At 49.0% G+C, this 71,414-nt stretch overlaps 1 protein-coding gene across 2 annotated transcripts; it reads right to left on the reverse strand.

Moving 5' to 3' along the window:
- Nucleotides 1-3,811: 3,811 nt before the first annotated feature.
- Nucleotides 3,812-43,526, reverse strand: JCAD (junctional cadherin 5 associated). 2 transcript variants are annotated; one of them, XM_026483496.4, is made up of 4 exons: nucleotides 43,434-43,526; nucleotides 31,384-31,722; nucleotides 13,970-17,766; nucleotides 3,812-8,624 (listed from the first exon to the last, which is right to left on the reverse strand). In XM_026483496.4, exons 2-4 carry the CDS (start codon nucleotides 31,662-31,664, stop codon nucleotides 8,590-8,592), a joined length of 4,113 nt encoding a protein of 1,370 aa, XP_026339281.3. In that variant the 5' UTR covers nucleotides 31,665-31,722; nucleotides 43,434-43,526; the 3' UTR covers nucleotides 3,812-8,589. The 2 variants fall into 2 exon arrangements, with proteins under 2 accessions (XP_026339281.3, XP_057160650.1); XM_057304667.1 differs by lacking the exon at nucleotides 31,384-31,722 and having other exon boundaries at nucleotides 43,434-43,511.
- Nucleotides 43,527-71,414: the final 27,888 nt, after the last annotated feature.

The following is a 71,414-nucleotide window of genomic DNA, read 5'->3' on the forward strand; positions in this document are numbered from 1 at the left end:
GGCCATGGCCCCAGCCCTCCCTCTGCCTCAGTCTCACCCACCAGCTGCCCCCCGGGGGACTTTCTCCTAAGGACTGTTGGGACCTCGATGAAGACAGTCCAGAGTTCAGCCTGTGTCTCCGGGCAAAAGGTGTGATGAGTGTCCACAGGAGAGTGGACAAGGACGAACGCAGTCTGTTGTTCTCAGAACCCAGAAATCTGGTATCTCCACTCCTGTGTTGGCCACATTTGCTCATTGTAAGTACCAAGAGCGCCAACATGGCAAAACCATTTCCTTCACCTGAGCGTGCATCTCCTAGAAAGCAAGGGTTTGCATTTATCAGACCCCAAGATTGCACTGCAGGGGTAGTTGCTTATGTCTGGTCCTTTTGGCTTCATGGTTGCTCCCTTCTTGGATTAAAGGCACTATTAAAAACTCTCCTTGGTGCCAACATGTCTAATCTTTCATGAGAATAAATCTTCAGGGCTGCTCGTGGAGTTCTGTCTCAGTGCTTTCCATAGAGACCTGGAAGGCACACCACCGCTCTGTATTGTGGCTGCCGAGCACCCATCCACCCTGGGGCTAGCAATGCCTGTAGGTGGTCTAACTGTGGCAGAGGCTGCTGGTTGCCAGTCAATAACGATCGGTCTTCTCTTTATTACTAATAGAACTTTGATTTTATTCAGAACCACGTTAGAGCCCAGTTAGAAGGAACTACATTTCCCAGCCTCCCTTGCATCTAGTTTGACCATGTGACTGAGTTCCAGCGAATGGAATATAAGCAAAAGGGCCCAAGATGCCCTGGGAGTCTTTTAAAGGAAGCTAACTCATTTGGAAGGAGCATCTTTCCTCCTGTCAGCTCCCTGGAAAGTGTTCGAGATGGCTGGACCGTAGTAGCCATCTTGGACCATAAAGTCACCTTGAGGATGGAAGCCACCAGGAGAAAGAGGCTGGAACAGAAAAATACAAGGAGTTGGCTCCCCAATCACCATGGTGCTGATGATGCAGGATTTCTTTTCCTCTGGTGCCCGTGGTTCTTGGTTACACCACTTCGAAGAAAGAAAGGGTAGACCAAAGAGTGGTGGGCAGCAGACCAAAGTTGATTGAGTGATAGTACAAAGTTCCTTGAGCGGTGGGGGGTCAAGAGGGTTGCCGCTGGAGTTTCTAAGTCTAGGGGTTTTGATGGGCTTGTTGGCGGGACTGTTTTAATCTGATGAACCCTCCATGAACCCGTCACCCAATCAGGCTTTTGTCATTTACTTATCACATGAGAAAGGGTGGAGGGCTCCTTCCAGGGTGGTGTAAAATCCTTCTAAGGATGGTTTCCTTTTAGGGCATGAGGCGGGGATGGGGCTTGTCCCTGCCTGTCTTTCTTCCAACTACCCTGCATTACTGACAGGACAGCCTGCCTCCTGACTCCTTTGAAATGTGAGAGAAATCAACTTCATCTCATTTAGGCCACTGTTCTTTCTAATTTTCTGATGTAAGCAGCTGAATCTGATCTTAACAAACGCACTTGGTATTGTAAGCTGTTGCCTTTGGGTTTCCTAGCTGGAGGATCATTGCCTCTTTCTCCTGGGAGGCCGCAAGCTAAGCTGAACAGCATGGACTTCAGGTTCGAATCCCTGTTCTACGGCTAGCCCCGTGCTGCAACTTGCATCTCTTCTCTGTACCTGTTTGTCTTTTGAAAAGTGATATGCCTTAAATTAGTGCATGCAACATACCTGTCACACTGGAGGGACCCCCCAATGTTAGTTTCCTTGTCTTCCCCTCATCCCCATGTTGAGCATTTTATTTTTCATTTTTTTTCAAGATTATTTATTGTCAGAGATAGGGAGACCACACGAAAGCAAGCGAGCACGCACAAGCAGGGGAAGCGGCAGAGGGAGAAGCAGACTCCCCGCTGAGCGCGGAGCCCAAGGCGGGACTCGATCCCAGGACCCTGGGAGCATGGCCTGAGCCGAAGGCAGACGCTTCACCAACTGAGCCACCCAGGTGTCCCGAGCATTTTGTTTTAAACATTCAGCAGAAACACTAGGTAACTGCACATTTGAGTTTCTCTCTCCATAGGCTGACCCTGCCATCAGAAGTGGAGAAGCACCGGTAGGGTTAGGCTAGGTAAAAACAGCCACAGGGAGTGCGGCGGGGGCGCAGGCCAGGGGGAGGGAGCGGAAAGAAGAAGCGACTGGAGTCCCCCTGTGATCTGGTAGAAACCTTCTCACTCGAAGCACAGCAGGACTCTCCGGCTGAAACCAAACCAGAGGCCCACTGGACCCGGGGAGGGCGCATGCTCCCAGTTTTCCATGGAGCTGTTGTCCCCCAGGGCTAAGCGCTGGGGTGACTGGCGGCATTTCCAGCCTGCAGAACAGGAGCTGACCACCTGGGGCAAGTTTCCTGTGTGGGGTAGAAGCGGAAAGGCCAGCTTAGCTGGTGAGGCACAAACATCTCCAAACCCAAGTGCATTTAAAAGGACCCAGAGCAGGCCGACTGTGAGAAACGTGCTCTCCGGGGCCGCTGGAGATGAATGCTTCGGGCTGCCAGCCAGGCCCATAAACACCCAGTGCCCGGCCCTAACAGAAGAAAAATAGGCTTGGGAGAATTCAATACTGTCAGTCTCTTGGCTGGTTCTGAACTACGGCAAGGGGGAGAGGAGTAAGATAAGTGACTGGAACGGGAAATGGACCACCCTGGTGAGAGAAATAATGGCAGGGCCCCCAAGCCCCGCGATGACCCGGTCCTCAGGCCGGACAGCTGTGGTTTCTACATCATTTGACTCTTGAACCCTCCTGGCGGGGCAAAGACCCTATGGATGTCTAATTTTGCCAAAAACATAGCTATATAATCTTAGAGTTGGAAGAGACCGGTTAATTGAGTTCAATCCCACTTCTCCGCTTGCGAAGTGTTCCAGAGAGAGCAGGGGAGGTGGCCAGACTCACAGCTAGTTAGTGCAGTCAGGCCCGGGACGGGTCCCCCGATCCCCAGGTTGTGTGTTTCATCTTAGAGCCTTGATTCGGTCAAGGGACTTGTTTTTCAGTTTTATTTTCTTATGTGGATTCAATTACCAACCAACTGGGAATAGCTCTTACTTTAAAACCCGCGTTTGAACATGATCCGAAATTTCAGACTACTGAGAGGGCCCTGGAACCCTCGAGTGTGGAGACCCCCACACGTGGGGCCGAAGAAGGAATGAGGACAAGTCTGCAGAAGCGAGTGGGGAAGAGAAGGAGCTGAAGCTGGAAAGAAGGACCCAATCATTTTTTAAAACTCACAAACGACAGCTTCCAGGGTTCCTGGGCTACTAGAAATCAAGGGCCTGACGGGATACCGAATTTGGATCTGCTTCCGGAACCGGGACGCTAGAAACAAGGAGGTGCATCCCTGTAAAAGCACGAAGGCCTGGCTTTGCAAACCTGCAAGCTCCGCAGACAAGCATTTTCCCCGCACCCTGTAAGGTACAGGTCTACCTCCATTTCCCACTCACTGAACACCCACAATGCGGGCCTTTCTAGATGTTTGGTTCTTACATTCAAGGAGTAGGAGAGGCGGATGGGGAAAGCAGAGACCGGGGCGGGGACACGGGCGAGGCCACTTGGCTAATAATGGAGCCCAAATTCAAACCTCGCCCCCAGATTGACCACAGGTCTCTTTCTACCCTGTAGTGAGTCTTTGTGGGAGATGGAAGGGGAGCTTCAACACCCAGGAAATACTCAGTGGGGACCAAGGGGTGCTGGAAGTCCTTGGACGGCCCGGCCCAGTGTTACGACACCATCCGAGCGGCAGCCGGTGCGGGGACCAGCCCTGCACCCACAGCCGAGGACAACAGACAGAAGTACTTTCATGCAAAGTGTTTATTCAGAATACGTGTGCTACTGAGCAGAGCGGCCATCCGCAACTGGCGAGTCTCGACATCGTGCAGACGCAAGAGCTCCCTGAAACATTCATCTGTGCTCCCCCGCATGCCTCCTCTTCACCGCCTTCTCCTCTCGTCACCTTAAGGCCTCTGGTGCTGCCCGACCTGGGGGCGATGACCCGCAGCTGGCGATCGGCTGCTACCCGTGGGTCTTTTCCCGGGATCCTGGGATCCTCTCCACCTGCCCCCTTCTGTATTCATGGTGCCCGAAGAAACGAACAGATACAGAGTTTCTGCGGGGTTACAGGGCTTTGTATTCACCACATTTGGGAAGTTCTTTCTTTTTCCCTTCGAGATGCCTCTGCTTGGCTTTCCTGACAGACCTGAGCGCGAGGGCTCAAATTTCAGCTGACCCAAGCGGAGAGTCATTCATTGATTTTTATAATCTGTAGGTTACTGCTTTTCCCCCCGGCTGGGACATATGGTTTTCATTTCTAATTTCTGCCATATGCTTCTCAACTTGAACTTGCTTTGGTCTCTCTCTTGCCCTGTGACAGTGAGTGTCACACGTCGGCCCTGCCACGGGGTGGGGTGAAGCGTAGCAGGAGAGAGAAGTCTCGCTCCTTTGGCTTAGCCGCAAGCCCAGCAGAGGGGCTTCTGTAGGGAGAAGGGGATGATTACCTTGTGGGGAGCACTTCCTCCTCACCCCCCCCATCAAAGCAACGGGATGAATGGTCCGGTCCGGACTGCCTGGACTTGCCTTTGGGTTCAAGTTTCTGTCACTGCGCAGAGGCCACAGAACAAGGACCTCCCTGTGTTCTGTAATAAACAGAACTGTGACAGGGGCTCTCAAAAGTCAAAGCCAGGAATCTGCAGGCACTCTGCCCGCCTCTCCGCACTGCTGATGAACCCGAGGGCTGTTTCAATGGGCAGCTGGCTAGACCATCTTGACCTTTTGAAGAGGCCTCAATCTGGACTGTAGTCTTCACCACTTTTTTCTTTTTTTTAAACAAAGTGTGAAGGCTGGGGACCTAGTCTCCCTTTCACCTTATTTTACCATCCCCCTCCTTCTTCGCTTGGTGGGTCCCAGAGTGGACCAACCCACACTCCTGGAGCAGGACCTCCCACCATGCAGACTCTTAAAGGTCACTTGGAATCTGTCTCTTAAATCCTGTCCTGAGTAGCAAGTCCCCTCCCACAAACAGATGGACAGAATCTGTAGCTAAAACAAAAGGAAAAGCAAATGCGGAAATGCCCCAGGCCTGCAAGCCGAGCAGCAGCGGAGCCGCACTCCCAGGGCACATCCCATCCCTCGAGCACGGGCGGATCTGGCAGAAAACGGCCCGGACGCGGCAGGAACCGCCCTGCGAGACCTTAGGAAAGCGGGAGCGTTTCTCCGAGCCCGGCTCTTTAGGGAGTGAGAACTCGGCTGTACTGGTCACTCTCCAAGAGCTGCTGACCTGACACTTCATTGTGTCCTATTTCATCATTTTAAACAAAGCAAAACAGCCAAGACACACACACACACAGTCTTTGGGGGGTCACAGATGAAATGGTGGCTTCATCGTATTTTCCATCGGTCCTTTCTGCTCCGAGCTGGGAAGTCGTCGTGTCAACAGTGGGTCGGCTGCGCCCTTCCTCCTCAGAAGCCCGAGGCCAAGCCGCCACCAGCGTCTGTCATCCTGCTGCTGAGAAACGCGGTCAGGGTCTAGTTCCGGAGGCATCTGAGTTCACACGTTTGAACTTCCATTGACCACAACACTTCAACCAACAGTCAAACAGAAGAGGAGAAGCTCAACTTAGGATTTGCACATGGATCAAAACCTTCACCTAAGATTCTAGTAAGGAAACCAGGATCTCAGCAGCTATGTTTTCAGGGACACTTAAAGAATTCCATGTGACAAGCGACACAGAAAAGCAATCTGCAGACACACGCAGGACCTGTGCCCCTGGGCGGGCAGGTTTCTGCGGCCTGCAGAAACATAAGGTTGAAAATGATACAATGAAGAGACTTGGTTTTCGGTAATTTCGAAATTTTCTTCACAGCAAGGTAATTAGAGCTCTGTTACCGTCATGTTTTCCCTTCTTTTGTAAATCAGAAAATACAAATACATTTCATGTGCAACTCCTCACATAATGTTGAGTCCAAATGGTCAAAGGTAGAACTTTTAATTTTATAAGCCCCAAATTATGAAACACCAACAGTTAGCATACGTACAAGAAAAACAATGACAAACACAAGATATGAGAACTTTTTTTTGTTTCCCGGCCACAAATAATAACGGAGAGTTATATATGCATGACAAGTAGTAATAATAAAAGAATAATTAGCATTAAGTTCAAAACTTCTGGGAAAGCTATTTTGGATTAGAGAATGTATTATTTACCTCAGAATGTGCAAGCTTGAAAGTCAAATTGCCAAAGTTATCACCCCCCACACACACCAAGAGATTTATATACAGGCTGGAATCCAGAAATCAAGGTTCAAAGTATAAATACTGATAATTTCGACGACACTCAGAATGGTATCAGAACGACGGTACAATTTAGAATAAGAACAGGAAGACTGCCCTATTTTGCTTCATGATATAGGTAGGTACCCTATTTTTTCTCTTCAGGGTCCTTTTCTTTTGAGGAACAAGCGAAAATTTAGTGATTTTGATTAAAAGAAGTTTCTAGATGGGATCACCAAACAGAAGAGCAAGTCAGACCGGAGCTCATAGATACGTATAGCATGTGTCTACGTGTGTATGTCTGCACACGTATACCTTCTTCCATTTGCAGCGGAAGGAGGGAAGCACACCCCACCGAGACCTCCAGGTTGGCCACCCCCGTCTGGTGCTAGCAGATGACTCGAGTGATCCACCAACTATAACAGAGTCACTGACCTCTTCCCCATTCAGTGTTTCCTGGGGAAAATTTTCTGCCATTCCAAATGCTGAGACTTGGCCCATCTCATTTGCTGGGAGAGCAAGAGCCTACTCCAGCTTTTCGCAAGAGCCAAAATCTGGAAAAAAGGAAGAGTCAGAACCAAGAGTGCAGATAAGGGTCTTTGAAACGATTGTTCAGAATTACTTAGATTCTGTGTTGTTTATTACAGTCCAAAGACATGAAGTTCTTATGAAATAAAGTCATATGGTACAGATAAAAACGGGCCAGTCAGAGTTGTTTGCGGGCCAAACTGCAGACCACCCAACAGTTCACATTTTAGGAATTTGAAACGTCTAAAAATAGATAAGGTGGTTTCTCAAAGAAAAAGAGAGAGAGAAACAGAGGGAAAGAAGGAAAGAAAAGGGAAGGAAGTGGGAAGGAAGGCAACAAGAAACCATTCCGGAAGTGTTAGCTAACAAGATACCTTCCTTCGAAAGAAGGGGCAAACACATAAAAATGCATCCGATTTGCGCCGGCTACGCAGGAGTAAGACAAGTGGATACACAGGCCTCGCAGTACTTCTGTATTGGCATTTACATAATGTCTCCGGCACTTGTAAAAAATATGCAGAGACTAATAATTAAGGATCATTCTAGATAAAAATACAATTATTTCGTAAAGGGGCACGGGGCGGCGGGGAGGAAAGTCTGGTCTCAGGGGAGCTCCCCACAGACACACCGAGATGAAGCTATGTTTTTGGTAATTCTAGTGGATATGGCAGCAAAAATTGTTGTAAGGTTGTCGGCTGGTTTTGAGCAGGTTATTTTCAAATACCACCTTACAGCTACATTTGCAAAAGCATCTTTGTGAAAAGTTCGTTTCGTTAACCCTGTAAAATGTCTATACGGACATCTCTTTCTAAGATAAAAGAAAAGGAGCTGAGCTGTGAAGGGTAAGGGATGTGGGCTTTAATAGAAACGCGAACCCCTTCTGGGCTCCTCTCACACAAAGGGATACAGACTCTTAAATAAAATAATACTTCCTTAAAAATCTGCCACCTCACAATTGTTTACATCATAGAAAAATAGCATTTTTTTGTAAAAAGAAATATAGTTACTTTGTTAAAATGGTCTATTTTAAACCAGCAATTATTTTTCATATAAAGAATTTCGAAACATCCATAGGGAACATAAAAATAGATAATACTGAGGGCAAAGCAGAAGATGGCATGTTTGCGAATGATCCAAGTATTTCATCGCAGATAAATAATACTCTGAGTACAGTATGGTACAAGTTTTAATCTTTTAGGAACTTAAAAAGATATTGCTTTTATTCTCTGATGGCAAGTTACTTATATAGACAGTTACTTGCAGCAGCAGAAAGCCAAATTGATTAGAAACGGGTCGTATATACCCATCCCACTTCCCCTAAACTCAAAGTGCTGGAACGCCGGGCAGCTGGCCCAAGTCCCAAACTCCTTACCGCGAGCACGGCCCACAGGCCGTGGAGAGGCCGAGGGGGATTTACGACATTCACAGTCCTTTCAAAATCATTCCCGTTCGCATTTTCACATAGAACCGGATTAACACCAAACTATTTACCAGGCTTGGCTAAATCCACCATTGTGCAGAGTTTATGTGACTCCTTTCTAAACGGAGGTATTAACTCTTCATATTATGAAAACAGATGGTTTCAACGGACTACTGCTTTATTTCCACAAAGTGATTCTGTAGGGACGAGGAGTTTCTTGGTGGCAGTGGGAGAGGCTGTGACCGCGTCCAACAAGCCAGCAGGCTCCAGCCCACACGCGGGCGAGCCAGGCAGACAGGCCAGACGGGACGACACCCGGTGAGTAAAGTCGAGCAATCTCGCGCTCCATGGGCCTCTCCTCACACTCTCTCCACTCTGCTAGGGTCATAGGAATCTGGGGGAAAGCGGAGAAGGAAAAAAAAAAAAAGCAAAACAATTAGTGGTATATTCAATTAATGTGTTTTCTGTTTAATCCTCAGACCATAAACAAGTACGTCGAGGGAACAAAAAATCCACAAGTGTAAAGTGAATGCTTGGACATTTAAACAATACTGATTTCAATGAGGAGTAAGAAACTATCACCAAAAGACGGTTTTAAAAGGACACGTATGATCATCACCTAATCACAGATGGAAACATGTGAGTTGCTTAGTTTATGATAGTCCTTTCCTGTTGTCCACAGCAGAACAGGGGACATCAGTAACTTTAAACGCAACACTGGGAAAGCAGCAGTGCTATGTCTGGCTGATACTAAGGATATTTTTCTTTTTCTTTCTTTCTTTTTTCTTTTTTTTTTTTTTGTAAATTAAAACTCTAACGAAATCTTGCTTTAAAAAAATCCATCTTTGTGGGGCACCTGGGTGGCTCAGTCAATTGAGCGTCTGCCTTCAGCTCAGGTCATGATCCTGGAGTTCAGGGATCGAGACCCACGTCGGGCTCCCTGCTCAGCGGCGAGTCTGCTTCTCCCTCTGCCTCTGCCCCTCTCCCCACTCGTGTTCTTTCTCTCTTACTCTCTCTCTCTCAAATAAATAAGTAAAATCTTTTCTAAAAAATGCAACTTTGTGATCAAATGCTATCCCTGGAAGGCTTGAGGACCCTGAAATCCTGACCACTTGACCAGCAACGAGAGGCCTCCTGTCCCTGACTGCCACCAGCCAGCAGACAGGCCCCAGGACGCACATGGATTGGCAGCACCCTCTTCTAGGCCTTCCCATGCAGCCGGGTGTACGAGCCTGGGCCACCAGGCTGACACATTCCTCAGCCCACACTGGAAAATCCCAACCTGGGCCCAAGTGAGCAGGGTTTCCAAAACGGGGCATCACACACAAGATCAATGGTCCGAGGCTGCCATCAAGGCTGCAGTTGGGTGCTGCTGAATCTGACCCCGTCGGGACTCACAGATCTCTGGGACCCGGGTCAGCCCCGAGCTCACCTGTGTGCCTCCTACAGTCAGAATTTCCTGCCACCGCAGCTCAAAGGTGTCCTAACTGTTTAAGAGAAAACACTTGCGGGATCTAGGAGGATTGGTGGAATCTGACAGTTATAAACACTATGGCGAAACAATCTGCTCAAAGCTGTCTGGACCACTGTACATGACGAGGGCCATACAGATCCCAGTTTCTCTAGCAGCCGAACGTTCGACCCCGTCCACACCGTCTCAACTCAGCCACGACTGGCTTACGATCCATACGACAACCGTGACAATGAGGACCGTGCTTGCTGCGCGGAGTCGGACGTGAGAAACCAGACAGGACATGGTGCCTGCATGTAGGAAAAGCAGCCTGCCCCGCCTCCAACATGACTTGCTGCGCCAAGTGCCCACGTGGCTAAAAGCAAGCGGGGCTCATGCGGGTCCGCTGCCTTCTGGCCTTTTACCCTTGGCCACACCCGGTGTGACCACACAGGCTCCCAACAGCTGAGACTGCATTTTTGTGCTCAGTCAGCCTCACTTGGTGCGGATTCCCAGGGGGACCTCCTCTGAGCAAAACCACCTTTTTCTCCACTGGAAATGGGGTGGGCGGCACCCCAGAGCCTGCCCGTTGAAGCTAACGGCCCAGAGCCAGGGAGCCGCGGAAAGAGCTCTGGAGGACAACCGGCTCCTTCTGCGGATCGTGGAGGGTGTAGGTCCAATAAAAATACAATATGAGCCACATAACGTTATTTTACAGTTTTCTAGAAGCTGTGTGAAAGCAAATAAAAGGGAACAGATGAAATTAATTTTAATAATATACCTTATTTTGCCAAATATATCCAATCATCATTTCAACAGGTAATCAATATAAAAATTGAGAAGCTTCAAAGAAATTTAGGCTAAGTCTTTGAACCCTGGTGTGGAGTTTACACGTGCAGCACCTCTCAGTTTGGAGGAGCCCCACTTCAAATGCGCAAGGACCCACATGTAACCAGGACCTACCATCCCGGGCAAGCACAGGTGTAGAGGACAGAGAGGTTCCACCGAGTCGTGAGAACCCCGGTTCCGGTGGGCAGTATTTCAGCTGGAGACCACTCACTAAGGCCTACCCTTGGGGTATTTGTGCATTAACACGCTCGAGCGCTATTAACCTTGCAGCTGTGCCGACATCCAGCCCCCCGCGAGCAGCACTGCTTGGCACCTCCCACCCTCCCGGATGCGCCCCCTCCCACCCCCTCCCCGGACCTGAAGCAGCCTCTCCGTGTTCGCCTCCTGCACCCACATGGATAGAGTCTGCCGCGGCGGCTGATGGAACCGGCAGGCTCTGAACACCACCAGTGCCTGGGCTTACCTTCCAAACTGGAACACGGTCCATCCAGCAGAGACGGAATTCCGTCACCCGAGTTAGCTTTGAGGTGCTGCCTTCTTGGCTAGAGGCCCAAAAGACCACTAAAAAGATGTCAGCTGAAAGGACCACCTCTAAGTTGCAATAAAGGTACTTTACGATACAATGGGTACTACAACCCCGCACGGGTCACTAAGTTCTAGAAGGGTGTGTGCATGTGTGTATGCTGGGCAGGGGGATGTCACAGACATCTGTGGCATAAACTTATTTAACAATTCCAGAACAAGGGAGCGCCTCGGGGGGCTCAGGGGGTTAGGCGTCTGCCTTCGGCTCAGGTCATGATCCCAGGGTCCTGGGATGGAGCCCCGCATCGGGCTCCCTGCTCAGCAGGGAATCTGCTTCTCCCTCTGCCCCTCCCCCCCAGCTCATTTTCTCTCTCACACACACACATGCTTTCTCTCTCAAATAAGTAAATTAAATCTTAAAAAAAAAATAAAATTCCGGAACAAAATCTGAATCTAAGTGGGCCGTGAATTCGGGAGCGGTGAACTGGCTGCTGCACACCGGGAACGGGCACGGTGGGGTGGGGACGGAGAGCATGATTCTCATGCGTAAGATGATAAAATACATCAAGAGGAAAACAAAATCCAAGAGTTTATCAGCAAAAAAAGCAAGAGGGCTTTAGTCTAACTTGTGAAGCAACAATGAGGGGAAAAGGCAACTTATCTCAGTGTTTGCCCATCTCGATATGTGAGCCACATTCCCCTCGGAATGATTGTGAACAGGCCTGGTGACCGTCCCAGGAGGGGCCGAGGGAGGTTCACCGGAGCCCCGGCACGGGTACGAAATCGTCGCTGATGGCGTCCTGCTATGCAGTGACGTAAGAGGGCCAGAGCGAGCCGTGCAGCGTTCTGCCTTTAGATCTTGGGTCATTTTATTACGCACTAATAAATGCATCGGGTGGAGAGGAGAAAAAGCATTCTACTGATCGTCAATAACTATCATTAAAAAAAAAAGGCATCAAGAGCTGTTTCTAATGGCTGGCTAACATTAAAATTGGCATTATCCACATGTTTTCAGACACCTGTCCAACCCCATTCACATGCCAAATGATCAGCTAAGAAGTGAGGGAGTGCTTTACTGAACTAGAAGTTGTGTGTTATAAAATCCTCCCTGAACTAGGCGGGCTGTGGACTGAGACACAGAAGTCTTGACAAACCGGTGTTTTATTAGAAAAGGATTCGTCTCATTTAAAAATCCTTACAGTTCTCAGGGCGAGACAGGACTGAGGAAGAAACTCCTTTTAACTCACACTTAAAAGCAAGTGGGCATATTTTGGGTGGGAGGAGGAGGGACCAGGAGAGGAATTAGGCTGAAGCCTAATAAATCCCAACAGCTCAAAAAATGGGCCATGTGACACTTTTTTCCACCATTTATGGCAAGAGTTGCACACCCTTGTGTTCTCTTTCTTGGCAAAGACCGAATCTGTCAAGTCAGATGATCCAAGAGGGCCCTGACAAACGGGTTATTTCAATAATGTATTTTGTATAAGGAGTTGAACAACACTGGCTAACACTCCTAAGACTCATACTGCATTTGTGGGAAAATCTGAAAAGTGCCAAAGGGATGTTTGGTGGAACAAAAATTCTGGCCTTTTCTAGCTGAAACAAGTAATCGTGTCCATTGACTTTTAAACCCTTGGATTTCAAAGTAGGAAATGGGGGCGGGGGTGCTGGCTCATGAGGGAGGGGGCCCTGGGCCCCGGGTCAGTGAGGTCACACACACGGGGCGCAGTTTCCCCTTACTGTAAAAAGGTCTGAATGAATGATTCCAGGTCCCTTCCTGTCTGTGGTTTGTGATGCGGGCCTTTTGACATGCCCCTCCCTTCTTCTTTCTGGTCAGTTCTAGGGTACGCCATTGCTAGTTCCCCAGCCCCTGAAAAAATGCTGGAAAAAGAGACGGCTGTTTGCGAGGAGCTGAGAGGGTGCAGCTGTGTTTGGGGGAGATCCCCCGCCGCTGCCACTGGGGACCTGCCTCGTGCTTTGACCTGCAGCAGGACTGAAGGTGTTAAGAAGGGAGAGGCCCAAAGGCCCAAACCCTCTGTCCTGGGCGTTAGCACTCAGACCTTAGGGGGCCTTTGGGGACAGAGCTGGTGGGTGAACCTTTTTAGGGGTAGGGTGTTGAGGAAGTGCAAACTGCTCCTTTTACCTACTAAACCTTTTCCAAGTTTCATAAAAGGTGTGGTAGCAAAAGCAGAGAAAATGGGGGACAAAGGACTCTGGAAGGTTCGGTGTAAGACACAGCATCATGGGCTGGCTAGTTTCTATCATTATCTGGTAGGTCTGTCTGATTAGGTTAATAAAGAAGGCGGGTGGTCTGGGTGAACGCCTGTTTTAGGAGAGAGCGCAGAGCACCCACGTGACGGCCTCCTACAAGGTTCACCAAGGTTCGCACCGAAGCTGGAATACTTCACCTGTTTTCCGTTTTTTGGTGTTTTTTTTTTAAAGATTTTATATATTTATTTGGCACAGAGAGAGAGAGACAGCCAGCGAGAGAGGGAACACAAGCAGGGGGAGTGGGAGAGGAAGAAGCAGGCTCCCAGCAGAGCAGGGAGCCCGATGCCGGGGCTCGATCCCAGGAACCCAGGATCATGACCCGAGCTGAATGCAGACGCTCAACGACTGAGCCACCCAGGCGCCCGTTTCCCGGTTTTCCTATTCAAGGTAAGGGGCCCAAAATGTGTTTATAGAGATAACTGTATATAGTTGTTTCCATAGGCAATTTCCATAAAGATACAATCCTTCGCAATACACCACAGGATCTTGACTTTTAAGCAAAGCTTCTGGATAATTCTTTGTAAAAGGAAGAATCTTTTGGTACACTAATTCACAATCTCAACTTTACCAACGCAGGATTTTCCTCATCCACCGGCCTGGTGTTTTCTATACTCGGAGGACGCCCGCCTGCTCACCCGACTCCTCACCTGGGCACCAGAAGTCCTGCCGGATGGTCTTCTTCTCCCTCTGCGCCAACGGGGGCCCATCTTCTTCCAGCGAGGGGGCGCCCCCAGAGACAGAGAGGGGGTGCCCGGCCTTCCGCGCCATGTCCCCGGCATTCAGAGACACGGGGCCTCCAGGTGGCTCCCCGGGGCCCCTCTCAGCCTTCAGTCCCTCAGCCTCCTCCATGGAGTCAGCACTCCGGGAGCTCAGCAGCCGCATCCGAGACACGGAACTCACCTCTTTCATCCTCATCAAGCGGTCAGGGTCTGCTCGCCTCGGGGGCGAGGCCAGTTTCTCTTGTAAACTTTCAATCACTTTGGAAGTGCTTCTGAGCCTCTTTTCTGAGCCTGACACATTTGGGGTCCTTTCTATAAAATGGAACAGAGTGGACCTGAAGGGTGGTTTTGTCCCCATGTCCTTGGGATTGAAGGACTGGGACTCCTGGGGGGTGGGCTGAGGCTCGGGGCTGGGGTCCTTGCTGGGGACAGTTCTGTCCACGCTTGAGTGTTCAGCAGCTGGGGGGGCCCGACGGGCACTGTCCCTCTCCCCTACAAAAAGAGGGCTTTCGGTCCAGCCGCACTTTCTCCTGCCATAAAAGGCGTCCATGGACGCCGGGGGGTCATCCGGCTGGGCTGAGCTGGACTCAGACCCCTCCCCGGGGGCCTCCGGACCACGAGCACTTCCATCAGGCTCGGGGTGCTGGTTCTGCCCCATTCTCCTGGCGCCCGGCAGCAGGGACTCCACGGCCACCTCAATGCCCAGGATCCTCGCAGCCCTCGCTTGAAGGGACTCATTCGGGGGGATTTCTATTGCACTCGCTTCCCCTAAAGACCCATCCAACTTATGGGCACTCTGCTCCTGTGCGGGCAGCAGCCCCACAGACCTCAAGTCTGGGGCCGAGAGTCCTCGGGGTTTGCCGGCAAGAGAGAGAGGGAGCAGCGGGCTCCTCTCCCCTCCAGCCCCAGCCGTCCGAGGGGTTGGGGTGCTCAGCTCCCTGGAAAGGGAAGCATCGGGCAGGTCCTGACTTCCCTGGGGCGGCCTCAGCTCAGCTGCATGGGACGAGGGCACCGGGTTTGCGTCACTTGACCTAGAAGACGTCACTCTGTGCACAGGACCTGGGCTGACGGCTAGCTTGTTCATTCTCTGCTCGACGTCCTGGTGTCCCTCCTGCGTGACCAGACTTCCGTGTGCCCACGGCGAGGCTTCAGCGCCGCCGCCCACCGTCGTCGTGGGACCCGGGGGGGACTGAGGCAGGGCGCGGGGCCGGCTGGGCTTCTGCTCCTCGCTCCAGCTCTCAGACTTACTCTTCACTCTTCCCGGCCGGGCCCCGGGCTCCTCCAGCGCCAGCCTCTTTCGGGGATCCTCAGCTCTCCAGGCCCCGCTGTCTTCACCCCAGCCCCAGTTCTTGCCCATGGCATCGGCATAGCCTTCGCACGGCCACTCTGTGTCACTGTCCTCACTGCGACTGTCGCTGCCACTCTGACCGCATTCCTCCTCCTCCTGCAGCTCCTTGTTGAAACTTTCTAGCTGGCTGATCAAGTCCCAGGGGCGACGGCTAACGGGCTTCAGGAGAAACTGCCCGAACAGCTGCCTGCTGTTGCAGGGGCCAGTGGTCTCCCCCTTCACCACCTCGCCCCGGGACCCAGGGCTGGAGCCACGGCCTCGGCCATCCACGCAGGCCTGACCGGGCCCTGCTTTCGGAGCGGGTGCCTGGTGTATGCAGGACGTAGTCCTTGAGAAGGCGCTGTTGTTGGAGGGGCTGAGAGACATTTGACCTTTGAGGGGAGGGGCCTTTGGCCTCTGGTTCTGGTCACTGGAAGCTAACACCACAGGCACGTGAGGTTCGGAGGCCACGGGGTCTGAAAATCTGGAAGTCAGTACGGCTTTTGGGGACCCTCCCGCCTTCTCGGCAGGGAGGGGCTGTGGGCTTTTGGCGTCCTCCATGAAAGTGGTTTGTGTTTGCTGATCTCTGTACTGGTGCCCTGGCCACGAGCCAGAATACTTGAGCTCTCTGTGTTTCGTAGGGTGAATGAATCTGAGGTCATTTGTTTGTTTGCCTTCTTCTGGTTCCCCCAGATCTTGTTTCTGGAACTCTGTTCTCCCAGCCATGCTTCCTGTGAGAGCCTGCAGCTCCAGGTCGGTGGAAGACATGCTCAGCAGACTTTGTTCTTGCAAAACTGTGCTCTTATCAAGCCCATTCTTTTTACCCGGGCTCTGTTTTAAGTCATTGTTGTTCGTATCTGTATCTGGCAGATGTGATTCGGATTTAACTGGGATGGAAACCAAACAAAATATCGTCTCGTTCAGTTTTTTCTTTGAACTTTTCTTGGTCTGAATCCCAGTTTCAAACTTCTTGAGCTTGGTTCGAGTTTCGCAGGTACTCTCGCCCTGCGGGCTCGGGGAGGAGGCTGGGCCGTCTGCGTGTCCGTGCCGGCCACCCCCCGCAGCAGGCCACTGTCCTCTCACGGCACCGCGCTCTCTTTGGTTGGAAAAGCCGCCGTTCTCTGCATCCCTGGGGAGGTGGCCCCACAGCCACTGGACACCGGCATCGGCGGTGGCGGAGCCCCTCACACTGCCTGGCGGGGTCATCACACTCTGCGGGCTGAAGACGGCGCCATCGTGTTGACCGTGTCCAGCAGCAGGTGCCCCGGCGGGGCCGGGGCTGGAGCTGTAGGACTTCCCATCAACCTTTGTTTCCTGACAGAAACCCTGGGGGTGGGCTAGTTTGAAATGTCGGATCCGGGGGTCGTCAAAGGGAATATACAGAACGGAGCTGTCGTAAGCGGTGGTGGGCCGGGGCTGTTGGGGGACCCCGCGAGGAGAGCGTGGGCTTGCACCAGACTCATTCCCGGCTCCCAGGGGGCCGGCAGGAAGCTGACAGCCGGCGCCGGCCAGCTCCATCGCAGGCTGCTGCTGACGGGGACCGCCACACACAGGCCTGGGTGCTGCCTCCTCCGCGTACGGGTTGGTGATGGGCTGGGGCGGTGACCGGTACGATGGCGGAGGCACGTACACCGGAGGCTCTAAGCCGGAGTCGGACGCACACAGCTCCAGCCTGGGCTCGTGAGCTCTGCTCAAGTAGGAGACGTACAGGTCCGCCTGCCGACTGTCCGGAGAATCACTGTTCTCCACTCCCACCCTGGAGTGCTGGGGAGAGTCGTAAGACGGGGGCTTCAGGGGCCGCCCAAACTTAGGCCGGGGTAAAGGGACCGAAGAGCCGCTCTTCTCGGGGTTCCTTGTGGGTTCCAAATTTGGTGCACAATTTGGGGGATGAAATGGCATTTTAGGAACACCTGGAAAATGTCCATCATTTAATGGAATGGGAATGTCCATGCAACTCAGGCTCTCAGGGGAAAGAACCCTGGGCAAGGACTGGGATTTCCCTTTGCTTTGGGAATTCAACGCCTGCTCTCCTTGCATGAATGGGTACAGATCTTGAAACAACTTCTCCCCGTCACCATCAGACATCTGCCGCCCTAATTTCCTCGGCTGGTTCCAGCTCTCAAGGCTTATATTCTGCCACTTGGCGGGTCCTGCCATTTTCAGCTCTTCTTCCCAAACTGCCTTCTTCATTACATTCTCTGTCCTTCCTCCAACTTCCCATGGGCCCTCCCTCATGTGGACGGGCAGACTGTGCGCTTGGGCCATTCCCCTGGCCTCCAGATCTTCTCGGTCCCTTGGCCCCAGCAGGCCACTGACCTCCTGTCCTCTTCTTCTCCAGTAGGCGTGGTCGTGAGCAGTCTGGGGCTGAGAGGACCACCTTAGCACGGGCTGATAGAACCTATAAAACAAAGAGGCACGGCAGTTATACCAGGGGAAGAACCACACAGAAGAAACAGGTGCTTCTCTGCTTCTGCGACTGGCGTTCCAAGTCAAACTCAGGTCAGTACTTCTGCAAAGTATCTTCCCAACCCGAGTACTTACAGACTTTCAAGAGACTATGTCCCACTAATTATGGTTGGAAAGCAGTCACAAGTTTTGCCACCAAGGGCCGAGGAGTGGCAGCAACAGGCTGCCCACAAGAACAGCAGGACGTTGGTGGCACTTGAGAGATGTCAAGGCTCTGAGAACATCGATGTGCCTGAGGGAACAAGGGTCAACTCGAGAGCAGTATTTCTCAAAGTGTGGTCATGGGCCACTGCGAGTCCACGCCCCGCTGTGTCCTGACCACTGAGCTCTCCTGGGAGTCTGTCTGGGAACCCGCTTTTCAGAACCCCACCCTAGGGCCGTGGTTCTTAACTTCAGCGTGGGCGGGAATCATGAGAAATTGTTGCTCAGGCACAGACTGCCGGGGCCCATCCCTGGCTTCGGATTCAGCAGTCTCAGGTGGAACTCCACAAAGTGTGTTTCCAACACGTCGCCAAGCAATGGGGTCCCAGGCGCCCCACTCTGAGAATCATCACGGCCAGTCGTTGTGAACCATGACTGCACGTTAGAATCCAGAGGGACTTCCCAAGTCCTGAGGCCCCAACATAGCCCTGCTCCATCACGTCCGAGTCAGAGAGGCGGGAGGGGGAGCCGGTAGCAGGGTTCAGCCGAGTTCCCACACGTCCCCCACAGCAAGAAGTCCCCAGTGCGCTCATTAAATACACATGCCACCAAGTCTCTCGGGTAAATCCAGGTGCCCACATTCGTAACGAGCACTCCGGAGGGGTCTCATCTTAGGTGATGTGGGAAACACTGCTCGGGCCGACTTGGAAACTGACCAGGAGAAGAGGGGCTCTGTCCGTGTGGCAGGACCCCCGGGCAGGCAGGAAATGGTCGTACCAAATGCCAGCCTGGTTCCGGCTTGCCACCCATCCCCTGGCCGCACATCAGAATTTCCTTGAGAGCCCCCTACTCTAGCCAGCAGTGCGACACCAGTATATTTCAAAATCCCCCCAAATGATTCTAGCACACACCCGGAGTCGGGACTCTCGGTTCTAAGGCCGCTGAAGGAGAGATCTGCTCAGAAACGGTCGGCTGCTGCTACGAGTGACTGGGGCTAGTTCCTCCATCAACCCGAAAGCAGCGTGGCACGCTCACCTGCTCTCATTAATAGACAATGTCCCAACTCCAGAACCACTGTTTGTTTTTGAAATTATAAAAGCAATATGTATTTGTTGTCGAAAATTTGGAAAAACAGAGGAAAGTACAAAAGACAAAAATTGCTTGTCAGCTTTCCACCCAGAGACAGTTATTTTGATAAAGATTGTCTAGTCGTGGTGTGGGTGAGGATGTGGATTTCCGGTAGCCTTGGTTCTCTGCTAGGGATCGGGCTTATGTGGACCCTTCCCCACAGAGTGCAGACGGCAGCTGACACTCCTGTGGCGTTACCATGTGCTCGGTCCGCTCTAAGTGCCTTCTGTCCATTAATGCACCCACGCCCCCCGAGACAGGAACTGCTGTCATTCCCAATGGACAGAGGAGGAAACTGAGGCACAGAAGGTAAAGAACTTAACACTAGCATGCACTTGGGCACTTATGCTAAGTGTCAGGCACTGTACGAAGGATGACAAATGAGCTCTAGTTTCACTGTTCTCTCTTCCTTTTACAGATAAGGAAACCGAGGCACGGAGAGGTTCGACACCTCTCCCACGTCGCACAGCTTGTAAGGAGTAAGGATACCTTCAAACACAGTAAGTGTGACCCTAAAAAAAGCCCATTCAGTGAAACATGAGAGACTATGGACTCTGAGAAACAAACTGAGGGCCTCAGAGGGGAGGGGGGTGGGGGAATGGGATAGACTGGTGATGGGTAGTAAGGAGGGCACGTATTGCATGGTGCACTGGGTGTTATACGCAACTAATGAATCATCGAGCCTTACATCGGAAACCGGGGATGTACTGTATGGTGACTAACATAATATAATAAAAAATCATTATAAAAAAAAAAAAGCCCATTCAGGTAGCCACTCTGTTTCACTTCTTCCAAAGTAATGCGAAATTCCTCAAGCGCCTAATTTTAATGGATGAATGGTATTGTATCACGGGGACAGGATTCCTTCAACCACTGCTGGGCCTCTCTAGATGACATCCTAAAACGCTCTGGAGAAACACTCTTGTTTGCAAACAGTAAGCAGGTCTCAGATTATTTAGAATAAATCCTTAGAAAAGGCATTAGTAGATCGGGGGCATTATGTGCTCTATACCGTCAAACCTGCCCTGAGATCCCGGATGCAATTTACTCTCCCGCCCGAGGTGCAGAGAGCCAATCTTGCTGAACCTTTCCCATCTCTGGTTGTTACAATTAAATTGTTTCCTTATTAGATAAGTGGAAATAACTCCTGATTAGTTTTAATTTGCATTTCATTGATTACTAGTGAGGTTAGCTTTTTTTTCCCCCATGTGCTCAGGTGTCATTTGTGGTTTCAAAGGATTTCGACAACACAGCCCACTTTTCACCTGACAGTGGAGTGAGGATGGTGGGAACGGGGGGAGATCTGGGGGTGAAAGCCTGGGGTAGGGGGGGATGTGGGGGAACAGCTGCCAGGGACTGGCTGAAGGGGAACCATTCCCAACACATGGGCAGAGGCTGCTGTTCCTCGGGAGCCCGGATGGTCAATGAACAGTAAACATCTATGATCATCTTCATTATTATTATTACGGGCATATCTTGCTTTGTTGTGCTTCGCAGATATTACATTTTTTTACACATTGAACGTTCAGGACCTCAGTGGAAGAAGTCACGGCAGATGGGGCGGAAACAGCAAGAGAACGAGAGTCAGAAGTGGAGCCTGAGGCTCGGACTCAGTTGCTGCCATCTTGCCGTAACACGTGAATGGACGAGCGAAGAAAGTGGTTTCTTGAGACGGAATCTACTCTGGTGAGGACACCATGAAGACTGTTGAAAGGCCAACAAAGAACTGAGAATATTACATAAACTGAACTGACGGAACAGCAGCAGGGATTGAGAGGATGTGGTCCAGTAGGGAAAGAGGTTCGACCGCGGGTCACCTGCTATCAAGAGTATCACAGCTCACAGAGACACTGCTCACGACGGGAAGAGTCGACCAGTGTGGCGAACCTCACTGTCGTCTTACTTTCAGAAATTGCCGCAGCCACCCCCCCCCTTCAGGAGCTCGGCCCTCCTCCAGCAGAAGGAGGATTCGCCGGAAGCTCAGATGGTGGTTAGCATTTTCAGCGATATTTAAATTTTTAAATTTTCTACTTTCTTTTTTTTAAGTAATCTCTACACCCCACGTGGGGCTCGAACTCACGACCCTGAGATCAAAAGTCGCGTGCTCTACCATCGGAGCCGGCCACGTGGCCCAGTTCAGCAATATTTTAGATTAAGGTACATACTGTGCTTGTTGGGACAGAACACTATCGCACAATTAATAGACGATGGTGTGGTGTCCGCGTGACTTTAACATGTACTGGGAAACCACAAAGTTCCTACCCAAACCCGCGCTATCTCCGAGGCGTGCCGTCATCGGTGCGAGTAGCAGTATTTTGGTCACGTCTCTGCTTCAAGTCCTGCCCCCACCTTCACCCCGGATAACTTTTTAAGCAGCCATTTAAAGCAAAACTGAGTTATGGGTTGAAAAAGTAGAAAATATTTAAAACCAGGCTGAGGTAAAGCATCGACCACGGAGCAAGCTAAGCGCTTCTGGACTTACGACTTACACAGAGTGGCAGCTGGCTTCACACCGGGCGTGGCTGACGGTCACCTGCGCTGGTGCTCTTGTTACCGAACTCATGTTCCGAGCACTCAGGGTCTCAATGCTCAGCAGGACCCTTCTTGGGGCAGGTTCCATAAGGACCGGCGCAGGGTGGAAGCCATCACGTGGGCCCTCCTTGCACAGCCCCGCTCCCGCCCCCACCCGGGTGGGCCAGCAAGTCGCGCCCCTCCCCCCCAAGCTCCAGGGGCCGCAGGCCCTTCCCCGAGGAAGTCCTCTGTGACTGCCCGTCCATCACAGATGTCCTGAGAAACAGCAGATGAACTGACTGCAGGCTCTTGGACTCTACGCACAGTCCAAGGGCAAGACCTAAGCACTGCAACTTAATAAGAAGTGACAACTGTCACAGACCCAATTCAGAGAGAGTAAAGAATCTCCTTTCTTGCCTCTCTTCTTCAGCAGATGGTGAGTGGGCTTTACACACCACACGGCTTTAATAAGCACCGTTCTTACTCCTCACGGTCCCATAAAGATTTTCCGGGGGCACCCGAACTTTATGGGAAAAACCACATTGTGTGGCTTTTGCTCACTTTCTCAATGGACAGTCTGGTTTCTCGGGAAGCGTGTGGTGCGCTCAAGTGGCAAGAGGCGGCGAGATCCCAGGTGCTGTTGGTCTACATACGTGCCATGAGCACGATCAGAAGACAAATAAAGGATGACATAAAAGGACCAGAATAGTCAGACTGTAACTATCTACATGAGTAAGTAGTCCTTTTCTTCCCCACCTAAAAAGGTTACATTGTATCACCTTAACTTTGTCAAAACTGCCCTAACTAACCAAAATGGCTAAGCATTCTGGAGTCAACTTTTTTTTATTTGTACAAGACACCCAAATCCCAATTTAAGGTAAATATATTAAATAATCTATATAACAGAAAATGCTAAAGAATCTATTTAACAAACACCAATCCTGTACCCAAGATGAGCCTGGCTCTGACAGGTCCAAGTGGACCCCACCTGGTTGAGCTCTGGTCCATTTCTCCCTCAGACAAGTTATCAAGCATGGATATCTACTGGCTTCTATATGTGGTGTCCGTTCTCTGCTAAATCGTGTGTTCCCTCACATGGCTTCAAGACCAAGAACAGATTTTCTCACACCTTTGAGGAAATGAGATGAGATCAAATTTTTCTTTTTAAAAAAACGAGAGCTAATAATTTACATCTTAAAAAAAGTGAACAATGGGACATTTTACAAAAACAAGCTGGACTCATTAATAATACAGGGTGGGGAAAAGATAAGAAAAACAAAATGGAATGTGAGAACTCAAATAAATTGTGTGGACAAGTTCAAAGAGCCAAGCGGGGTCTTACTATGGAGCCCCTGGGAGAGCAGGACAGAGGTGAGACGGACGTTACACTTGCTAACAGCCCCACGCCTTGTCACAGAGAAGAGATGTGATGTCAACCAAACAACTGATGAAAGCGGTTTGGAAAGTACCTGAAGGGGGAACGCATGAAAAACAACACGTCCGAAAGAAAAGAGGCGAGCCCATTCGCTGAGTATAAAAAAGCTGATGATGAAAAAATTAGGAGACATTTCTATCAGTACACGCATGACTCATTTTCAACACAACAGAAAATACGGTCCTTCTTTTTAAAAGAAGTACAAAGCCTACTTAGAACGGCAATATTTGACATGACTTGTAACCGGTTTCACGCGGTCCAGGACATCTTCTCGGTGGACTCCAGGGCCTTAGGAGGTGGACCAACTTCTCATCCAGGCACACGATAGCCCAGCTCTGCGTCGATACTGGTGGGCGTGGGAGAGATGTCCTCCCTCCTCCGTGAACAAAATCCTGCACCTGGGTCCTCAGGGGCAGCCCCCAAAGTCTAGCCGACGGTGCTTCCCGGTGGAGGTCCGGGTGGAGGATGGGAGGTCCCACTAAAGCACACTCCGGGTCCGAGATTTCTTCCAGTTGGCAAGCCTGCCAGCCTGGCAGATGCTGGGGCTGCCGATCGCCTTCCCGCCCTACTGGTCACATCCTACAGGATGTGGGGGACAGTTGTGGCACTCTGCCATGCTATTCCTCCAGAAGCCACTCCCTATCCCAGATGGGCCCATCTTAGCCAGACGCACAGTCTGAGCATAAGGTCACTTGAAGAGCCTCCCACTCCTCGAAGGAGAAGCTCTCTTCTTCTAGATCGGCAGAGGCACGGGGGCATCTCCTCAGAGTGACTCATATTCACCAGTCCCTGGGTGAGATGTCTGACATGTTTCTGTGATGGGGTCAGCCATCTCCTGCGACAGAATTTGCCCTTAATGCTCTCCCGGCCTGGAAGCCTGCAGTTTTATTTTTCAGTGTGCCTTGGTATATTCAATACACTATACTGTGTAAATAACCCGCTGACCCAGGGTAATAGAAAGGTAATTTTGGAAGGGGAAATATGAGGTCATGAGAAGACGAAGACTCACATACGAGGGGAGCGTGGAGACCAGTCAGAGAAGGGAAGGCGGCTCTGCAAACATTACGGATCAGTATCCCTGGTGAGGAAAAATTCCGTCTGAACAAGAATTGTGAGTTACTAGTCACCACCTGATAAATTTCTTAGCTTCGGAAGATGACGGAACAGGAGGGAAAGAGGAATTGGTGCTGCAGTCGGGCCAGAGGGAGCCCGGCGAACCCGTGTCCGCCCCCACGGAGGGCTGCTTCCAGTCAACGGCAGGTCATGGCTGTGGCTCCCACACCGGGCCACGGGGAGCATCGGTGGCTTTGGGCTTCTCCGTGCCCCACACGGAGGGTGTGGCAAGGCCCTGAGTGGGGCCTGAGCACCTGGCCCGCACGCCGGCTCTCCAGCCCGTGCCTCCCGCCGCATCACTTCCCTTCGCTTTGTCTCCGACTCTTCATTTGTACTCAAGGGATGGGAATAGTTCCTTCCTTTCTAAGTTTGTTGGGAGGGCTGAATGAGAAAATACATTTGAACTGTTTAGCCAAGTGTCTAACACACAATAAGCCCTTGGTTTTCTTTAAACCAGTATTACTATTATTAGCCCCATTAAAATAAATTCTCAGCAGCCGTCGATCATTTTGAAATTCTTTTCCTCGCGTCGTCCGAGGGAGGAGGTGAGGGGCGCAAAGGAAGGAGAGAAGAACTGAGTGTGTGTCTTATGTGATGATTATTTTAGATCCGTGTTGTCTTTTTCGAAGTCGTAATCAATGGGCCTTAACAATAACAGGAAATAACGATATAGCTGACTGTCGTAACAACACCCCGCCCCTCCGGTGGTGGCTGGTCTCTAAGGAAGAAGCTACACCCGCCTCCACAAGGATGATGGAGAACAAACCAATATTTAGTTTATTAAAACAAAGCAGGAAGAGCAAGCTCTGACCCATTTTTTGCACATAACTCCACTAGGTGAGGGAAATGCCGAATTTTCCCACTTTCTCTTTAATAAGGACATAGTTCTACCGTGAAAATGTCCTCACCAGTGCAGTCTACATGGTGTCGCCATTAACAATGAAGAAAAGCCACCCCTAGTTTCTTGCTTCTCTTTCGGGACCCTAACACCACCCCCCGCGCTCACGTGGACACGCAGGGAGCGCTCTCTGTGCCTCAGAGGCTAAGCTTAGAGCAGTGAGGAGTGGGGGAGGCAGCCACCAAGGCAGGCCAACCAGAGCCAGAAGGGGCTAGAAGGAACGAGCCCGCTGTCTGCGTAGACAGACGAGGACACAGTGCCCACCGTGAGGTACAGCAAGTACCTGTCAGTGCATCAGCTCGACTCTGGTCTCAGGCTCTCGGACCCTCATCAAGACCTCAGAGGTATCATCATCTCCAAGACAAAGTGAACTGGAACTACAGACGCACTCAGGGCTCTTTTTGGACCCATCTTTCATTTCCTTGCTACCCAGTGCCTCTCCCTTGGGAATCTCCTGGCTTCCTTAACGGACCCATTTCTCTGGCAAAAGAAGGAACTCAACTCGCAATTCTCCTCTTGACGCGCACCCAGCTGCCCAGACCAATGAAGCTTGGGGCTGTGCTGCTAGAGTCTTCCCATCAATTCTAGAGGCATCTCCTCAGCCTCATCGCTGTTCTTCCAGAAGGTTCATGTTCAGAGGGTAGAACCTGCTTCTTGTCGGGAAGCACCGGTAACAGGAAAGCTACGTGAGAGTGTGTGCAGGGGGGGAGACCACCTCCAGGCACTTCTGGACGGTGGCAGCGCTTAACAACGAGAACAAGGCACCTCGCAACAAGGGTCTACCCAAAAGACAATGGGAAACACAGGGGGCCGGAATCTTCCATGTCGTGTTCATGAGCTCACCAGCTCAAACAATCCGTACTTTCCTCTGTGAAGAGGTCAGAATAATACCACCTAATAATTAGGATATGAAGCAAGCAGCTAAAAGACAAATAATGTTTGTGGAAATATAATTTTGTAAAGAAAAAGAGATACATGGAAACAGACGTTCAACTTGAAGCCTTCCTTTTTGGAAAACCATTCCAAGCAGGCTACGACTTGGGAGAAGCTTAAAAAGCCTGTGAGAAGTGACTGGTTACCATATCCAGTAGCACCATCCAGAAAGGACGTTTGCTGATCAAACATAAACCTCCCAAGATGAGGCCCCGACCACATCAGAGACCCGCCTAGATGGCTACGTCTCTACTTAGTGACGCCTGCCGCTGATGACAAGACGTAATTGCGAGTTATTCTCATGGTTCACTGACAAACAGCTTTACCAGAATTCCTGGGGCCGAGCAGAGAAGAAACTATTACGGTATGACTTTCAGATCCAAACTCCTGCTATGTTAAGTTATTTTACAGCTTCCTCTGATTACAGTCTTTCAGCGGAAACACAGTGAGGAAACCGTGAAAGCCTGATAACGGCCTTTCACATATTTTAAAGGTAGCGAAGTATTATTCAATAATGGCTACTTACATCTTAAGCATGCAGTTTCCTCCATGTATAGATAACAGCTTGCTTTTCCCCTCTGCCCACTTCGTCTGTTCTCTCCTTAGTCTTGGTGCGTGTGTGCGCGCACACGCGTCATGCGTACGTGCTGGCAAGCCAGCCTCGGAACGACGGAGCATGTGCACCAACACGCGCATGTGCTCAACTCCGTGCAAGCTGACGAACTGAAGAACACTTCTCACGATCATCTTTGAGCCCGGATGTAACCGTAAGCTTTGAGCAGCCCCCTTTCCGTGTTGCCAGAAGGAGGACACATGTGCCACATACGACGCACTCGAGAAGGATCTGTTGTTGGCTATATGGCACAAACGAGGACCTACTTAAAATCGAGCACCAAATCATCTGATATGTAGAATGCTGTCTGCAGTTTTCTGACACCCATGGTTTTCCAGCTACGGACCCGTCAATCCCGCAGTGACTGACTACCAGTCCTGGGTCCTAGCTTTCTCATTCCCGCATCAACGAGGCCCCGCTCGTCTTCGTTCACTACCTCGGGTGCTCCGCGAGACTCCCCATGAGAGCCTCACGACAACCTGCCCCTTATCACTCGAGCGGGCTGGGGTCTTGCACCCGCAGAATCTACAAAGGAGGGAAGCTTTCCCCGCTGAGGCTATTCGGCCCCATGGGAGTTTTGCTGAGTCCGTGTCTGCTCCTCCCTTTCCCGTCCTCCCTGCTCGTCCCCCAGGAGGTAGTCGTGTGGATGAAGCCATCGAAACTGCCACCTCGCCTGCCCAGCCTGGAAAGTCAGTGCCCCTCCTTCCCACAAGGGAACCTCCCCAAACCAGCCTCGCCCAGGTCCTGTCACTGGAAAAACCTCCACTTCCCATCCCGTCTTATCCCAATGTTCCGAAATACTCAGCATTTCCACAACAGCCTTGGCACAGAAGTAGTAGGTTTCATCCAATTTATTTAAAAAGTTTTTTTGAGTGTTAATAAACGCAAAATTCTTTAACAGGAGTTAGCAAGACCAGAGACGAATTCGCAGTGGTGTCAGCTTTCGGGAAGTGACAGTCCTGGGGACCAGGAGACAGTGCTGGTAGAACACCCAGAGCGACTCGCTCCCCCCGGGGGAGCTGCAGAAGCCCTCAGCCTGATAGGAGGGGCGGCCGGTGGGAGCTAGGGAGCAGGGGCTAGGGAGGAGGGCTCTGGGTGCTCCCAGGCAGGGCTTGGTGCACGGGGAGCGCACAGTGGTGTGCCCAGGAGATGGCACAGGGCTCGGGCTTGGAGGAGGCGGCCCGTCGGGCCCACCCACAGCTGGGGGCTGACGTCGCAGGCAAAGGGGGCCAAGGAAGGGGCTGAGAGTCCACCTTTGGCACTTTCAATGCTCACGCCAGTGCTGACGCACACAGTGCCACACACTGGGGGTAGCCTGGGAAAGCGGGCGCGCTCTGCTCACTAATCCGCTGCCTGTGTACAAGGAAGAAGCGACTCGTGGTCCTGTCTCCACCACCTGAGCACAAGAGCTTCGTGGCAAGCCAGCGGGTCCCTAGCTCCCCACACAAGACTGACAGCGGTCAGTCTCTTCCCTTCCAGGGAGCTCGGTGGCACCTGATCGGGGAACAGTGCAAGCTTGAAGCACAGCCTCCTGGGCGCGCTGGGAAACATGCACACTGCATGTTTGAAAATCCAGTCCAGGCTCCATATTTGAGGGTTGTTTTTTTCTTAATTGAACTGCACCGAACCAGCCCTTACACAAGAAACGCCTTGGAAGCTGAGGTTAATTACCGAAGGAAAGACTGAGGTGCTCTCACTCTCAGCAGACATCCCCTATGTTCGAGGCGTGCGGCAGACGCCAGACAATACCGCCCTGACCACACACAGGGAGCCATAGCACCACGCATCTACTCCAGCTACGACAGGATGCACTCCCCATGCGGCTCCCGAGACAGGAAAGGGACGCAGCTGTGCCCTGAGAGCCGCTGCACATCCACGCATGCCGGGGGAGGGCAGGCGACAAGGAAGTGACAGAGGACAGTGCGGCAGACGGCAGCCGTGAAAGGAACTCAGAGAATCCCACGCCCCTTTCAAACGGGGACAGGCCTCACGTGGGGGGAGCTGGTCTGCGCCCGAGGCTGCTACCGCGAGGCAGCCACAGCCTGCCTGGCAGCCCAGGGCCTGAGGACCCATCCGGGCTTCCCTCTGGCTTCCCTCTGCTGTGGCACCGAGTGGCCCCTACGGAGTCACTGACATGCTCTGGGCTTCGTGTCCTCTGGCTATAAGATAAGGACACTGTTAACCTGCTATCTTACCAGAATAAAACAGACCACCCTTCTGTTGGCCCATGTGGCCTTCCCAACCACTCTGACCGCCGTCTACTCCGGGGAGTCTGTGGGGCGCTGAGGACTGGCCCGTGGTGTGGGGACACACTCTAGGGCAAACCTCAACCCTCCTGAGGCTTCCTCATTGGCTGGCTTGGAGTTCGGGTCCCCCCTGTCCCTCCAGACCCGGAGCCCAGCCCCACAGCGTCACTGTGTGGGACAGGCAGGCAGCAGGACCACAGCTGCACTGGTGGAGACTGAAGGCTGGGACCTGGCAGAGTACCACTGATTCATCCGGACTCAGAATTCCACATAAGCCAAAGTATTGTTGGGTTTTCTTTTTCTTCAACTTCCAGGCTTTAACTCCTAGCACCTATTTATTTCCTCTCGAGGCACTTTTTTTTTCCCCCTGAAAAGGAATTCTGCCTACCTTTCTGTTTGCTTCTCTGTTTGCCTCCTCTTTCCAGTTCTCTATAAACTACTAAAGAAAGAAAACATCTTTTCAATTCAACCCAGGAAGCCTTGCAGCTGGTCTCCGAGGCTCTGGGCACTGGCATGGAGTTTTGCAAACATGTATGCCTATTCTTTTTACCCTACAAGGCAACCTGCCATCTGAAAGCTACCCTACGTCTCATAAGTTAATCAGCCAACCTCAGAAACGGGGAAATGGCCAGATCTGTAAAGAACTTGATCATCTGTATGAAGACATCCAGTGCGACCCCAAGCTACTTATCTGAGCACTTTACTCATGACAGAAAGACAGACGGCCTGTAGATCTGATGATGCCTACCAACCTAGAGGCTGGGCTGTGGGCACTGTGGTCCTCAACAGCCTGTTAGCATGAAGGGACTAGAAAGTCCTGAGCAGGTTGCAGACGAGGCTGGGAGCCACACGGCCCACCCAGAATTCTAGAGGGGATTTTACTGCCCCCTACTCTGATCTCTGAGACTGAGGGAGACCCCACACAGCCTACGAGGCCCAGCTGCAGGGATTCCACTGCGGCAAATCCAGCCTCCTACTCAACAGCTGTTACAATGGTGGAAGAAAGAATTGGATCCATGAGCACACATTAAACGCACTGTGTATCCCGCACCGTAACAAGCTCCATAGCAAATACACAGGAAGGAGGAGACAAGGTAGAGAACCTCGGTGCCCTGAAATCCCAGGGAGAAGGTACAGATATACTTACTCAGCACAAAGCCAGAAGCAACAGAAGGCGGGACAGAATCCCGCACAAGTTTGCGCAGTGGTAAGTAAGGCTGCCCTGACTCTTCGCCAGCTCATCTGGAAGCGGCCTCTCCCAAAACCCGGGGCGGGCAGGTTTTTCAGGACACAGGGCCGAAAACAGACAGTAGTGGACACAAGTGTGAGTCTGAAGGGCAAGGTTCAAAAAGCAGCTTTAAGTCCCTTTCCATTCCGGGTTTCCTCCTGAACCCGCCACATCAGCGGTCGGAGAACGGCGCTCACGGGGCATTGGCCCGCTTGGACCACGCTGGACACCGGGAGGGCAGACGGTGGCCTTTGCTTTGTCTCGATAAGCAAGGTGCTGAATGCTCTACATTTTAAGAATAAAATCCCTCCCATTTTCACCCGAAAGCTGCCACCCAACAAGGAAGATCCTCTCCGGGAAAAGGAGACTCTTCACCATGGAAGGCAGGTTCATTCCCTCGAGACTGAACTCACTCCCCTTTTGTCTGCTTGGGTTTTGTTTGTTTGTTTCCCCTTGAAGACAGGCCTCTGCTTCCATCCGTGGGGTCGGCCCATTTCTTGTCGGTGATACAGTCACATAACACGCTCTCCACCGGCAGAGCCCTCCCCCCCAGGCTGAGCCGGTCCCAACGCCGCGCTGAAGACAAGCACACTTTTATGAAGTGATGACGCGGGTTTCCTCTCGGTTGAAACTGTGTGCATGGGGGTCGCAGGGCTCCTCTCCCATGCTGGCTCTGTGGCAAGCTGCCCGAATTCCCTCTTTTTTAGCCCCCCTCCTCCCCCAGCCAACCCACCCTCTTTTTGGTTGTAAGAAAACACCCAGAGACACAGCTGTATTCAGATGGGACACCCACACTGGGGCCCGTGTGTGCAAGGGAAAGATGTCAGAAGCCAATGGAATTACGTGAATATCCAAGAAGAAAGGTTTTCTTCTTTACAAATGGAGGGGGGATATATACCTTTTTCAACTCTGTAATGCACACAAGATTGAAACCTATTAATAAGAAAGCCTAATGGAGTAGGAACGTGTGACTGACAGACCCTAGCTTTTACAGAGTTTTGAAACGATTCCTAGCTGAGGCACTATGAGCAGCTGATAACGGAAAAGAGAGGGCGGGCATTAAAATGCCGTGTGTTTCACATGATAGAATTCATTTACTCACCACTATTTATCGAAGGCCTCCTATGGCCAGGCCCTGTGCTCCCCGCTATTAGAACACCCCAAATACCCCAGTGGAAAGAAGTGTTCTTGTCTCTCACCCTCTCCCTCTCTGGCTCCAGCCAAACACAAGGCATCGAAGGATCTGCCTTCCGTACCCACTGACAAATCCCCAAGGCAATGGTGGGTTCGCACTGATGCTTACCCCAGCTCAGAAGCTCTAGGAGCGGAAGCGCTCTGGGGCTCTCCATGGGCTCTGGGGGCGCGGTGGCTGTTTTCTGAGGTGCTCGCAGGTCCCTTCCCCTGGGACGACTTGCTGGGGGGGAGGGCTGCGGGGCCATCGTCGCACCCATTCAGCAGGCCCTGGCCAGCTCTGGCGCGGCTCCTGGCTTGCCGGCGGCCCTCACGCTCGTCCTTGGCTGGCGCGGGGATACTTCGTGACACCTTGTATCCATGAGAAATCAGGAGGTCTTCTACGCTGTACATAGTGCCCCGGCTTCATCAAAGCTCAGCCCCTGGGACCGTCGCGTTGGCAGGACCCACACTGAAGGGACAACAGAGACAGGGTTTGTGAGGAGTCACGGCTTCTCCCCGGGACCGCGCCTCCTGACACCTCCCGCTCCCTTTACTCCGACCAGAACTGGAGCCCGGTTATGCACACAGCACGGTGCCGGCATCGCACAGGAAGAAGTGGGGTTATTCTCCATCACGTTCACCCGGAGAGGGTGGCCGCGGCAGGGGCGCCGTGGGACGTGGCGGGAACCCCAGGGACCCCACCCTCCGCCCGCCGGCTGCCTCTCGTAGCAGAGCCTGGAGCAGTGTTTAAGCAACGAGATGATTAACAGTGTCCACCATTCCCTCGCCCCTGTCCTCTGAAAACGACCGGCATAAGCAGCGAGGACAAAATAAACACAGATTCGGAAGCCGCAATTACGACTCAGAGATTCTAAAAAGAGCAACGACCAGGGACCGGCTCGACCTTACTACCCTTGGCGCTTGCATCCTGTAACCCCACCTTTCACTCTCCGAGGGTGGAGCGGGCCGTGTCAGCAGCGCGGAGCCCTGAGCCACGAGGGGCCGCAGGGGAAGCCTCCGGATGGCAGCACAGCGGGCACGCGGGGGCAGCGCTCAAGGCCCCCCGGCTCTGGCCCACGTGGGAAACCGCACACCCCGCAGACCCTGCACTTCTCCCTTCCCCCGGGAAATCCGTAAGAATCAGATCGCTCCCCTAAGAAATCTTGGGGCAGCTTTTCCCTCTCGGAGCCTGGGGTGGCCGCATCCCAGATCCCAGCAGGGTGTATGAATTCAACAGCGCCTCCTTCCCCAGGGCCAAGGTCCTAAGGCCCCAGCACTGCGGAGAACAAAGGGAACATACTGGAGAGCCCCTTGTGTAAAAACAGGTGGGGCTGCCATGTTTATTTTTACACCAGGGAATCTTCTTTCCTGTGTCTGCTGGTAGTGCATGGGCTGGGCCGCAGGCAGCGGGCGGGGAGCACACAAAGGCCGGGCCTGGAAGAGTGGCAGGAGCCAGGCCAGCGCCAGCCCCACTTGGCCGGTGGGCGGAAAGCAGCCGTGGCAGCCCCCGCGAACAATGGCCAGGAAACGCCTGCCGGCCTGTGTGCAGGTGAAAGGGAGACACATGTGCTTCCTGTCGGTGCGAATTCTGACGGCCCCCAGCGCCATTCTGCTGACGGGGCACGTCCTCGCTCTGCATCACAGGCTAGATGACAGGGGCCAGAAAAGTCCCGGCTGTCAGCACAGAGAGCATCAGACTTTGGAAGTCGGTAATTTCCCATTAGGTACCTACATTTCATGGAAGGCTGACAAGCCCTGGCAGTGACTGTACTGGTGGAAAAGTCTCCAGAGCAATTCCACTACTCCTGACACTCCTGCTACGGGTCTTGCAGGGGGTTGTACCACTTGGGTCCCTCACATAGAAATAGAAGGTGCAGAGAGGCGAACATTTGTTCTCTGATTCACTTGAGCAAGTCACTGGACTCGAGTCTGCTGGGGAAAGTGATCCCACTACAAACACAGGGCTACGGGAACACGGAGACCAGGCCAGGAGGCCAGGGTCCTCGTTTTGTTCAGTGCTACCCCCTCCCCAGCATCCAGCACATAGCAGGCTCTCATAGATAACTGTTGAATGAATGCACAAATAAGAGAAAGGGACATCTGAGCTACGTTTTGAAGAATGATGAGGAGTTCCCTCGATCAACCGCATGCATGTGTGTATTGGAGAGGAAACAGAAATTTGGGGTACATTTATCTCAGAATAAAGAAATGACATGGCAACAAAATCCCGGGAGCCTAGGCCAGGGAGGGTCCCCACACTGACTGGCTCAACGACACACATCCAGTTGGCACCACGGTTAACGTTGGAAGTTAGGTCTTACGACACTCGGTTTCCCTCTCGTACTACGTCAGCCTCTTTAAACGCCAAGTGTGCTATCCTCCAAGTGGCCATGCAGCACACAGAGGAGCGGGCAGCGTCCACACAGAGCCAACGGGGCTGCAGTCTCTCTCAGGGTGGAGGAAGCCAAGGCCCGCACAAAGCATGCCTGTGGGGCATTCTCCTCCTGGGGGAGGAGTTGGTCCAGTGGGTTGAGTATGGCCATGTCCGCATGGTAATTCTATTTCCCGAACCCTCGAGTGGCAGAACAACCCAGGCTAAGCCATCTTCCAAAAAAAATTCAAACCCTAAGAACCATAACTTGACCTTACAGGTCTGAGGTCAAAAGTGTACAGCTTACTGGAGACTTCTACCTTGTTCTGTCTCACAGAGGCCAGTAGCCCATGGCGAGCAGCAGTACGCAGTCCACCAGCTTCAGCACGCCTGGAGCCGTGCCGGGGAGCCAAGACGAGAGGAGAGGGCCCGCAAGCCCCAGAACCCACACGAGTGTTCCCAGCCGCCACCCCATTCACGGGGACCTCTCTCCCTTCGGCTGACACTCTGCACCTTCTGATCCAACTCAGAGCCCGGGTTCCTCCTCCTTTCCACACCCCTGCTGAACACCACCGCTCCCCTGGAACCGATTTCTGAACAGTTACATGGTTTTTTCTGATCCCTATCAGATTCAGCTTACTTTCTTCCGCATCCTTATCTACTTAAGACTTAAGGGGCTGCCTCAAGAGGTAGCAAGCGCCCCACTGCGGACACATCAGTCCCGGCGGCCACCAGGAGAAGACGCTGTCCGAGGAAGTGCTGGACAAAAAGCCGTCCCTTGTAAAGCTTCTTTCTGATCCTGAGCTGCGAGCATTCTAAATCAATAGGATTTAATTTGATCACCCACCCGACGACTCAAAGCGTTGCTATAAAGACAAACACGGTGAAATCTGACATACATGTTAGTAGAATGTGAGATTTCACACCTTGGGAAGGTCTGTGCACTGTTCAAACAGTGCAGTATCAGGTTGATGCTGACACCCGGCCCCAGCTACAGTCCCGGGAGTAAGTGACTGACCGCACCAAACCGCAGCTTTCTGATCTGCAAAACGGCGGTGCTGCTCTCTTCCCATCCCACCAGACTGGTCTGAGGACCAAATCGGAATATGCAGGAGTTTAAACCGCCACACAAACACAAGATGGTGGATTTATCATGCTGCAATGGCCCTGATTTGTCTCTGAAGCGTTACTTGCCTTATGGAAAGACTTCACATCAGTTACTAATTTTCACTCTGAAATTCTGACCATTACCCAATTCCTCTTGTGTCACTTAGGATGTGACTTTTGATTTCCAAGGGCATACCTGCTTTAATCACCCATATATCTTGTCTTTTGTGAATGGATACTTCAGCCTCCATCCAAGTCACTTAGAACGGTGTTATTTTATACAGTCCAAAACATTAAGACACAATTCCTGAGTGCCCATAATGCACCAGGCCCCGAAACTATAACAATGAATAAGACACATTCTTTGCCCTTGAGAATCTTACTGTCCTGCTGCACAGACTGCCAGAAAATAGGCAGAAGGGACCCTAACCTGATCTCAAGGGGTCAAGGAAGCTTCTGGAAGATTGCTTCTAAGCCAAACAAATCCTCCCACCTCAAGGTAGACCTACACTGTAAGTATGATTTTCCAGGCGGTCATTTAAGAAGTTTTTTCCTTCGCTACTTTTGTTTGTTTCCTTGTAACAAATACTCATGGTGGAACATCTAGGAAGAGTCATCACAACAGTGCAGGTGTCCAGATACAATCTCAGGTACAGGGGGATTTCTAGCATGGGCTGGACCAGAACACAACAAGAGACAAATGAACCCACTTCAAATATCTTTTTTCATTCCATCAATGTCTACCTACCATTCATACAGAGGACACATTTAACATAAGAACAAACAGGTTAAAAGAAAAAGCACACTTTATTTCATCTTTTGTTCCTGCAAACTTCTAAGGTAGCTCTGAATGTCTCCATTTTACAGACAAGAAAACTGAGACTGAGAGCCTGATCTTGTAAGTGCAGATCTGAGGTTCGAACCAAGCTGCCTAGCTTCAAAACCCTTGCTACTTGCTATTTGCTACTATTTTAGGCTTACCCATCTAAAGTTCCTTCCTATTAAACAATAGAAGTTTCCTAATTTACCAAATAATGCATAAAAATAAACAAGAAAAGGTGGGAGGCATGGCAGTATTAAGATGAAAAACTGTATTTAAAAGGAAAAAAACAATCTCCTTTGTTCCCTTGGGTTAGGATGGCTCCTCTACAGGATTCTTTCCTTATGCACATTGGGCACACACAGGCCACACGCACACACGTACGTATGTGCACACCTGTACATACGCACGTGGACACACGCACAAGGCCTGATGCCTCACTTGACTGTGATGTTTTGATGGTAGGGCTAGTGTTAATTTTAAACGCTCAGTAATAGGATTCATTCACAAATAGACCGTGTCATCGCTTCGCGACCTTCAGCGGACCTCAGATCATTTTTGGTTTCAGGCTCCTACAGAGTTATGGTAAAACCTGTTGTGTGACTTTGAGAAGTAGACAAACTACATCTGTGATAAATGGGAAAGAAGTGAGTAACTTCTAGGAAAAAAGAAAAAAACCTAAATTCTAAAAGAAAAATGATCGATATAGAAATAGTCACTCTTATCTACAACAATGATAGAATCTGGATGTCACGTGAAAGCACATGAGAAACCACAGAAGTGTTTGGGCACACGGGAAAGACTGCCTGACAACCGGTCTGGCAGGACGGTGGAGGATGAAAGTGGTTAGAACAAGGACAGATGTGGGGACAAGCAGTTATGAGTCTCTTTTATTGAAATGTGCAGGGGTGGTACCAGAGGGGATGGGGAAAAAGGAGTAATAAGAGTAATTTTCAAGAAAAGAAGTACAATGGATTTTAGTCTTTGGTGACCAAGATAACGGTCATTTCATTTAGGAGAAATACGGGGATCAGAAATAACCAGTAGCTATTGGTTGGAGAAGATGACAGGTAATTTGATTTTAATTTAACCAACCTAGTCCCACAAAATTTTCTTTTCCCCAAATCACTTTCAAATGGATTCCCATCAGATTTGTCCTATCCAAAACACCTGAATGGGGCCACTTCAAGTAATCTTATTTTGTGGTAGATTTCTAAGTTCTGTAAATATTAGCCATGAGTATTTAGGCATAGAGTTGTCTACTCCTTCACTCTAGGGATGAGTTTCTATTTCTCCACATTGCTCAGTATGTACCTGTTATATAGAATTGAGGCTGAATTCGAGGTTCTTCGGGGTCCTTCTAGCTCTAGAAACCCGTCCCTCTCTCAAGCCTGTTCACCCTTGTGATGAACAGCATGCATTTCTAAGTCAGCTGGCCACAGTAAAAAGGATACAGCTTGTGGCCATGACACAGAACAAAGCTAAATAGGTCATGTGAAGATAGAACCTCCGACCTTGGCCCCATTAGCACCCAGGAAGGCCAACCAAGGGAGCGGAGCTAAATGGCCACACACTGAGAAGAGGAGGCGGCGGGGGTGGGCGCTGACGCACCGGAGGAGACCAGCTAGCAACTCTCCATCCAGAGGTCCCGGAGCACAGGTGTTGGACACTTCCTCCCACTTAGGTTGCTCAGGACACGTGTTTTACACTGACCGTGCCAGGCACCAGGCTCTGTGCTGGGGGACAGAAAGACACAAGCCCCATCAACACCCTCCCTTGCAGACGCCACGGTCTAGGTTGTGGTGTGTCCATTAAGAGCAAGCTCATCACCAGAGGCTGAGATTGGCAAATGATCGTTACTTTTTAACAGGTACCATTTCCTCCTCCCTTTACATTCATAAAAATAAAACATTTTTATTCTCATATTTACAGTTATAAGGCTCCCCAAGACAGTGAAATATAACTATTAAAAAGCACATTAGATCCAAAACTTCTCTTCCTTTTTAAAATCTGCCTAGAACATGAACTAAAAATTAATAAAGGAAAGAGACAAATACCCAATTAAAAATGTAAAACAGACGTTGACTCTCACTAGTAATCAAAGATATATAAATTAGACCAAAATGCTATTATTCACTGAACAAATTACTGAAGCTTTCAGAAGGCAGTATTTGTTGGAGGTGAGGGCACGATGAGCTGTAGGGGTTCTCCTATTTGTGGGTGTATGACTGTGGGAGGGGGGTGTCTGTGTGTAAATGGCTATTTCCTTTCTTAAAAGTGATCAATATGCTATGAAATCTTCAAAAATCTGAAATCCTATGGGCTATTAATCTTATATCTTGGAATCCATCCTATAGAAATAATCAGAGATACCCACAAAGCCATCTATAAAGACACTTACCCAAGTTTTAATTATGATAAATGAAAAATTAGACCAAATAAATGTCCATTTAAGATATGGTTTAAAAAAATCCTGATGCGTCCACACGGTAGACTAGGATATGTATACGAATGTATAAAATTATGTTCTCAGATATACGATGGCACAGGGAAATGCTCATGGTACCACGTTAAAGAGTAAAGACGGGATATAAAACCCTATGTTCAGTACAATAGCAATTTCATACACACACACACACAAGAGAAAAAACACCAAAAGGAAACATATCAAATTATCAAAGGTGGTACTGGATTCTGGTTTTTTTTTTAATGTCCTTATTTATACTCTATTTTATGATGTCCTATCATGAAATACATTCGGTCAAACCATATGAAGTTGCCATGTTAGAGGGAAAAAATGGTCAAATATTAGCGTTTTCATGTACTTTAACTTGATATGATGTCACCATCAGAAAAAAATTTAGGGGCACCTGGTTGGCTCAGTCAGTAGAACAGGCAACTCTTGATCTCAGTGTTGGGAGTTTAAGCCCCCACATGGGGGCTAGAGTTTACTTCAAAAATAAATATTTTCAAAAAAGAAAAAAAATTAAGAACAGTTTCTTAGGATTCGGAAAATGTTTCTTTGAAAATTTGGAAGACTTAATGAAGATAAAAGAAACACTGAAAAAAAGAATAAATGAACAGTGACTTATATAAGGTTCTAAGGGTCTAGTATATGGTACACGTGTCACATCTCCTACAGAGATTCCTAACCTGTTTCCAGTAAGCCAAAAATTACATGTTCTGCTGATAAAATCTAATACAAAACTACAAACAGCATTCTAAAGGTCTTAGACCTTTAGACATTATTACTCTTCTTCATATTAGACATTGTTACTCTTCTAGAAAACCTAAAACTTCTCAGTTATATTCACTGACATTCCATACTTAAGATGTAATTAGTCCCTCAAATTGTTGGCAGTTCACTGTAAATATTTCTTCAACTGACAACTTCTTGGTCTAATGTTATGATTAATATATAACAAAATACTTTCTTTAAACAAGAGGTAAATAGCTAAGACCTAAAACAAAGCAGAGTGGGGCATGTTGCTAACTGATAAATGGACATTTAATGCTCTATGTTTTTTTTTAATCATAGAACTATGTATTTTATTATGAGCAATAGGATTGCCATTTCTTTTCAGTCTTAATAATTCAATCAAGAGCTGCAGTCTCCCAGCTGAAGTTCTGGGACGGTAAATGCTCACACACTGTTGTTACCATCGCACAGCAGTGTGATGGCCAGCTCTTGCCAGAGCCCCCAGGTTGTTAAAATCTCCCAAACATAAAAAGCATATTTAATCTGTGAAGTAATAATTTTAGTAGAGCAAATATCACTGAGTTAAGTTTCTTTAAGGTGACCAAAAAAAAAAAAAAAAAAAAAAAAGGCGGGGGGGGGGGCGGGGAGGTGGAAAACTTGGGTCTGAGATCAAAAGGATCCTGGAATGCTAATCTTGCTGGGTTGGGTCAGTGTTAAGGCATTGATTCCAAAACACAGAGAAAGAGAAAGAAAGTAGCAAATGTTACGCACTTTATTTTTTTCATAAATATTATCTCTTTTAACTTTTTGTCTTTCCCCCCAAGACTTGTGTGAACACAAACACACACACACACACACACACACACACACACACACTCCTATCATCTCTTTCACTTCTAAAGTCTGCCACACAATTTTTGCTTTGGCGACCTCACCCCCTTTTTATGAGACCCTAAGTACCTCATTAACATTTCTGAAAGATTAGCAGTCATTAAGAAAAGGAGTGAAATTGGATAAGATTTTTTAAATCTTCTGGAATTTTTGGCTATTTGCAAAAATAACTGTAAAACTTACAACAGATTAGAATGTAATCCCACTACCATGATGTTAAGTCAAACTCCACATGTAAAGATTTCTGAAATGGTCTATTGAACGTAGAACACACTAGTTTACTTGTAAAATATCTTTAGGATAAAAAAACCGGGATCTTATAAAAATGTTGAAGTTTAAACTATTTCCCATAACTTGTACATTATTTTCTAATTGCAGAAGTCATGTAAAGTTATTCTAGCAGTAAACACTGCAAAATTCAGTGTTTCAGTAAAAAGTCAAAGTTCCCTGTAACCCCGCTGTGCCAAGAGAAAACCCCCACCAACAGTTTGGTTTCCATTTCTCCTACTATTCTCTGTATACACCTACAGTTGCTTTCTGTCTCTCCCCTTTTTTTCTTCTTTGAAATATATCTTGGTGTCTGTTCATAATGAATTATTTCATTTACATACAGAAGAAACAAGCTTAGAGGTAAGCTACAGAGAGGTCACCAATAAGCAGCAAATTACAAGGATATTTTGTGGTCTCATAATTAAGCTTTACCAGTTTGGCCTGGCTGTTCCCAACTATACTATCTACAGAAAGTTTTTGGAAAATGCATCTAAAGAAAGTAAGGTCATAATCCAAATTTTAAACAAGATACCATCAATTTAAATCCAGATACTTGAGGTTTTAACATCAGGGTGGTTCCTATAGTCTTTCAATGACTTTTAGCATTTAAAGGCTGTATCAAAAAAGTACTGGAGACTGACCTCGCCTCCCTGGGCTGCTGGCCCCAGCAAGTGAGTGTCCCTCAGCATTCCTTAACTCAATAGGCTCTTGAAACAAAGCACAATAGCAAGGTTTTAATGAGTGAGATAACCCTTGCCATCCAAAAGGTGAAAAACAACATCTGTTAAAAAACCAAATAAACTGCAGTAATGGGTTCAGCAATAGGCCTGAAATAGGATTTCAGAGAGACAGTCTTTGCTTATCAAAATAAAAACCACAACAGAACAATTGTTTCAAATCCAACGCTCTGTGTTCTACACTCTCCCTAGATTAATTAGTGTGAAGTCCCGCCAAGCTCATTAAAGGAGAAACTCTGGACTCCTACAGCAGGGTTGGTGTTTACTGTCCTCACGAAGTAGAGGGCTCTCCAACGGGGACAATGAGAACTTGGCGGAACCACAGACTTCTGGGCTTTCTTTACTGATAGCATTTCTGGTTTATTTTTAAACTGCACTTAAAAAAAATTATACTCCAAGGATCTTTTCAGATTTGTTTTTTTTTTTTTTAACTGAAAAACTAGTCCTTATTTATTCTCCTTACGTACCTCTAATCTCCAGTTACATTTTATAGCTATTGAACGATAAGCCGTATGCCTCTGGAGTCTGTGACTACTCAGATGGGCCATTAGATAACTCTGATGAGCTTGTCAAGACCTCCAGAGCACGAGAACACTCGGGCACTTTTATATTCCAAGGAGGTAGAAAGACAAAATTCTCTTTCTCTCTCTTTTTTCTTTCTTTTTTTTTTTCTGGCACCGACTTTCTCCACCCACCCAATCCCCTTAAATCTCTTGGGCCTGCCAAGGGCCTGACCTTCCATTCTCTGCAGCACGGGGGTGAAGTTTGCCAGGAGGAAGGCCCAGCAGATTAAGGCCTCCTTCAACAAATATTTGCTCACCCACTCTTGGGGGAGTGAAACTGTTTGCTACATGCTGTCTGCCCAGAGTAATAGTTAGGCACCTTCAGGACCGCTGTTCAGCGGGTGGCCAAGATTGAGACACCTACTATCAAGGTAAATATATTACGTTCAAACCCACGCAACACGATGGGAAACCAAATGAATTTCCTGAATTCCCAATTTCACATGCAAACCATCACAAGTCCCCTAAAATAGAATTTGCATGTGATTTCTAAAACAACTATACACACTGGTCTTGCTGCATGGTCTTAATCCAGTTATCTTCAATTCTAAAACTTCCTGACATTAGGCACTGTTTTCCTGAAGTTTAGCCTGTGACCACTCAGGTTTGAACACTGAGTCTGCCATTTTTGTCTAAGTATTTCTGGCTGCCTGAATTCTATGTCGCTCTGCTCCCAGGAATCCTCCCTTCACGCCCCCCCCCACACACCCCATCTTCCAACCCTCAACCCAAATCCCTCATCTCAAATCAAATTTCTTTGCAAACCTGAAAAGCCAAAAAGCCAGAGAAGGAAGACATGAGGATATGGGGAAAACCTCTCAATTGTATGGTCCACACTACTTCATCCCTCTCCCCAAGACAGGCCAGGCAACTAGACTAAGGGAGGGACAAGCGAACATGGGGGTAGAGGGAGGAGATGCAGGGGATGGGAGTGAGGGTGGCAGGGTATGGGGGTGGAGAGGAGAATGACGCGCCTGAGCTAATTCCCCAAAGTCCTCTGCTCCTAGAGAGTGTGGATGAGCAAGGAACAGGGCATGACCAGGTTGCTCTGGTGTAGAGTTCTCGTTTTTTAATTTTTTTTCTCCAGTAGTTAAATCACAGCTTCTTTTTCAAACCCCTAGAAGAATCCGAGGCGCTGGGCACTACCTCCAGTGACAAGGAGAAAGAAGGGAGCTTTAAGCTGTAGGTGCTGAACCCCCACTGTGGCCAGGGCATCTAGGCAAACCCTCGCATTCTAGGGTGATCTGATGGCGACGGGGGACGCGGGGGGGGGGGGGGCGCTCAGGAGATCGGAGTGCGGAGATCGGGGCAGGCCGGCAGGCAGGCAGGCTCCAGATCCCATAAACGAGCTGATTAACGAGATTTAACAGCACTCTCAGGCGGGGCTCTTTCCTTTCTCCCACCCTTTTCTCTCTCCTTTTTTTTCTTTCTTTCCTTCTCTTTCTTTCTTTTTTTTTCTTTTCTTTCTTTTTTTTTTTTTTTTTGCTTAACCAACAGCGGCCGGCGGGGCGTGGGGGGGGGCGGCGGGCCGCCCCAGGCACTTGCTGGGAAGCAGCGGCGATTAGCGCCCTAATCCCCGCTCCTGACCCCGCAGAACTGGGCGCGCAAGGCCCGGCGGAGACCCAAGCAGGGAGCGCGGGGCGCGGCGGCGAGCTCTCAACGTCCGGACTGCCGGGGGTGGGGGGGAGGGTGGCCACCGTGGGAACCGGGGACCTCGGGGACTCTGAGCAGCGGCTGTCAGTTCCTGGGGTGATGTCCGCGAAGTCGGGGCGCGCAGGCGAAAGAGGGGGCTGGCTGGAGCCCGGCTGGCGGGGAGGACGGCGAGAGGAGAGACAGCGACCCCCGCCGTCCCGGGCCCTCCCCGCGCAAGGGGCCACGCGAGCGCTAACGCCAGCCGCGGCCCTCGGCGCCGGACCCCGGAGTCCCACACCCGGGCTGGGCACCTGAGGGGTGGGGACGCCCCCTCCCCGCAAAGCGGGCGCTCCCTCACCCCGAGGTTGCGGGCGTGGGGCCCGCGGCGGCCGGGCTGTGCACCGTGCGGGACGCCCGGGGCGGGGGTGCGGACATCCCCTAAAGCTGGGGGAGGCTCGCACCGGAGCAACGTCCGGGCTGGAGAAGTTGGGGGCGAGCGCGGGAGGCTGGGGGCGAGGCCCGCGTAGCGCCAGGGAAGCGGGCCAAATGGACGGCGGGAGTCAGGAGGGGCGAAAGACGTAGGGACTTACCGAGCGGCTCCCTCATGCTGCCCGCGCCGCCGCCGCCGCTCCGGCCGGCCGGGGACCAGCGCGACCCGCCCCGCTCGCTGCCGCCACGGCCGAGCATGCCCGGAGCCGCCGCCGCCCGCCCCACCCACCGCTCGGCCTCGCCCCGCCCGGATCCCCGCCCACCGCCCGCCTCGCCCCGCCCTCCGCCCCGCCCCGCCGGCTCGGCAGCCTCCGGGCTCCGGCTCTCCCCGCGGGAGGGCGGCACCCGGGTGGGGTGGGGAGCCTAGCTCACTCGCCTCGTCCGGCCCCTGCCTGGGTGGGTCACCCCAAAGGCACAGGTGAGCTGGACACCCTTCTCTCTTTTCCTGTCCCTTGGGCTTGGACAGTTTCGACCCTGGGCTAATGTCCACACACACACATACACAAAAAATACTCATATACAGATGCACACGCATTCGTGTACAATCACACGCAGATGCACACCAACACACCCATATGCAGTCACGCGCAGGTGCACACCAACACGCTCATATACAGTATCATGCAAACACACGCATATACACACATACACAAAGACACATAAAACACACACACAAACACCCATACACACACACTCTTTCACAAAAACACAATCGTGAAAGGCGTGAAGATCAGAAAACAGTGCCCATGACCACAGCTTAGTGCTTGGGATTTCCTTGTTTAAAAAAAGACCTCTAAGAGTCTTAGCTATAGGCTCGAGGAGACTTTAGAGGTCGGTCTCTCCTCCCTTGTGACAGATGGGGAAACTAAGGCTGGGAGTGGGATTTGCCTACAGACAAGAGGAGGAGGAGGTCAGTGGGAGAGTTCAGACTAGAATGAACAGTTACTCCTAGCCCACTCCATGTTTCCCTGGCAGCAGTGATTAGACTGCTGCCAGGTCCATTCAAGGGCAAAAGTCCTTGTACTCTGGAAGGTGGAGAAGAGACATAAAGTGTTCAATTTTGCTGATGAGCTGGGGAGAGGGAGAAGGTGTTGGCTAAGTCGAGTCCGCAGGGCCAAACATGGGTGGCAGAGCAGACTGGAATCCCTGCAGAATGAATTTTTAGAAAACCTCTTAGTCATACTATGAATTTGGGGTTGTACTCACTGCCACAACACCAGTATTACATAAAGTTGTTTGCACTCTCACCACGGATGACCCCAGTCTGAACCCTTCATATGCATTATTTTCTTGTTATCCTCACCACAGTCCTATGGGGGGGGGGGGTGCACTGGACACTGGGGCTCCGGGAGGCACACAGATAGAAGTTGCAGAATCTGGCCAAAGACCCTTGCTCTGAACACTAACCACGAGGAGTATACAAGCTAAGAGAGCAAAAAAGCCAAACACTCCAGCTAGTGCTGGAGAAGAGAAGAGAAACAATATAATCCAATGCTGTGTGGTACATTATCTAGAGTGCGTCCAAGGCAACCACATGGGGGAGACAGGGAGGACAGGACAGCATGATCAGGTGCTCGAGGAAGGCATGGATCCCGATTTGGGGTGCTCCGTCACTTTCTAGATGTGTTACTTGACTTCCGTCCACCCCAATTTCCTCTCGGACAAAATGGGGATAAGGATAGTGCTCTCGTCCTAGGAAAGCTGGCAGCTCCTACCATTGGTACTTGTACTAACAGTGTTCTGTGGGCTGGAGCTGCCAGGGAAGGCTTTGTGGGGGGCACCCGGCAGGACAGCTGGGGTGGTGTCTAAGGCAGAGGCAAAGGGTATCATCTCCAGGCTGAGGGAGTTAAGAAGAGAAAAAAAAAAAAAGAAAAAGAATCGCAGAGGCTTTTGTGGAAAATCATAGTCCTATGCAGTGGTGCCGTTACTTCTTGCCATAAACGTGTCTTTCAGGGACAGAGAGTTTCAATGACATACAATTCCCATTTGTCCTCAATTTGTCAACTCAATGAAATAACTTTTTCTTCTTTTTTTTTTTTAAAGATTTTATTTATTTGACAGAGAGAGACAGCCAGCGAGAGAGGGAACACAAGCAGGGGGAGTGGGAGAAGAAGAAGCAGGCTCACAGCGGAAAAGCCTGATGTGGGGCTCGAACCCAGATTGCCGGAATCACTCCCTGAGCTGAAGGCAGACGCCTAACCACTGTGCCACCCAGGCACCCCAAATAACTTTTTTCTTCTTGTGGAATACCTAGATGCGCCCAGGCACTCTGCAGACACACGTGCAGCCAAATGTTCCCGCTAGATCATTTATCAGCCAGCAAGCTGGTTAGAACAATGTTATATTGTTGGGTTTCTGGGTCATCTCCACCAAAGTTTTACAATGTAACTGAAATGCTGTATGGTTGCAGTAGGAAACAAACAAAGAAACAAACAAAAAGCACTGAAGCAATGCTAGGAGCTAAGCTAAACCCACCCAAATGAAGTCTAATGAGAAATTGTGTTTCAGCAGAAAGATTGGTAAAGGCAGATTTAATTAGAGGAAGCTAATGATATTGAGCTACTGCAGATTCTGAAGATGACTTTGCAGTTTCGAAGATTTCGTGGTTCCGGAGCCCTGGCTCTTTATCGTGACAAACTCATTTCAAACTGTGTGGCTTCCCTCCTTCTCTAGCACTGCTACATCACTAGCCCCACGCTACTGCTTTCCAGCCATGACTAAGGCCATTGGAAATGAACAAAAAGAATGAAAACAGGATAGCAGGTGGTGGAGGAGCTGGGGAGCAAGGGGAAAGGTGGGAGATTTTTCTGAAGATTTGAGAATCGAATAGTGATGAAGGAAGTAAGGTTAAAAAGATGCATGAGTATGAGTGGGTGATTGTCTGAATTATAATGTGAAAAGACAGAGGCAAAGGGGAGGGCGGTGCTTCCCCAAATGAGGATAAAAGTTGGTATGGTCGGTCCATGGGGCCAGTTTGCCACACTGCTGAGCAGTACCCAGCCACGAGACCATGAACGTGGCACAGGAGAACCCAGCTCTATAGCCTCAGGTAGTCCCGTGTCTTCTATATACAATAAACATATGCATGTATGCATATGTTGATGGTTAAGGTTTTAGAAAAAAAGGAATTTTTTTTCATAAGTCAGGACTTTGTAACTCAGACACCTCCTGAGTCAGTTTCATTTTGACTGTAGGAAGAATCGCATTCCTTCTGCTCATCACCACCCACCCCGCTTTCCTGCGACTTCAGTCCCTTCCTCCTACCTACTTGATTTGGGGAGGTTTAAACACAGGGGAAAATATCTATCTGCTGCTTCCATGATGTGTAATATAAAAAATGATTTAAACCAACTTAGAGCATGTGATGCCGTTAGAAATCCAGCGCTGGCCAGGGAACGTGTGCCAGGATCCAACCCTGGGTGCCCGAATGTCCCCGCCTTTTTCTGAGTCCTGGAGAAGGGATTTCACAGACTCAGGAAGGAACTCGGATTATTGAGTCATCAGGGCAGATGTGCGATGACCAGAGAAAGAATGCTTACTGGCCTCTTACGAAAAAAAAAGACAAAACTGTTGTTTCTTAAATTCTCTGCCTTTTCAAGGACCTAAAATAACCCCCCTCTCTCCTTGCTTTGGGGCTCTTTTGTGATGACCTACTATAAGGTTTCCTTTAGCTGACTTAGATATTCTTTGATGTTTTTCTTAGTCTGAAAAACACTACCAGTTCTCATTTTTTTAAAGATTAATGTCCTTGATAAAACCTTGAAGTCCTTCTCGTTGACTGGTTCTAAAAGTCATACGATAATAATTATACAAACACTGGAAAGGATTTGATGTCCAGGGGTGCCAGTAAACCTTATATTTGAGATAGTGACATGGTATATCTTAATTCAGAGGCCAGTCTGCATAATTATTTTTAACCATGAACTAGAACTCTGTTTCTCAAAGTGTGTTCCATGGACCACCTCATTTAGGATTAACTGGGGGCTTGCCTAAGAGCAGGTGCCGGACCCTGATCCACATTGGACATAATTGGAATTTCTAATTACTACAGTTGAAACCCAGGAATTTATACTTTAAGTAAATGTCCGGTAAGTGTCCAGATGATTCTTACACACAGGGAGGCTTGAGAAGCAGGGATAGAGCACAAGAAATAGAAACAGTGTGCCAGAAGCCTAACGGAATGATTGGCACATGATAAACATTCGAAAAACAGTGGTCATCAACATCATTATGTGCGGCGAGGGGCAGCAGAGCAACGTCCCCGGGGAATAAAATGCAAGAGGTGTCTGTTAACTGCTGACTTAGACGATTTGGCACCAGCCCAGACAGAAAATTTATAATCCTGGGGATTAAGAGAAGAATAACAAATATTTTTTTAATCCTATACCTTCACTCTAAGGAGAGTGAATCTGCATGGTGTTTGCATGAGAAAAATCATTTTTAATTTTTTGCTACCTCTTTGTCAGCCTTTTCCTCCATAAGGCTATTCATTAATGGGAAACAGCCTCTCTGCCTCTCTCCCAAGCCCTGTCACCACCCTAGCGAAGGGGTGCTGTTTACTAGTGGTTGACAGAACATTCCAAGCATCCCCCTGCCTGCAGTCTGCAATTTTTTTGCCAGATTCGTTAGGAAAATCCTGTTTTCCTGTCCTCCTGGAAATGACAGTGGCTGGCTGGGATCCCACTGGTACAAGGGAGAGGCACATGTGGCCTCAAGAAGGCAGTGGTGTGGCTGGCACTGGAATGGTCCAGACATGGGCACCCCCGAGCTGCCTCTCTCTCTCTCTTTTTTTTTTTAAGATTTTATTTATTTATCTGACAGAGAGAGAGAGCCAGCGAGAGATGGAACACAAGCAGGGGGAGTGGGAGAGGAAGAAGCAGGCTCCCAGCAGAGCAGGGAACCCGATGCGGGGCTCGATCCCAGGATCCTGGGAAGGCAGATGCTTAATGACTGAGCCACCCAGGTGCCCCGGAGCTGCCTCTCTTGCCCTCACTCACCAGCTAATCAGGAATCAACCAAAAAGGACTCCAGCATTTTCTTTAACCCCGAGTGACTTCTCATTTAAAAAATGGGAATTATGTGAACAACAATGAAACAAGTTGGTTACCAACATTAACTGCAAGAAAGAAAAAAATAAAACTTCTACTTGGGGCGAGAATGACAAATTGGCCTTTTATTAAGTCGGCGATGGCTAGCAATACAGAAATGACACCACGTTGTGAGGGACGAGTGGGAACTACCTTTCATTTAATGTTTCTTCCACGCCAGGAGCTTGGCTAGGCCTTGACTTGTGTCCTCCCATGTATATAAGGGTAACATCTGTTACCGGGCTGGTATGATTTTGAAGAAGTGATTCTAGTTGAGTGTTGCAAAGAACGGAAATCTTCCATAGAAGAGAGCTTTCTATGACTTCGCGTGTTTGCCTCTCTGAGGCTCCTACAGCATTCTGCTTAAGCGGCTACGATGTGTCAGGGTCCACCCTGCCTTTGCTGTATCCATCATGTGTTTAGTTCAGCTCCTAGATTCTGAGTTCCAGTGCAAGGGGTTGTTCACCCCCGTCCCAACTGTGTTTTCCTGAGATCGTGTTTGTCTCTCTGGCATCCATCAGTTACAGTACAAGGCCGACCTAACGGCCACAGCTCCCCTGTGACGAAGAGCCCATCCTCTAAACCACCTCCTACCTGCCCGTCACACACCAAGCCAGTATGTCCCCTGGCTTGGGACCACCTGATCACCCCGAAGCCCACTAGTTATTCAGACCAGCCCATCCTCAGCTGTTTCCCTAGCCCTGCCTTGCCTTTTACACAGAGACCCCAATACAGGCTGTAATCTCTGCTTTCCCCGTGCTCCTTCTGTCTCCCAATGGACACTTGTGACCCCCCCCACCACCATGGCCCTGCATGGCGTGCCATGCCTCATGTTTCTAGGGGAACTGTGAGTAACTTTACACTTGGCTTTCAATGGCGCTGACCTCTCCATGTTGTCACCCGGTCACCCTTTTAAATTAAGACCCGGGTACAAATCAGTCCTTCAGTTTACCACAACCTAGCACTGTACCTTTGGCGGCTGGATGAAAGAATTGTCTATTGAACTGAATTGGTGAATATCTCTGAAGCGAAAAATAATCACTTAAACTAACACCGTACAAATACTGAGTTATAAATCCTCACCGTACGAATAGGGTCAAAACACTCAGCTGAGGGTCAAAGGTTACCAAAGGAAAACGGCCAGCACTTTCAGAAAATGACTAGGTTTCCTTGAATTATTTGTCTGTTTATCGTAAATCTGTTTTGAGTTTTACTTTTGCTTTTTCTGTGTTCTGCCTTAAAAACAGCTGTCCTCAAACTCTGTTTATTAGCCTTGCAAGTCCCTGGGTGATAGATAGATAATAGATAGATAGATAGATAGATAGATAGATAGATAGATAGATAGATAGATCAAGCGGTTGGCATGCTATTTGTCTCTTTGGTTTAATCCACCAGAAATTAAATTTTCTAAAAGCAAACAATATGAAACATACAAATAAGAGAGGACAAAGGGAGTAATTAGGAGTTTGTAGGAAGGCGACCAAGAGACATGAAACATAATTCAGAGAAAAGAAAGTAAATCATTAGCGAAAGTCAGCTTTTCATCAGCAATGGTTAAAAAGTAACAATAAAAGTCCGAACTCAGTGTCTCATTTGGCTAGACTGTTAGCAAGCTCCAGGATAGCGGCTGCAATGTTTCTTTTGTCTCCCACCCTCCCCTGATAACTTGGTTCATTTTTCCCCAGGCTTTGCCGATAAGGCCCTGCAAGACTCCCCATTCCTACAGGTACTATCATTAGCGCCTCTGTCCCACCTGGGAACCTAGCGCACATTTCTGCCCTCAGAGGCTGAACAGAGAACTGTTCTGAAGTCAGCTGGGACTGCATGCACTTTCTGGTTTTGTCAAACTAGTCAGTGTATTCGTTCTTTGTCTAAACATTTTTACAGTCTTCCCTATAGTTCTGGATGCCTGGAATGTGCATCAGACCTTTTGCTGAAACCACCAAATACCTGAAGGTTACCATAACTAACTAGTCACAGATGTAGTATTAAAGCCATCCCTATTTCCCCCCCCCCTCTATACAGCATACACTGGCGCTATAATATTATACATTCTTGGAACACATGATATTCATAAACAAAACTAATATCCTTTCTAGAGAACACTGCCTTATTCGTGGTCAAGGGCCACCTGTTTATTTTATCAGGGGCCACCTGTTTATCAGTCGGCAAACCCATATATGAGGTGATGATGGATTTTATATGTTGAAGGATTAATTTAAAATATAGAAGAACATTTCCAGGGCACCTGGGTGGCTCAGTCGGTGAAGTGTCTGTCTTTGGCTCAGGTCATGATCCCGGGGTCTTGGGATTGAGTCCTGCATTGGGACTCCCTGCACAGTGGGGTGCCTGCTTCTCTCTTTCACTCTGCCCCTTCCCCTGCTCGTACTTGCTCTCTCTCTCTCTCTCAAATACATAAAATCTTTTTTTAAAAAAAGAACATTTCCTAGTTATGAATTCTTTGCTGCTACCTCACAATAAATTGTTCCATTATTATTATTTTTTTAACTTTTCCCAGCTTTCCTAACAAACTGTAGGGCACGAGCGCACGGGGAAGGGAAATGCAACAGAGTGAGGAACATGAGATCGAAATAATGTCGAAGCGATTGCAGGATGGCAAATCTGATGTTCAGCCACTCGATGTAAAATTTTCAGGTCTTAATAACTATGTTTAAAGGAATATGTTTAAAAGTTAAAAGACATGGGGCCACCTGGGTGGCTCAGTCAGTTAAGCAACTGACTCTTGATTTCGGCTCAGATCATGATCTGGGGGTGCTGAGATTGAGACCCACATCGGGCTCGCACAGAGTCTGCTTCAGGCTCACTCTCTCCCTCTCCTTCTTCCCCTCCCCCAGCTCACGCTCTCTAAATAAATAAAGGCTTTAAAAGTTAAAAGACAGATTTTCTTAGAGGTCGATTTGAAAGCCCAATATAAAGACAGCTAGAAGGACCCCCACAGACACCAACATAGCATTGCTTGGGGAAGACCAAATCCTCTCCTCTCCCTCACAGAAACATCTTCACAGTTAACTCCCACTGCTGAGTAAGGTCTATTTATTGAACATTCCCACCTTCCAGATTACGTGCTCCATTCTGTGTCCCATGCTACAGTAGACACTAGGTCTACTAATATCTCAACATACGTGCCTGCCTTCCTGCCATATTCCTACAAGCACAAAGGCCTCCTTCATCATGCCAGATTGTGAGTTCCTGCAGGGCAAGATACCTGAGGAAGCTGCCGTGCACAACAGAAACCATTAAGACCGGAAACGTCATCATCCCAATCTATTAAAGTATGAATTAGTAGAGTTGTCGGCTGTTTGCAAAAGAATGAGTGGTGAGCAGTCATTGGCCAGGAACCTAGGGGTGAGGCAGGGGAACCTACCTTTTAAACAAGTTCCCAGATTCTACTGAGCCCCAAAGTTTGAGAGCGGCAGCTTGTGACCCCTCCAAATATTAACTTGCCCCTCCTGGCAGGTTCTCCTTTTTTTTTTTTTTTTTTTTTTTAAGATTTTATTTATTTGACACAGAGAGAGAGAGACAGCCAGCGAGAGAGGGAACACAAGCAGGGGGAGTGGGAGAGGAAGAAGCAGGCTCGCAGCGGAGAAGGGAGCCCAATATGGGGCTCGATCCCAGGACCCTGGGATCAGGCCCTGAGCCAAAGGCAGACGCTTAACGACTGAGCCACCCAGGCGCCCCTTCCTGGCAGGTTCTCCTGGTACCACCTCTTCGCTGGCTCTATAAGTCTCATTAACCGCCACACGACCGGCTGCCCCATTGGGGGGAGCTGAATGCATTGACAGTAACGTGCCTCCCAGCGCCCCGGCTTGGCAGGAGGTCAGATCACCTGAAGGAAGACAGACTGGGGCTCCGGAGTCAGGCAAATTTGGCTTGGAGCCCTAGGTTGCTGTTTACGAATGGGGCGTCTTCAGTTCTCCGAGCCTCGGTTTATTCCATAACAAACCACAATCTGGGTATGAGGATTAAATGAGATATTTTGTGAACGTCTTCAGTACAGAGTCAGCCTTCCATAAATGTGAGCTGTTCTTTCGCTGCCCTCTTCATCGGGTTCATGCGAGAATGAATGTGGGAAACGCAGAGCACCTGGCACATCATAGCCCTCTGCAAACGCGAGCTATTAGTATCTTCAGTTTCGGGCAACTAAATATAACTTATGAGCACAGTCCCTCCATTTGTGGAGAACCAAGGGAGGAAACTATTTCTATATTCATTTGCTTTTTATAGGAAAAAACGTTAGAGAGATACTAGATGATTAAGAAATTTTAAGAAAGACTGTTCCACTTAGCCTTTTAGATGGAAGGCAAGATTGGCATTTCCTTCCTTCCTCCCTTCCTTCCTTCCTTCCTTCCTTCCTTCCTTCCTTCCTCCCTTCCTCCCTTCCTCCCTTCCTCCCTTCCTCCCTTCCTTCCTTCCAGACAAGAGAATGGTATTGCAGACAGCATGTGCATTTGCAGGTTAAAACGAGGTGTTAGAACTCCTTAAAGCTATTGAAAGAAAGAGTTTAGTTCAGATACCGTGTGCAGCAGGATATTTAGAGATTCTTCCCTTTTTCCAGGGAGCCCAGGTATCACAAGAATCCAAGAGGCACTTTAATAAGAGGACTCTTGTTGGGGCACCTGGGTGGCTTGGTTGGGTGAGTGTCCAACTCTTGATCTCAGCTCAGGTCTTGGTCTCAGGGTCATGAGTTCAAGCCCCGTGTTGGGCTCCACGCTGGGTGTGGTGCCTACTTAAAAAAAATTAAAAATAAAAAAAATAAATAAAAGGACTCTTATTTAATGTGAAATGTGAAGTCTCAGAGCTTAATCTGAGCATATGGCTCTGTGTGTGTGTATGTGTGTAGGGCAGTAAAAGAACTGGCTTTCAGGATTTAGAAGACCAGTTTTGGCCCAGTGACGAGAGGATGAATAAATGTGTTAGAAATCTTGACAAAAATACTGTGGACAAAATAGCCATCTGATACTAAGCCAAGTATATCCTTTGAAGCGTATATGAGCAGGATAAATTTACATGACTCTTCTTTTGGATATTAACACCTACTGTACCTGTACACATGACTGCACTGCCTTTCAGCCCTTCCTTCGAAATTTAATGGAAGGGGGCCAAGTGGGCAATTGGCCAACGTGAAAGTAATGCAACCATATTATAAACCCACGGAAAGTTTCAGTGATTTCAAGATTAAGTACTCTGTGTATCGTGGGCCAAATTCTCTGGCCTAAACATCCAGAAGAGTCAGCCTGGCTATCTGAGCCTGGCTTTCAAACATTCCCAGGTGGACGGTATCTCACCTCACGTATGAGAGGGTCATGGCGGGGGTAGTGCTGATGCGTATGGCTCACCACACCACAGCACGGTTTCCAGGGAAAGGCAAGATCTGCAGCTGGGTGCTCACCCCCAGCTGCCAGGGATCCCTGCATGGAGGAGGAATCCAAAAAGGCTGTGGACTCCTCTGAGCAGGGTTGAGGGAGTGGACGGTCATAGAGCATGCATTACCCACGGCGTGCCCACCGTTCCCTTTACTGCATGCATCACATCCCAACACAGGATGCTTCTCAGAGGGGAAGCAAAACCTGCTTATTCTTAGAAGGCAGACCCCCTCTTTTGCATTTCTCACCTCAGACTAAGCTTTTAGAGGCTTTAATTATTTTATTTGAATTCTGGTTACACAAACGGAAAATCTATATCTATTTCTAGGAAGCATCTTATTCTTCCATGGGGCAAAAGGCCTTGGAACCCAGAATGGAGTGGCTCAGGGCTGTCCTAACCTGTGAAGCAAAGAAACGTGCTTTGGAAATGAGGGATATAACCAAGCACACATCTCCCCGCCTCCCAAGAAAAAGCCCGCGTAACAGACTCCGCCACATGTTGCTTTCAATACGTTTTTCGTAGAAGTCTTGAGGAACAACGTGTTCTTTTCATTAGACCTGTTAGTCTGGTATCATTTCACCCAGCTTTACCCCAATTTCATGGAATGGCTTAATGGATTTCACATTCCTGTCAGGACCGATGACACTGGGTAATTGTTATATAATAACCGAGCTGATGGCCAGCTAAGGAGATCGAGTGCTCAAGGTTGGCTCTGACTTTGTTGGACTTTGAAGCAAAGCTGTACCCCGAAGCACTTCTATTCATCCTGGATAAAAATGGTTCCAGTAAGGGAAGCCAGTGTCACATCAGAACTACCCAACACCAAACACTGGCAGATGCCAACCTGTCAGAATCCTGCCGTCAGATTATGGAGCGGCCCAGTGGAAAATCGGAAGTGAGTAGGAAGGGGGGAAAATGCACTCGAATTTAGGGCAGTTCGTTTTTGCTTTACTAATATCTGCCAAAGGGGAAGAAGTCCCTTGGAAGAACCGGGGTAAAAAGCAAAGGAGCTGTCCTGCCTCTGCCGCTGCTCTGTTCTCCACAGCCTGCCACTGCTGCATCCTCATTATATTATAACACTTATTCCCAAGCATTGTCATTTGTTCCGAATCTTCTCGACTGAGATGACAAATGGAGTTAGCCTGATGCTTCCTGGGGCATACGTGTTTTCACTTCTAATTTATAAATACAGTTCAAACAGGACTTTTTGAGCATTTGGTGCCTACCCAGAAATCTGACAGTTACTTCTTTCTAGAGATAGAACGCCGATGCTTTTCTTTTGTCAAAATAGCTACGCTGTCCAGGCGTTTGTTGATTGCAGAAACCACAGCTAGCGCTGAGTTACCAAGAGTAGTCCTCCAAGACCATGGGCCTCACTCATCCAGAAGTAGAAATAGGGCTTCATGTTTCAGCAACGGATGTGTCCCAGTGCTGCCCAGTTATCCCTTCTGGAATTTTGCAGTGCAATTGTGAAGGGCTATCCATGTGCATTAGGACAATATGAGGACACACATGTAGTCCTGGGTAGCATGACACTGCGAATCACTCGAGCCTATATTAGATGGGACCGACAGAAGGCCTGTTATCCTCAACTTCACAGGAATAAAAGTCAGCATGAGAGCAAAGCCATCGTGCTTGTCAAGGGTAGAAGGAAACAAAAGACATACTATAAGCTGGTGAGAACCAGCTGGGAAGGCTGAATTGCTCAGGCCCATGTTTTATTCATTTTAATAGGGTTTCTCAGGGAGAAGAGAAGGCACATTCCCCAGCAGAACTCGCTTGCCCAGAATGGCAGGCAAATAAATGGACATGTATGTGATTGACCTTGGAAAAATCTAAGAAGACAGTTGGAATTGCAGAGAATATTAACAAGGCTGCTGCAAACCTGCCGGCATGGTCCAGTGAAAGCTGCCTCCCAGAGTCAGAGCTTCTAGTCTTCTGTGTGACAAGGGGACACACAGGGTGTGGCTTCTTTTCCAAACCCTGAGCAGAAGATGGTACATGGAGCTGAGCTAGCTGCCTCTGCCCTTGGTAAGGACCTGAACAGAAGAAATGTACCTTTCCATATATTTCTTCTTACCCTTTCAACCATTTTTAAGCGTACGATTCAGTAGCATTAAGGGAATTCACGAGTGTACGACCACAACCACTGTCCATGACCAGAGCTTTCTCATCATCCTTCACAGAAACCCCATAGCCATTAAACAATAATCCCTCACTCATCCTTCGTTTCAGCCTCTGGCACCCTCTGTTCTATTTTCTCTTTACATTTCCCTATTCTAGGTACCGCGTAGAGCTGGGACCCTATAACACTCGTCATTCTGTGACTGGCTCATTTCACTTAGCATAAAGTTTTCAAGGTTCCACGTTGGAGCATGTGCCAGAATTTCACTCCTCTTGAAGGCTGAAAAATAGTCCATTGTGTGTAGAGACCACATCTTGTTTATCTGTTGGTCTATTGATGGGTGTGGGTTGATCCACCTTTTAGCAATTGAGAATAAGGCTGCTGTGAACAGTGGGGCAGAAATAGCCGTCTGAGTCTCTGCTTCCCATGTTTTTCAGTAGGTGCCTGTGAGCGGGGCTGCACGTGGTACCATAACTCTATGTTTAACTCCCTGAGGAGCTGCCTAGCTGCCTTCCACACTGGCCGAGCCATTTCCCATTCCCACCCGCAATAAACCGGCGTTCTAATTTCCCCACACCCTTGCCAACACTTGGGTTTTTGTTTTTTTTTTTTAATTTTCTTTTTAAAAATTGCCACCCAGATGGGTGCAAAGCGGTATCTATCTCATTGTGGTTTTGATTTGCGTTCTGCGCTTTTAATAATTTAGTCACTAAAGATAGGGATGGCTTGTCCATAGAAATTTCTGTAGCTCGCCTTGGTCAGCCGAACAGGGTGTGTGTGAAGGCTATTTCCTGACAAATCTCGGAGCCGCTCTGCAGGGATTCCATCTTGTAACTGTCACAACCACACAGCACACAGGGACTGACTGCAATTGTAGAAAGGCGAACATCTGAATCAAGAACGACACTTTGCACTCCCAGCGGGCCAGATGAAGGGGTTCTTTTTTTAATGCGGCAGCATCGGAGACCTGCCGCTTAGTGCAAACCCAGGCAAATCACCCATCAGGCCCGTGAAGATAGTTGAAATAGATCCTTTCATGGTTGAAAAGCTAGACAGAAGGTGACCATCGCAGGGCTTTCTGCTTCTGAGGGAAAAGCTGATGGCTCTGACCCGACAGCAAGGCCAGTAAATTATACCTGTGATAATTGGAAAGAGCTGTCTGTGGACCGATCCATCAGAGAAGTTGGTTCTCGGGTGATCGGCCGATGGCAGCAGGCCCCTTTATACTCCTACATAAAAAGGCTGCAGGACAACCGTGAGTTCTTCATTTGAACTAGATGTATCAGAGACTTTCTCCCTGGTGACACTTAGGAGGATGGTGGCGCTGATGCAGGGACTGATGCTGGCCACACTCAGGAGACAAGGTGTCTTAAATACACCGTGGTAATGGATGGGGAGATGTCATGGTCATCCTTTTTTGTGTGCCCCGAAGCAGGCAACTGTAGTTGAGGTTGTGGAGATGGCGGTAGGAGCTCCACGAACCTGGCTCCAGCCTCTAGTTGTCAGACTCTGGGGAGGCTCTTCGGTCCACACTGGTGAAACTGCTGGTGATCCTGGTCTAGGGATCTGACTTACTTCGTTAGTAGGTCAAGTAATTATAGGAGCTTTTGGCTAATTGGCAGAAGAGTACAGAAAGGTGCAAGTGAACTCTAGAGTGATGGAGAGAGTACTGTTCTAGATGGGGCTCTTTGAATTGCTAAGGACGGAAATTTCTAAGAGAAAGAATCTGATTAGTTTACTATCATCCCCGAAGAGGTGGTTTTGTTTTTGTTTTTGTTGTTGTTGTTGTTGTTGTTGTTGTTGTTTGCCAAACCTCTTCCTAGATTTCCGGCCACAGATTGGCGGACCTTGTGTCTGCTCACTGACCAGGTTCCCATGGGCGTGGCTGGGGGGCGGGGTCACATGATGCGCAACATGGCTGCTCCCATTCAAATACTAGAGGGCACAGGGCAAGAGCGTTTCTGGAGTATCACACCTGTGGTTGATGGCTCTCATACACTCACAGCTAACTCTTAACTCACAAAAACCAGACACTAGGACTTCACATTTGTCTCCCCTGCTTAAAACTTAGAAGTATTTCTGCAGAGTATGAGAATATGTTATAAAAAGAATTCAGCTCAGGTCTTACTTGCACAGTTATTCCCAATTATTATTCATCATTTGTTTAGTTTTTCAAATAATACCCCTCTCCTGAAGAAAGAACGAGAATGAAAATAATAGCCATATAAATCTCTTGGCTGAAAAAAAAAACCCTCTAAGCAGGTTTCCTTAATGAGTTACCTAAGTTGAGTAGTTGAGATGTTTCCTACAGTGAGTCCAGATGGAATGGATCCTCTTACTGTCCAGTGGTTTGATCTAATTGTTTTTGAGTGGGAAAAAAATCGTTCTTTTCGGAATTCTCATCTTAGAAGAATCACCAGGTTTCAAAGTATCACTTGCGCCTTTCTTCTTAAACAGTCAGTGTTGTTTCCCTTCTCCCCCTCCGCTGTTCCCATCTTCAAAGGGTTGCATGAATGGCGCCCTCCTCTTGGTTTGTGTGGCTCACAGCTTAGAATCAACTGTAATCCCTCCCTCTCCTCACGTCTCTTTTCCTAACAGAAAGTCATCACTTTGTGTCCTTTTAGCCCGTCCCTCCCAATATGTTCCTGCAGTTTTGGCAACAGTGCCTGTCTAGGGCTCTGCGCTTGGCCTTCCTCTGCTCCAGCAGATTTCCCACACAAAGCCTGGAGAACGAGCTAACACAAACCTCATGCAGATCACCCTACTCCTTTGTTTGCAAACCTATGGTAGAGCCTCTGTTGAGTTCAAATCCTATATCACATGCTTCCTACATTAAATTCCTATTCATGTGCTTCACGAATTATCAACCCTCCCTCCCGGGTCCACTGTGCTAAGCCCCCTCCCCTCTCAGCCTTTCAACAGGCCATTGCCTCCTCTGGAATGTTCCCCATCATCATCACCCTCCGGGGCCCCTTTGATTCCAATCCCAGCAGCAGTCCCCAGGATTATACCGCAGGCCTTCACCTACTGAGGCCTTCCTAGAACTACTCTCCTCCAGCTCAGCCTAGGTCTCCTTGTCTGTGATGCCTTCTGCCCAGCTGGCTTCAGGAGCTCCTCTCCCACCTGAGACCAGGAGTCTACCAAGACTCGCTCTCAGCTACAGAAAGAGGAAAACAAACTCTCTTTTCACCAAGGTGATCCTGGTATAAAGCTGTGCCAGGTACTGTTCATATTCCAGATTCACTGAAGAGCAATAGAACATCTCCTGACCTTGGCCAAAGTCACCTTACTGCTGACCACCCTGAGTTCCCCAGGTGAAGGCAAATGCTTCCCGAGGTAGGGTTTCAGAGACATCTATGTTGCCTGGGAGGAATAAGACATTATTGGCACCTGGTGAACTCATACCATGGGCTAGTTTACCTAGTTAACTGGAGAGTAAGGAATAAACCAGAACAGAGGGCCACTCTAGTTTGCTATTTTATACATCAGTCAGGAACTTTTTTGCTGCAAATGACAAAAACCCAGTTTCAACCAGCATATGGCCATGTCAGAGTTGGCTCACGGGTTGAAAAAAGGGTCAGACACACAAATCAGAACCTGGAATTCAAATGCCAGCAGGTACCATGATGGCACTGGCATGTCTCAGACTAGAAGGGAGACCAGTGCAGCAGAGACACGGCCCCGAGAAGAGGGCACACAGCTGCCGCGTAGCTGCTCCTGGAATTAGCAGACTCGTGTTTGGAAGCCGTTACTCCTGCTCTCACCTCCAGCATGGTCTGCAAATCTGGTGTAATTATAAAATGTTCTTTGAGTTTTCAGCAATATCAAGTGTGTGTGTGTGTGTATAACAAGGAGTCGCGAGTATATTTGTGTAAATATTACCTCTTCGAAGTCTAAGTATAATTGTGTTTTTGCCTTTTTCTTAGAAATGAATAATTATGAATATATATTTATACATCTCACACATAATGGTGATGAGAAGAACCATTAAAAGTGCCGAGGAGCAGATGGTAGTTTTAGAACAAAACAGATCCATTAGCTGTCAAATGCAGCTTCCCGGAGGATGAAAAATAGAGTCAGTTCTCAGGTAGTGCTAAGAAAAGCTCTCACATATTCTAATCCCTTAGGATATGGATTCTTTTGTAAAAATTCTGCTATGGGAAGGCTATGACAACTTGCTATTAAGGAGTGTCACAGAATTTTAGAAAAAAGGCTTCTGATCAAATGGTCTGAAATTTAATTCAAAATGTGTTTTAAGAGGTGATGCAGTTGAGTCCAGACCAATTCCAGGTGTACGTTTCCAGGGTTTTCCAGAAATGCATAGTATTCAGGTCCTCATTTGTAGAAATGTTTTATGTCTTATATCGAGCATAAGAAGGAGGAAAAAAATCTCCTAGTTTACAAAAGTAGAGTTTTCTAGAACTGGAGAAACCCTCAAAAGTTGTTACAGATGAAGCAATTACTTGTCTAGGACCAGACCACAGTTTAGAACCAGAGCAGGTGCCGGAAAGCACAAGTCTTCTCTGGTGCCTTCCCACCACCTCCACCCAATGCTAAGCAGGCATTTTCTAAAGGACCTTTTCTAGAAATAGTCGCTCATATTAGATTTTCTGCCTATGTGGATTTATGTGGGTCTACTGAATAATTTGATAAAAGATTCTTAAACAACATTTTACATGACCACCAAGAGTTTTCAAGATTTCAAATATTTTTATTTATGGGTGTCTCGCTCTGCTCAAGAGAAACAGCAGAGTTCTTTGCGTACGTCAGAATACAGGGCTATCAATGGCCAGGAGAGCTTTCATTTCACAGTTAAACCTCAAATCCCTGTCTGCTACGTCATCCAACCCGTGTTTAAACAACTCGATCCATAATTTTACATGGGCATCAAATGAAACTTCCGTCGGCCCTAACGCAAGTCAGTCCTGAATCACCACAGAAATACAGGCATTTAGACCATAAGAAAAAACATGCCATTGGACAAAACAGTTTTAAAGAATCTGAGAATGTCTCTTATTCATGAGGTGGGAGAGTACAATAAATTAAGTTGAAATAAAATCATTTACACTGTGGACATCATCAGTCACCCAGCCCATGTTCCTTCTGCTTTCTGTCTTCATATGGTCTTGGGATTGGATTGCCCTCATCTCTTCCCCTACAGAAGTCAGGTCACAAGCCCGATACTAGACCTAGCAGTACACTCGAATCCTGACACTAGAAACACAAAAGGCAGGTATTCTGCTCTTCACAGCTGTCTTTTCGTCCAGTCGTACAAACCGTTGTTGTTGCCGCTGTTGTTGTTAATTAATCCTTTGCTTTCTTTGTAAACTCAAGCTCAGTTTTTACATTTTCACTCTTTCAAGAGGAGTAATTTGATAGTCTTTTGGTTTGACCTAGACACTTGGTGTAGAAGTCAGTGCCTCAGACTGTGAAGTCAGGCAAGGCTTAAATACAATGATCCACTATAAAACGGGCACATTGTGGCCCAATTCTCTGCGGACCATCTGCTTTATCTGTCACTATTTTCATGTGATTTTGTATTGGTCTTTACCCTTCAGTAGTATGATGGCATTTGTCCCTGTGTCTTTACTGTAAGATTCCTTCTAGCTCAAAAGTTCTGTAATGAACGAAAGTCATCGATTTCAATACATTTACCATCAAGATAGAGAGAGTATACGCTGGATTGCGATCTGCGACACAGGTTTTACAGAAACTTGGAGAAGATCGAGGCCGATGAGAGCCATGTGATCACAAAAGGCTACTTGAAGGGAATGAAATGCCCTTACAGGACGGGAAGAAGGAAGGGCTTCCAAGTAAGGGACAATGTGAGTTATGAGTCAAAGAAATGGCAATGAGTTTCAAGAACCAAGGTCATATGTTGGAAACGGTATGTGTGAGCTGGAAATGATGGGTTGACATTGAAGATTCCCTCCAGTCACTGCAACTAGGCCAAGAGCCCCACCCTCTAGCATCACTGATGACTCAGTTTACCTATTCTATCTAAGAGTGCCCGTGGATCATAAGGTCCTGCGCCCAATCCATGGGCTTCTAAGTGCCTTCTCTGCTCACCCGAACAGCAATCTACAGCAGCAGAGAGAGCTGGTTAAATTCTAACACCAGCTAGTCTTCCCTTTAGACAGTCTATTCGTTTCAACGAACGCCTTTGAAAGGTTAAAAGCTGAAATGACACGGCAAATTGGGTGGGATTGTAAGGACAAAACATATACAACTCTGTATCTCTGACAACTCTTTGGAAAAATGGAAAACTCAGACTTATTTTTTTAGCATCAAACTGTCACCAGAAAAATAAACCAGTACATATAAGTTTTTTTATAAAAGAAATTTTCTTCAAGGAAAAATGAACTTGTATAAAGTACACAAAAGAGGAACTGCCCAGCAAAACGATTAGAAACAAAGTCTGCTTATTATCTGCCTCTTTTGGGACATTGAACTTCTCCCTCCACAAAGGACTGAGTTGTCCTTTGGCAGACAAGTCTGTGTAAATGATGTGTCATCTGTGCAGGGCATTAACCCAAAGGGTGCGTTTTACTGACAGGGCAGAAAATAGAGTCTACTGCTGAGTTCGAAATGAGCTGTGTTAGATAAATCCATCAAGAGCTCGCTTCTTTTGGTGGGAAGCTCAGTTATCTTAGCTTCGGATTTTCAACAGTGACTTTTGCGAGCTGAGAGTCCCATCGCAAAGCCAGATCGTTCATCACTGCCTCGCCTGGGTATAAATCCAGTCCCACTACTGAAAAAAAGCGGTTCAATGCTTTTTTCCACCTGACAAAAAGCATCCTCACCTTTTGGCCATCGTCCATCCCGTAGCTCATACGTCGGATGATGTGATGGGGGCTCTCCACCTAGCTTTTTCCAACCAGTAAATCTGAACTCTTTCCAAGCTGGGGCATATGATTTAAAAATGTTCATGTACTTCTTATAAACAAGAAATTCAATCGACGTGAGAAGTCAAAAATAGCTTTCTAAAAGGCATATTGCTATCTCTTTCTCTCTTTTTGTAAGGATAGAGCAAATTTCTTAGTTTTGGTAGATTTCTGTGTCTCACTAAAGAACTCCGCCGTTACCTGTCAGGAGAGCAACATAGGAAATAGTGGACGGAACCCCAGACTTGGGCTCTGGGGACTTGGGCGGGAATCCTGGCTCTTCTGACATAGGACCGCCTATTCCCCGTTGGTGACACAGTCATACAAACTCCAGGCTCTCCACGCCCTCCACACACACACGCTGTACTCCAGACACGAGGCAAAGTGGCATCTCACGGTCAAGTCTGGGAGGAGCTGAACACAGCTGGCACCTTCTTTCTTCCTCCCCCGAACCTCCCAGTTGGCATACACACCGTCAGGCAGTCCTCAAGGCGGGTGGTCATGGTTGTTCAACAGCAACACCGTCTGCAGCTGAAAGCAGATCCAATTGAGGGGCCCAGTATTAAGCCCACTTGGCCAGTAGACTGAAACCATGGTCTCCAATATTATTTTATCGGTAACACAATTGCCTGACTCTACTGGTTCTAAATGTGGCAGGGGAAAAGTCGGGGGTGTTTTTCCTTCACTCCTCTTCAGAAAGACCTAGCATGAAACCAGGAACCTCACTGAACATGAGCAAATTTTTGCTTCAAGTTAATGAAGGTAGATAGAGTGGAGCTGGTGGGAAAAAGCAAAGCAGCCCGAGTGTGAACATTATGAATAAACAGCTTGAAGCACTGGATCCAACTTCAAACCTCCAGAGATCGATCATTCGTATTTGCACAGAAAGTGGCAGTATTTCTCCCCATGGGAAGTTCAGGATAGAATGGTCCCCCCTTAGACGCGCCAGAACACAACTCAGCTCGCGGTCTGTTGGTCTCAGCCAAAGCTGGCGACACCCTCACTGCAGGCCCCCTGGTTCCTTCGTTTACGTAGAGCAAGTGGACAGATCCGCCAGCTCAGTGTTCGGGCTTTACATCAAATAGTTTGGGAGATAGTAAGATAAAGGCCGTCATTCAGTTTCTTTCTCTTTAAAACAAAACAAAACAAAACAAAACAAAACAAAACAAAACACCAATAAGTTTCAAAAACACAGTGGTTTAAAAGCAGGAACCAGACGAAGTCCATTTGGCTCTAAGGCCTTGATCTCTATCCCAAGGAGAAAGGCGGTGTCTAAAAAGGAACACTCATGAACCAAAATCAAGAAGGGTTTTTTTTCCCTCTCTTTAGGGCAAATTCTAGAAGCCATGGATGACAGAAAGGCTTTGGTTCCTCCACCCCTGGTGAGCTTCTGTGATGGATACAGCACACTGGGGTGTGATAGACGGACCCCTGGAACGGGAGTCGAGAGACTGGAATTTTCCTCAGTCCCTCCATGTCCTTGATAAGTGCCTTTCCCTGTCTGCTTCAAGGTCTCCCCATCTGTGAAATGAAGGGCTGGGCGGCTTTCTTCCTTCGGTGGTGAGGCTGGGCCTCCTGCCTCCCGCTGCCTGGATCTGGCGGGCCGAGCGGAACGGCGGGACCGGTGAGAGAGAGCAGGAAGAGCATCCGTCTCTCAGCATCTCGAATAGCACCTCTTCTCTCCCTGCTTCGCTTGGCTGCCCTATTTGGCAGCCCCTTGCCAAACTACTGCTGTGTTTCCATCTGTCGAATCTCAGTGGAACATCAGGGAGAAAGGCTGTGAAATGCGGATGCTCCTTCCATCCTTTTTTTTAGTTGCTGCTAATGGCTATCTAGGGACAGAAATGTTGGAAGACCTTTGTGGAAGTCCCTTCCGAAATACATCAAAATATCTAGAGTTCACTGGGCAGTTGTTTCATAGAAGAGAGGCTGGCCACCGCCATGTTTGTAGCCAGGGACGCTGTCTGATTTCTCCAAAGAGACGTCACTGGAGATGAGTTAATCACTTGGAATAAAGCAGCAGGTACCAGCTGTCTAGCAAACAGCAAGACTTTTCTGTATTTGGGGGCTTTTAAAGTACACACACACACACACACACACACACACACTTCAACTCCGCTGTGCACAAGTTCTTTGCAGTGTATGAAAACACAATTGTTTCAAAATGAATTCAAAATGACTGGTTTGTTTCATTTCTCGTTACGTCTGTGAAAGTGGTCAAAAGAATGTCTGGGTCCCAGTGGTTAACATCAATGATTCATAACCTGGTTAACTTTTACTAACAACTAGAGAATAGGTTGATATTTTCCTTCTCAACCTCATGGGTACCTATTTTACTAATATAAGGGTTATCAGCCAAAAAGCTGCTAGTCCAGCAGAGTGATAAATGGTGTTCTGTAAATTCCTTTAGTTTCCAAAGCCGAGGACACTAAAAATACTCTAAAAATATACCAAGGTCCAAAACTCATCCTGGACACCACCTGCTTACCTGCTGATGGCTTGAGGAACTTTTTAGGAGAAATATTTGCACAGGTCATTGGCAGCCACAGAGGGATGGGTGGATAGACGAGAGAGTTAAGGGGGAAAAATGTGAACATTCTAGATCTTATCCTTGTCTACTCCCAAATCCCTTTCCGTACTCAATCAAAGGTCCTATCAGTTCCTGAGAAGCAGGACCCTCGAAACTGAAAGTCAAGTCGCCGCAGGGAATGGGGTGCCTCCAGGCCTCTGGGACACAGCTGTCCTCACCAGGCAGAAGGGTGGGCCACGATTAGCTCATTGTCTGTTAGCTTCTGCTCTAATTCACATGCTATTGATAAATAAGATCGGGGGCATGAGAGGGGATTGGAGCCAGGCCCCAGGCAAGATTAGAAAAAATGGCGGCCTGGCACAGACAGGGCCCTGGCGGATGGGGAGCACCGGCCTGGGCCCTCCCAGCCGGGCCGGCCCGCGCTCATTCAGCTCCTTCCCAGCCTCATCCTCACGGCTGAACAAAAGCAGGGGGACTCTGGAGGAGTAACAATATGGTGACTTAAGACGCCTGGTACATTGGCGACAAGCTTTGCAATATGATTTCTGACAGTTGTTTGGCATAATTAAAAGATCACTAAACAGCGCTAAGAAAAAACTTCTCAAAAATAAATGCGATCCTGGATGAGATTCTAATGGCATAATGGAATTTCTGTTTAAATTTATCTTTCAAGGAAGTTCCTGTCAGAAGGAGGGGGTGCTAACACATGGGGACTGACGTCAAGTTTTCTCGGACGGGTGTAGGAGTTGAGAAGGTGGAAAGGCACAGAAAACTATTTGAATTTCCTCGTGATGGCAATAACCATATTCTAAACTCTATTCAAGTTCTCCTCAACCTCCTTTCGGTCTAAAATCACACAGTCCATTTTCTGTGACACAGAGGGACCCTCTGGAAGGGGAAAGGCGAGTGGAGAGTGGAAATGAGGGCCGGGCAGGGGCTGGGGGACAGGTTGTGGTATGCGGGGATCTGAGTCGGGCTGGGCCGGGGCAGCAGGCAGGGCCGGAGACGCATATTCGCATGGCGGTGCCGAACCACAGCTCCTGGCTTATGGTGCCAGTGGAAAGGAGCAGCTGGGAGCCTTCACAGTTGCCAGAACCATCAGCGCCGCCCCACACTCCCCCATCCAACCCCCAGGCCCTGCAAACGGGAGCCAGCAGGCCAACCTGACAGCTCTCCTCATGGACACCTGCACCCACGGCCAACATCCTGAGCGAAAGCCTCACCTCAGGGGCGCCTGGGTGGCTCAGTTGTTAAGCGTCTGCCTTCGGCTCAGGGCGTGATCCTAGCGTTCTGGGATCGAGCCCCGCATCGGGCTCCTCCGCTATGAGCCTGCTTCTTCCTCTCCCACTTCCCCTGCTTGTGTTCCCTCTCTCGCTGGCTGTCTCTACCTCTGTCTAATAAATAAAATAAAATCTTAAAAAAAAAAAAAAAAAGAAAGCCTCACCTCGGAGCCCAAAGCCCAGTGCTGTGTGTCACACAGCCCCCACAGGGAGCGGTCCGAGGTTTCAAGAAAGAAGCCTTTTCCTTCCTGAGGGCAGAATTGGGAGCAGGGCCAGAGCCCGCACGTCGGCTGCTGGGCATTCACGGCTTGACTGCTCCTGCTTTTGACTCCCTGTGAACAACCCCGACAGCCTGTGCCATGTAATGATTTGTTCTTCAGCTGGGGCACTAGAATGATCTGAGGGCCACTGCTCGGGGTGAGGGCAAGCCAGGTAGCTGGCGGTGAGCTTAGCCCACGCTTAGCACCTGCATTTCAGCTCCGGGTTCACCATGTTTCTGTTCAGTAACTTTTTTTTTTTTTTGGTTGTGATTTATCTATTTGTTTTAGGGAGAGAGGGAGCACGAGCTGGAGAAGCAGAGGAAGAGAGACTGTCAAGCAGACTCTGCCAAGATCATGACCTGAGCTGAAACCAAGAGTCGGGTGCTCAACCGACTTCGCCACCCAGGTGCCCCCTAGCTCAGTAACTCTTGTGAGGCGTTCCAGAAAGTATTCTGCTATGGAAAAGCGTCCGTAAAGAAAGCCAACTATGTGTGCTGATTCTGAAAGTGAAAAGAATGCGAAATGTTCTAAGTAAGCTGTGGGTTTTAGCCAGAAAATAGGCATTTTTGAGAAGTTACAAAACAATGGAAAGGATACACCATAGAAGGAATTTAACGTCACATATGCAGATATGCCAGGGTCCCGGATGTTAAGTCTGCTGTACTTTCCGATTTTGAGTTGTGAAAGGCCCCGTGCTCTGATACACGTCCTGAGACTGAGTAATAAAAGGAACGTTGCCTCCAGCCGAAACTAAGGTGTCACTCGCGCTGGGCATGGTTTAAATGTCGACAAAGCCCGCGGATGGTCTCCTAATTTCTCCGTGTAGATCCCTATGGTATGCTCATTCTAGACCGACTTTTTGGTGCCCATGTATTAGCACCACTCACCAGCCCATTGTTCGCCACACCTGGACACCCACGTCCTTTTGGGTCACTTGGAATTGGCAACTTGGTGAAACCATCAGTGTGGACAAGCTGCCTGTGGAGAGGCGTGAGACTGGCATAAGGCTCGCAGCTGGTCCCTTCAGGGCAGCAGGACCAACGGAGAAAGGGGCTGGACAGGGTGCGGAGTCAACGAGAAATATCCACGTAGGATGGCTCAGGGGCCTTGCCTCCCTGAGCTCCTGCTGAACTCCAGCCCCTGGTAGGTGACCCTCGTGGGTGATCGGGGCAGTGCTCTGCCCCTTGGGCTTAAGTCTGGTGGCAGCACTAGAGCCGAGGGAGCCCCGGGAACAGAGTATGGCTTCGGGATGCAGCAACTACCTGAAGGTCAAGGTTTATCCATACTCATCTCCGAAGTAAGCTCTAAACTCGTTGGTTGTTTAGGGTATTGGTTCATTGGCTATTGCTTGCCATGACTAGGCCCTCGCCCAAGAGCGTGGGCATCTTGTCATAGAGGGAGGGGACTTCCCTGGCTCTGTCTGTCTTGCTTAGCACTTTGCTGGGCCCACAGGGACTCACCGAGGGTATGGTGGCACCACAAAAGGGAGGAACGTGATGCTGCTAGCAGGGTCGCTATAGGAGGTCTTCCTGCGTTGTCACCACTCGTATTGAAGCCGAGAGGACAATTCATGAAGGGTGGACCGGGGAGGGGCTGCTGAGAACCATGGCACATGTGGGGACAAGTCAGACCACCAGGCGCTGTGGGGCTGCTGTCGCTGCCCCAGGGGCTGTCTAGAATATTCGCCTTCTTGTTGCAGCACCCTCCCTCGTGCCGTCCTGGGGGAGGCGGAGGGTGGTCTTACGGAAAGGCGTTGGGTTTCTGCCTGCGGTACGCTGGAGTGCCATGCTGGCCTTCGGAAAGGCCAGCCACCCACTCCCACCCCCTTTCCTTCTGGCCCACGCGTCACAGATGTAGCCGGCCCGTTCTCGCCTTTTCATCACGACTTTCTCTTTCCCTGATCTCACTGAGGTGTGGGGTAGTTCCCATCTTTTCCTCCTCCCACACTCTCTCTGAGAACGAGCCTGCAGAGTCCCTTGTTCAGGAGAGCCCGGGGGAGCCTCCAGCTCTCAGCAGAGGTAAGGTCCGCTCAGACTGTCTGAGGAGGATGTTGGACCCCATGCTTCGGGCTGCGGTCCGGGCTGGGCTCGGGCTGGTGCGTGATAGACTGTGCTGTGATGCTGAGTCCCTCCGATCATTTCATCCTCTTTTCTGTGGCCTTGGGGCAAACTTCATGTCCGTTCTTTGGGCCCTAGAACTCTGGGTCCTTCCATGATCCGCACCCCCATGTCTTCTCTCCCGCCTCGGACTTGCAGTTCCCAGTGTTGCCTGATGGATGAGCCCATGACTCTCATCTCTTGAAGTTATTGTCTGATCCCAGCCCATTTCTTCCCTTCTAGGTCAGTAGCACTGATAGACATTTACTAGTCAATTATTAAGGTTGATTCTGTTCCTGAGTGAACCGTGGTTTATAAGACCATCCTCGTAAATTAGGGCCAGCCTCCCCTGTGGCCTCAGTAATGGATGCCTGTGTCCCAGGCGCCTTGTCTGGATTGCTCGGCACTAACCGTAGCCTACAGCCTGCTCCTCGTTTGTCCCATCTCTAGGCTTGTATCCCCATCCAACCTACCCTAACTTGGGATTCGGGGTCGCAAGTGTGCATTTAATACTCAAATTTTCTGCACGTTCTATGTCCTGGTATCATCATGTTTATCCTGCTGTGTTTCAATTATTTGCTCACCTGTGGCTCTCCCAGGCCAGACCACAGACACCTCTTGGGCAAGGACTGCGTCTCACGCGTACTTGGACCCCGAGTGCCCGACACGGGACAGGTGCTAGGAAAATATTTATGAGCCACTCAGGTTAGCAGCTGAGGATCTCTAGGGGAGAGCCCTTCCAAAACCCCAAACCCCAGCCTTGCCATGGACAGTACTTTCTCCCGGAAGCAGTGGTAATGACAAATGGCCAAATCGGCAAGCGATAGGCTGTTCGCATTCATCCCGGAGAATTTTTTTGCAGGTTTGTTCGTTTCTGTTTGCTTATTTGTTTGCTTTTATTTTTTTTTTAAAGATTTTATTTATTTATTCGACAGAGATAGAGACAGCCAGCGAGAGAGGGAACACAAGCAGGGGGAGTGGGAGAGGAAGAAGCAGGCTCACAGTGGAGGAGCCTGATGTGGGGCTCGATCCCATAACGCCGGGATCACGCCCTGAGCCGAAGGCAGACGCTTAACCGCTGTGCCACGCAGGCGCCCCTATTTGTTTGCTTTTAAATAAAGTGGAACTTCTCGCTGACACTCCTGTCCTGTTGAGTCAGCTGACTACAACAGTCAGAAAAGAAATGCTGTGTTCCACTATTTTCTTTCATTGTCAGTAAAAGTCAAGGTTCAGGGCACACAAGTCACACCGTCACCTGAGGAGCTACAATGAGAAGCTTCCAGAAAGATTCGAGCCTCCTGGACCAGAAAGGCCTTCTTTCCCTTTCACTCTGCTTTGGTGCATGCATTTTCCTAACCCACCTCCCAGGAGACAGAAGAGCATGCATCCGGGAGCAGAGCGGGGGAGGGGGGGGAGGAGGGGGGCTGGCGCTGAGGACATACAAGTCTCATCCACTTAGAGCTGGCCTCCCACTGTGCCACCAGCCCCACCTCCCTGAACCTGTTTCCTCATCTGTTCATGAGATTGCTACCTATCCTACAGAGTTATCACCAGGATTAGGGATCCTATACACAGGTCATTAGGATTGTGATGGTTATGGAAAACTCTGGGCACAGACACATTCTCAAGCTGGCAGATAAAGAAAATCAAGAAATCTCTAATGCGTTATTCGTCACACCTTGACATGACTTTTATATAACATTCAGCCAGAGTCTCTTCCATCTATTTCTTCTTCATTTGCTATTCTGAGCTCAGAACATAGGATAACTAGCTCATCAGTTCAACAAGCTGATGGTTTTTTTTTTTTAATGACCATCTGCTTGGGCCAAGGTCTCAGGTTCCTGAATGTACCTGGTTTCCCGAGGTTGAGGTATACACTGCCAGAGGCTCGGGGGGTGTCATGGAATTTCTCCAACAGATCATTAAGGCTGCGTGGCATGTATGCAACGTGTGTCTATTTGGAGACACTGTGGGAAGGTGAACCGAGCAAGAGCTCAGATTTTCCAGGGAGCAACTGTAGAATTTTAATGAGCTTTGAGTCCATTGCTCTGCTGGAAATAGCAGATCTCTAAGCATTTCTTCAATAGCATTACAGTAATTATAACAATTCAGAAAGGAATAATTTGCGGGTTGTATTTTTGTCAGCTTAGAGGCACAAGAAAGGCCACGTCCAATTCTGCATTTGGTCCGTGTCTAGAGTCACCGTCAGAGACACGTTTAAAACAATTAATGACAATAGTGTAGATGAGCTGGTTCATGGTCTCCGCCAACATCTGGAGACAGCACTGCTCCATTCAACTGCCTATGATAATAGAAGCGTTTGGATTTGTGCTGTCTCCTACAGTGGCCACTGGCCGTGTGCGGCCAGCAAGCACTTGAAATGTGGTTCATGAGACGAAGGCCTGAATTCTTAACTTTATTCAGGGTTAACTAAT

Source organism: Ursus arctos, unplaced genomic scaffold, assembly GCF_023065955.2.
Source record: "Ursus arctos isolate Adak ecotype North America unplaced genomic scaffold, UrsArc2.0 scaffold_30, whole genome shotgun sequence".
Taxonomy (NCBI): domain Eukaryota; kingdom Metazoa; phylum Chordata; class Mammalia; order Carnivora; family Ursidae; genus Ursus; species Ursus arctos.

Coding starts and splice junctions, on each gene's coding strand:
- JCAD (XM_026483496.4), bottom strand. CDS start 31,664: ATGTACAGCGTAGAAGACCTCCTGATTTCTCATGGATACAAGGTGTCA. Junction 17,767..31,383: donor CCTAGAGCTTCTGAGCTGGG/GTAAGCATCAGT, acceptor TTTGTTTTATAG/GTTCTATCAGCCCGTGCTAA. Junction 8,625..13,969: donor GCAGGACTTCTGGTGCCCAG/GTGAGGAGTCGG, acceptor GCTTTCCCCCAG/ATTCCTATGACCCTAGCAGA.